Here is a 72,089-nt window from a genome sequence, read left to right as displayed (position 1 = left end):
ATGATCAGAATTGAGGAATTAAGATATCATCGGCCATGGAACATTCTTGAAACTCACATAACTTCATCCCATGTAAGTGTAGATACATTTGAAATAACTTTTCATCATCAACCATAATTCTCCAAAAATGACACTCAACTTGTCTCGAGTATCGCATACCGCGAATTAACAACACCAATCAATGATGGATCACCATTGACAAATTAATTTAATGAAAGTTTACTGGGAATTGATGATCAGATTTTAGGAATGAGGATGATCGGCCATGGAACATTCTTAAAACTCACATAACTAAATCCCATGTGAGACATGTGATACATTTGAAAAATATCTTTCTCAAAAAAGATTCAAATTTTGCTTCGACTCTGGTGTTGAATTACCATCAAGTTTTCAAGTATAGGCATCCTCAGTATTGAAGGTATATTATATTTTCTATGCTCTTCAATAATTCAATAACATTTCAAGTAGGGGAGAGTTCAAGTTTTCAGAATACCTTAATCGTTGAAAAACACCTAAACCTTGACCTAATTTGCCTTGAGAACAACATTCAACATTCATCTATAGAATTGTATCTTGATATTCTATCAAGTGTATACATCTAATCGATTCCATTAATAGAGCCCAATTATAAAACTATTCTTGAGTTGGGAATGATCAGTATCTATAGCCAATGCAGTTAAACCATCGGAGTGTAGAAAAAACCTCAAATGGACTTGAAAATTTCAATATCAATCACTGACTCACATTTGAGTCACTTTGAAAGGATAATTGAATAATAATAATAATTATTATTATTCATCAACGGAAAATGTCTTCAAGCTAACATGATATCAGAGCATCCTACTCAAGTCATTCAGATGTTCTACTGATTCTGTTTACATTTTCATTAGTCTTCAGGAGTACAGTCTAGGTTTGTTGTTTGTTCAAAAACATTAATAATTATTGTTTTGAATTACAGTATTTTAAGAAAAACTCAAGAAACTACATAAATTCTCTATTGAATCCACTACATTGCAGTATTCATGACTATAGCAATATCACCAACTGGAAAAAAATATTTACTGAAAAAATTTTTTTTTGTCACATCCACATTCATCAAACGTTTATACAGGACTCCAGTTTCATGTTAAAACCAACACATCTTCAGCTGACAAAAATAAAACTTATTTACTTCAATGAGGTAATAAATCCATAATATCAATTCTCATTCAAAAAATTATATCACCGATCATGCTCAGAAATTCTTAATATGTTTCAATTTTCAATAGAAATGTTTGAAAAGACATAAATTCTATTCAAGGTTGAATATTTAATTGAATAAGTAGCAACCTCGTAGCTCTCAAGGGTTCCCAATAAACTATTTAGCCTTCATAGCATTTCCTGGAAATTTTTCAAGGTGGTAAATTATTATTTTCTACGAATTTCAATTCCCAGAAGTTACCGAAGTGTCTTTCGTGGAAAATTATTCAGTCAATTTCACAAATAATAATTTGGGGGAGATACAAAAAAAGGAAACGATTCAGTTACTGGGAAACTAACTCGAATATCAATACGAAAAGTTCACCCTTTTTGCTGTTGCCCTCTCAGTCACGCTCCATTGGAATAACCATTATTCCTCTCTCTCCCTCATTGTTATAACCTGTTAGCATATACGGAAAGATTGTTTGATTCAATCAAAGACTGATTCATACTTCCCTGTTTATTTCCCAGCTGTTATAAAATGTTGATGATATATTCTAATATTAATTACATTATAACTTAATTATTGACGATCTTGGAGCGCGACAAATTGTAGACAATGTTGCGTGTCTAACAGTACAGGTTTACATGTTTATTAATTTATTTATTTACAATGCAAATAACACAAATGCAATAACATTTGCAGATAAAATAATAAGGTAGTCCTTGTGCTATTTTTCTTCCAAATTTATAGGTGACAAAGTCCAAGATAAGGTTAGAATTTCACGTGTACAATCCAGGAAGTATAGAATGTAATGCATTATTAATCTTTACTCTCATATTCATATTCTACACTCTCTGTGTGCTTCCTCTCATCAACGCCATCAGCTTCCAGAACAAACAATGAATGTCACTGAATTTTAGAGCTTTTATAAGCGTGCAATGTGTCCAGATCTAGTGAATGAATAATATTTTGATCGGTTAATCTTTGAGGTGCGACTCCGATTGTGAAGTAAACACAGTTTCCAATAAGAATGTTCAATGATAAAGAATGGATTGGTACGATATATTCATTATTCCACTACGTACGAGACTATGCATAAAAATCGTGAGCACTTATCCCAATTGCATGAGCTAGACTACATTAAATTGCACCCAGGCAACAAAAATACTTTGCTAAATCTGAATAATGCAACAAAGGCTATCATGATATTTGCCCTTTCTAAGCTACATTCCAATATTACGGGATTGTAATATTTTCTTGTTATGTGTAGCCTACATAATATTCTTCGCAATAAGCGCTGAATGATACTGAGAATAACTGGGAACAAAGAACACATTCTAGGGCGGGGTTCATCCCGGTGCGATTTTTTCAAGGATATAAATTGTTGAGGGAATATCGAAAAAATAAATCGCACGGGGGTTCATACAACAAGCGATTAATCAGCAAGGAAGGAATGTAAAGGGAAAGAATGAGTAATTATTTCTGAATTCATAATTTGCTGAATGAGGAGCATGGATTTCATTTATAGATAATGCTGTCAATTTATAATGAATTTCGGAGAAAACCCGCTAGTAATTCATCACTAGGGCAGCACTCGAGCTGATTTTTCCTGTTTTGAGACGCTGAAAATCGCGTCGGTATAAATAAACAATTTTTATCGCCTCCCTCTAATTTGCATGTATTTGTCTGTGCATATCGCGCGAGTGTTAACACCAGGTAGAAATTGCCTGGAAAAATCAATCCTGTGTGAACCCCACCCAACAAGGAAACTGCGGTAACTCGGTTCCGCTTGTTATAAACCAGGTTCGAGCGTGACTAATATTTTGTTGACTTGTTGTATGAGGGTATAACATGGCGGCAAAGCTCAATTCAGTGAAGTTGATAGTTTGTATTATGTTCCACTACTGTTTTAAACTCGGAGCTCGGATCAAATTCAACAACAGATATTCCCATACAATCCGAATAGATGCTATCTCCAAGTAATTTGATCGATCATGGTGAAAATCCAGAGATATCAACTTCTAGACTCTGAAACTCAGAACTCGAATTCAAACTTATCATACTCAGTCGCTAGTTATTCTGTAAATGACTGATACCATACATACAGTACAGTACGGAAGAGTTTTGATTTTGAGAGTCTGAGAATTATTGAACCTATTAAAAGGCATTTCGGATGAGAAATATAAAGTACAATCAATAAAAATGATGATGACGTTTGATAGAATACATCAACTCAGTAGATATACAGCTCAATAAACGGTCTTCTCAGTGTCTTCCAATTAATAATAAATTAAAAATGGGTGATAGGTAATGAATAATAATGAATATTAATTTATTATATTAATTTATTATATTAATTTATTATCAATAATCAAATAATAATGATTTGTGAAAAAGAATGAATTGTGGTGATCAAAGTTGTGAATAGGTTCAGCAGATGTGTTAAATGACAATAAAATTATATTTATTTATTTATTAAGAAATCTGAAACTGGGTGAATGCATAATAATAATCGGAAACGGGTTGCTGATATTATACATTTTTGAAATGATAAATTGTTGCTGATGACTGACAATCTTGAGAATTTGAAAAGTCTCGGAAGTGAGAAACTTACATTTGTCATCAGAGCTTTATATTCTCTAAATCGCTTTTATCCATCTATATTATAAAAGCGAAATGGCACTCACTCACTGACTGACTGACTGATTGACTCACTCACTCACTCGCAGAACTAAAAATCTACCGGACCAAAAACGTTCAAATTTGGTAGGTATGTTCAGTTGACCCTTTAGAGGTACATTAAGAAATCTTTTGGCGATATTTCAACTCTAAGGGTGGTTTTTAAGGGTTTAAAGTTCGTCTTTTAGCATGTATATTCTTCTTATTCCAATATCTTAAAATATTATAATTGAAATGTCCATACCATATGTTAATATAGAACTATAATCTAGAGAGATTACCTCTTCGAAAAAATTGTTCTGGTAACTAAATTAAAAATTTTGTCAGGTTGGCATTAAGTTGAGTTGACTTTGTTAGGTTGGCACCAAGTTGAAGATTGAAATGTACCTCCTAAATACCAATAATTCATCCAGTACCTCCTAAATATCTGTTTAGGAGTTCCTGATTTATCGCGGAAAAATTAATTGAGTACTGCTACTTCAATCAGAGCTATTCCTGGGAATATTATATTACTATCCGTCAGGCTCGCTTCGCTCGCCATATCCATTTAGCCAGACGTTTAGTCTGGACCCCCGACTGGATCGTCCTAACATATGATGGAAAAAAATATGACATAACATTTCAAATTTGGTAGGTGTGTTCAGTTGGCCCTTTAGAGGCGCAATAAGAACGGATTTGGAAAAATTTCCAAAGATACGCCCAAAATCTGCGTTTTTTAGCGTTTTCTCAGCTTTATCGAGAATAAATATACAGAAAATGTTCAAATTTACTATAGAAGCTTAGCTGGGGTGCAATAATGTTGTGTTAGAAGGAATTTGAAATAACGCCAAAGATACGCCCAAAATTAGCGTTTTCTCAGCTTTTCTGCGTTTCTTCACCTTTTTCAATAATTGATGGAAATATATTTAAAAAAAATCAGTACACAGGTTTAGCTGAGGTGAAAGAATTTTGTTCGCCAAAGATACGCCGATATAGTAACAGGTGTTTTTCGAGATCAAATTGACATAATACGTTCAAATTCGGTACAGAGGTTCCGCTGATCTCATTTTTGGACGATCCAGTCGGGGGTCCAGGGGGCGGAGCCCCCTGGCTAGACGGATATGGTGAGCGAAGCGAGCCTGACGGCTAGTTAACGTATATGATGGTTCATGTAATTTTTCTTGTATTCCTTGATTTGCTTGCCTACGAAATGGGTTTGATAATATTTGCACTCACTCTTCATTTTGAAGTGAGCTACTCAAGCGCGTTTCATCACGAGAATGTATATCGTTAAGCTACCACAGGTTGACCTTTTCGCAGACTGCAAAAATAAGGTCGAGACATTATACTTTCGAAGTAATTAATTCGAATTAACGGCGAACAGCTCTGCAACAAGCGTGACACTATGGGGTGGAGAGAAAAAGAGACCAACAACAAATGTTGTAGATAAAGAGTATAGTGTGGCAGTCAAGACTGAGAAAGAGGTAATTAGGCGACCACAGAAATAATCTGTGAGGGTCGTGTGCAGAAAGCAAAGTACCAAGTACTAAGCGTAAAGTTGAACTGTTGAAAGAAGTTGTTTGAATAATTTTTTTGAGAATGGTCTCGCATTGCTTAGTTTCTATTCATGCTCTCTCCACATCTAAGAGTAGTTTGAGTTAGTCCTTACTAACATAAACTAGTCCTTAGTTAACATATACTAACATATACTTAGCTAACATATACTAGTCCTTACATAAGCATAAACAAAAGCATGAAATATTATAATGATGACTTATGTCATGGAGAAATGATGGCATAAGCTATCTTATGCTGTTTTTCTGCTATTACTCTCTCTCTCTCTCTCTCTCTCTCTCTCTCTCTCTCTCTCTCTCTCTCTCTCTCTCTCTCTTGGTGGAGAGTTAGAGGGAAGGATATTTTGAATATTCTTTCCGAAGAATGGACATTGATATGTCCAAAGCTTCGCCAAATAATGTAGATGCATAACAATATTATCTTTAATTATTACAAATTGCTTTTTTCGTATCATATACAGTTCAATAATTATTTTCTTAGTCCACGGTATATTATGTAAATTCATCCATAACTTTGCTGTATTGTAAGCTATTTTATATAAGTGTATAAGCCAGTATATATTGTAATCTACATAAATAAAGTACTCAATCAATCAATCTCTCTCTCTCTCTCTCATTCTATCTTTCAAGCATTATGCTATTTTTTCATTGCTTATATGATGTGAAAGAGCGGGTCAAAATAGGAAAAGAAACTCACACTGAATTTATATTACTAGTCTATATCATACTCTTTTAATAGGAGAAGAAACATATCAGTTACACTGAAAATTATAATTTTTCTTCTTATTCAAAGTTCAATAATCATTTCGTAGCCTATTTGTACTCTTTTCAGCTAGTTCAATAACACATTTTATGGTATTTAGGTGAAAATTGTAGAATTTAAGAGGAATTGGTGTTGAATGTCAAATCTCTCAGGAAAATCGGTTAGCATAGGTACTTTTAGAGTTGATTTACTGGATCTTTCTCAAGTAATTGATATTCCAGAACTCGAAACTGACCTGGTAATTGATATACCAAAACTCAAAACTGACATAGTAATTGATATACCAGAACTCAAAACTGACCTAGTAATATTGATATACCAGAACTCAAAACTGACATAGTAATTGATATACCAGAACACAAAACTGACCTGGTAATATTGATATACCAGAACTCAAAACTGACCTAGTAATTGATATACCAGAACTCAAAACTGACCAAATAATTGATATACCAGAACTCAAAACGGAGGATTCACTCCATATAATATGTGACTGTAATCTTACAACTTCTATACTATCATCTTATTTCCTATGTATAAGTGGAAAAATGTAGGATCGCTGAACATGAAAACATTTTCTGTAAAAAAATGCAATTACTTGTGTGATCTCGTAAATGTGATGGAATGCATTACTTGTTTGTAAGGAGATTAACTACATCGATTTAGTTCAATACAATCAATTCATCGTGATTCAATTTGTGCCATGAACTGGAAAAGTCTTGGTTACTTTTACTCAAGTTGCACTGAAATAGACTATTCTTCTGATGAAGTGAGGGTTGTTGTGATAAATATTTGAAAAAATGATGTATCATAGATGTGCTGATGTGCTGAAATACAGATGTGCTGAAATACAGATGTTCTATAGACTAACATGAATAATCATATCTGCTCTCCGTTCATGCTGTTCATTTCATTACAATTAAAAAAATCTGGTGTGGCACACTCACACAACTTTCCTTGCAGTTATGAGAACTGATCACCTGACGCTAGTGTTCACGCGCATTCCAAGTCTACTTATAAACAAAGATCAGAGCCACCTGGTGACAGGACAATAACACTGGATACACATGAGATCTGCTATCTTCTCATAGTGAATCATTTAATAGAATCAACAGTTTGCAATTGGATGATCACATTTTCTCGAATTTCGAGCTTATTTTCAATTTTAGGTGAAAATGTTACTGGACATTAATTGTAGAGATTTTCATGCTCAATCTTTTCCACTCGAATTTTTTTGTTCAGATTGTATCTGAAGTCTGATAATTGAGAATCTATAATCATACTTTGCATAGTTGGGGCGGAGCTCCTGAAATTTTCACAGGTATGGGACTTGTGGCAGTTGATAGAGCTTATCAATGGACTATTCTAGGTATGAATTTAATCAAAATCGTTGGAGCCGTTTTCGAGAAAATCACTAAAAACCCTGTTTTTGACAACATTTTCGCCATTTCAGTCGCCATCTTGAATTGCATTTGAATTTGCAATTGTTCGTGTTGGATCCTTATAGTGTAAGGACCTTAAGTTCCAAATTTCAAGTCATTCCGTTGATTGGGAGATGAGATATCGTGTAAACAGACACACATACACTCATACACACACACACACACACACACACACACACACACACATACAGACCAATACCCAAAAACCACATTTTTGGACTCAGGGGACCTTGAAACGTATAGAAATTTAGAAATTAGGGTACCTTAATTTTTTTTCGGAAAGCTATACTTTCCTTACCTATGGTAATAGGGCAAGGAAAGTAAATAATAATCTATTGTGTTAATCCCAATGAAAAAAAAACTTGAAAATTCCATTACTTTGGTTCCATGAATTCTTATTATTGATGGTGACAATCAGCAGAGCATCATATAATGTGATATTTACAGGAAAAGAAAAGAGGTCTTCCTGGCATCTTTTTTCTGTTATGAGAAGAAAGACGGTACTCTCAAGAGGAATAATCAGGCAAGTGCAAGATGAAGCAATGTTATGGTATACAATGGAAATCAAACCTCTGAGGTGTTCGGCCCCATTTGTTGAGGACAAGGCGACACCAGTGCAGGCACTGCCACAGCAGAAAAGTAATTTGAACTCTCACAAAAATGCAAATCGAATGAATGAAGGTGGGAAAATAAGATGTTTGGAGCTTTCAGCATTGCAGCAGAGGGAAACACGAGTGTATCACTCATCAGAATATTCAGTCACAAAATTCTTTTCCTCGATTTTTCCAAGTGCAAAGTATAAGCATGGAGTTGTACTATTCTGATGAAAACTAAGTATCATACTACGATCTCCCTCTTGCGAACATTTTGTATTGGAATGGTGAGAAATTCATCCACAAATTTATTGATATCCTGCAGAAGATTCATGTCGAAAAAAGTTTCTAAGAAACATCATCTGGCGAGTAATGGAGTGCTCTTATTAAATAAAATTGATATCAATAAATAATCAGCTAATCTAAGAGTGGAATTTGTCCTCGTTCAATAAATTTATGATTCAGATATAAATATGAAGACCAAGATTAAAATTTGCGGTCATTTGTCACATATTTCAAATGTGACAAACCTATGTGATGCCTATAAATTCTAGCTTTGAATCCGGTTTACTCAATCAGAATCAATCTGCTCTCTACAATGCTCTATTACATTATTATGTTGGTTTTGAATTCAATTTATCTTTCTCAAATGAGGGAATATAATTGATATATTCTGATTGTTGTATAGAATTTTCATGGATCGATTGAAAACTGGAAACAGTTTGAATAAAATTGAAATATAACTATACTGAATCGCGGGGTGTTACATAGACCAATTGAAAATGCAATGCAATGTGTACTCGATCCGAATCATATTTATACGAGTGTGATTGTAAGAAAATAAACTTATTATTCAATAATTAATTGCAAATAGTATATGTCTCTATATCTTTATATGAGAATATGTTACAAAAGCCATATCTGGCTTTTCTCTCTGAAAATATGTCTCTCTGAATTTGTTATTTGTATATGTCTCTCTGAAAATATGTTACAAAAGCCATAATCTGGAATCAGTTCAATTTCATTGCGTATAAATAATTGAAATTGATCAAATTAATGGATTTATTGTCCCTGCTCAAAGGTATTATTTATTTGTCCTATGTTGTAGGTTATGATCTCATTACATTGTGTGCGACGTAAACTGATAATAGAGGTTGATGATAAGAGCGAACGGTTCATGAGTTTGAATCATTCTCTTCATTCACGGATTGGAGAAAAAATAATTAGAAGTGATGATTTCTATCAGTGGAGAACCTTGTTTGCACAGATCGTATCAGTCTTCCAATTCGAGCGTGGGCTGATGGGCAATTTGTAGAACTGACGTGACAGTGGTGTAGCGTTCAGCCGAGAGACCGATTAGGAGATATTCACAGACATCCGATAAATACGAGAATCGAACTCTGTTTGTTGAACTGGAAACATTTCGTTCATCTGCACTTTGTCACAAAAAAGCCGAAGGCTTCGAGATTTAATTATTTGTTTGTTAGTCGTAGCCTGTTAACTGGACTGTGGAGTATGGAGGACTCTCAACAGCGAACAACAATCAATCTTATCAGTCCACTCCACTGAGAGCAAATAAAATAGCCGGTGATACGAGTAGAGAGAGACTGTTGAGTGAGTCGTGTAACATTATATACGGTGCCCTGTAAGAGCTGGATATTGGTGTGCATTTACAAGTTTTAGCGATAGATGCCTGCTGTGAATATCTATTACTCATGTCCTGCTGTGTCACTCTACAACACTTGTCCCACTCAATCCGATCACATTCCCATCACACCTTTTCAATACCCAATTGGAAAACTCGCGCCTTTATCTTGGTATGCAAGATTTTATCAACTATTTCTATTTCAATCTTCAAAAATGTTATCCATGTAATTATCAAAAATAAATAACCGTAATATTCGTTCCTATACTCCCTACTCTCTGAACATAATTCTTTGACTATAGAAGGTTTATCAAAAATTGAGAAGCGAATAGACCCATTGCTTTTCATGAGATTCCCCTGATTATTATAGGTCTCATGATAATAGCTCAAGTTCTTGATAGTTTGTTTTAGACTTTGTTTGTGTCGCAGAATAAGAAACGATGTGAATATTCACCTAGAGGTTGTAAATACATCAACTCTAAGAAATTGCCTATCTATCGAACTGGTAGAATAGCTTCACTAAATCTGTATATGTGAATAGTTGAAATGAAGTGATGGAAAATATAGTTGAAAGACACTCAATTTGAAATGAAACATGTCATGATTCAAAGGAACAATTCCTCACTTGAACTTCTCTAGGATTCGTGGGGTGATAAGATTAATGCCAGAGGAACGAAAAATTATTGTTATATCATGTAATGGATAGTTGGTTGAATTGTAATGACATAAATTGATATTGCTAATGGTGAAAAGTTTACGATAAACATTCTCAACTTCAAAGAATTTTTTTCATTTATTTGACAAATGACTGATTAATATATTCTTGATATGATTAATATGTTCTTATTGACACATCTCAATATATTTGTTATCAAAATTGGAGATGAACAACAGGTACTGTACTGATAAAATTCATCAAGAATACTCATAGGCTTATTTTAATTTTCAACTTGCAATAAAAATATAACTATTGGAGTTTTTTATACCATTGCGGGTATTGAAACTTATTTTAAACTATAAAAGTTTAGCCTAAGATTTTACCTCAGTAAAAGTTGTATAGTTTACAAAAGAAACAAAGGATTTCGCTCTCCACGAGGTGAATCAAGCCGGAATTTTGGAATTTTATTGGGGTGGGTTGAAATTGAAATTGATCGTACGATCCACACATGTTTTGGGATAAAGAAGAAATAGTAAACAGTTATAGTGAAGGAAAGTTATAGTTGACTTCTCCGAACAAAATTTTTAAAAATGTTCCGTAATTGAAATCCATTAATAATATTTGAGTTTTTGTTTTTTGATATGAATATTTAAATTGCTCAGTATATTATCTAGAAGTCATCAATTGACAATAGAAGAACTCAATCAATACCGGTAAAATTTTACGGTTTTAAAAAATGTTGTCCCAATATAAACCGGGTAAGTAACTATAAACTTAAATAATAATAGTTAGTACCTTTTTCATAATATTATTTTGATAAGCATTGCTCTGATGAGGTATATTACTAAATTCGGCTAAAGTGCACGTCCTGTGCCAACATACCTGTCATCAAATTTTTGGTTGGGATCGATTTAATATGTTATTTTGAGCACTAAATCACAAAAATTAAACGGCGCTCACTATTGTTTTTAAAATAAACTAAGTTCAAAGTAGCAGAACTTTACATGCATTTAACCTATAAGTAGCAACCATAAGTAGCTAAGGTTAGGAAAAGCTTTAGGTTAGGAAAAGCTTTATGTTAGGAAAGCTTAGGTTAGGAAAGCTTAGGTTAGGAAAAGCTTAGGTTAGGAAAAGCTTTGGGTTAGGAAAACTCAGATTAGGAATATCATAATTTGATGATTTCAATAATCAAAATGGCTGCTACTCATAGGTTAAACTTTATAGGTGCTACTTTGAACTTAGTTTATTTAAAAAACAATAGTGAGCGCCGTTTAATTTTTGTGATTTTGTGCTCAAAATAACATACTAAATCGATCCCAACAAAAAATTTGATAATAGGTATGTTGGCACTGGGCGTGCACTTACACCCTAAATTCAATGACAACATTGTCCTGACCTACTTCTTACTCACAATAATTTTTCGAAATTGAGGTTTGCAAAGTAGTGAATTAGCTGAGTAAATAAAATAGATGAACTTATTTCTAATTTCATTATATTTGAATCTTGAACAGCTCTAAATGCATGCATGCAATTATTCAGTTCAAACTCATGGTATAAGAAATGTTTGATAGAATTATCCATTTTCCAAGAATGGACAAATATTGATTGAAATGCTAGTGTCTTGACTCTCAACTGAATTATCAATAAAGACTGTTTGACTGTTCACGTATTATTGTATATTACGTATTATTGTATTATTGTATCATATTTCTCCATTCTGCATCAGGGATGGATGGAGAGGAGTTCAGATTGCGAGCAAAAGAAGTGATAGACTACATGGTACATTACCGAGATACAGCTTTTAAACGACCAGTGATTGAATTGAATATACTGAAGTCTAAAGTTGCCGACTTGAATAAATTCATACCTCTTACAGTACCAACGCACGGTCAAGATTCATTCAAAGATGTGCTGAAAGATTTAGACGAATTTATAGTACCAAGGGTGAGTGTTTTCAAGTGAACATTTAGTAGGCTACATATGCGCTCCAAGTATTTCCTACCTACAAAAATCAAACCAACTCAAAATAATTCATTTCTCCAAAAAATCGCAATGACCCACTTGAACCTTCTGCTTGTACATGGGTGAATTGATGAGATCATCAAGCGTGCATACCTACCGACGGGATTTCTCAATTTATTCACATCCTTATTTTTATTTTTGGTTCCGTGTCGGTGTGCGTAGAGATAAAAGACGATAAATCACGCTCTTGCCTATCAATCAGATACGTAAACAGTGCAAGTGCAAGCCTTTGCTTTATACTAACACATTTATATACGTTTATACTTTTTTCATTCTTGTGAATGATTGCTGAATATCTCCATCAGTACAAGAGGGTGCTCAAGAAATAATTCAATTTGGCCAGGATGCTGTTCTAGAACAGTTTGATATCAGTAAAGCTGGGCCCACGCTTGGCAATTGCTTGGCAAATTTTATAATGTTGGGATTTGAACAATATTTTCTCTATCACATCAACAGCTGACACGTTGTTTGTCCCCCCTTAGTCCCTTGGCAACTTATACAATATTATAATTCAAACATGCTCGTAAAGTAAATCGTAAAGTGTAGAATGAGCTCAAAAAGCTTATCAATCGGGTGCGATTTCTAGGTTTCTACAGAATCTTATTAACTGTTTGACTTTTATAGTTGGCATTACTTGACGGTTACAAGTCAGTGAGTGGATTAAGGCTCTTGGGAATGTCAGTGTAATATACAAACATACCATGCTATGTGTCTATAGTCTCACAATATAATACTGTAATCAATATTATGATGTACCTTCTGGGACAGGAGCCAGGTGATCTAATAATTTTTGATTTAGCCACTATTTGTCTATTCACTTCCAACCAATGGTTTATTTATCTTCATTGGAATACAATTTATAAACTGGTTATGAAGTTTTTTGGAGGGAACAAATTGCATACCAAAACACTGTAGCAAATCTGTGATCAGTCAGTTACCAGAAAGTCAGTTAATAAAATTAGCAATATTATGATATTTGACATTCAATTTGAAATTTTTTGAAAGATCCAAATATTTTTATTATTAGCATTGGAAAGGAATTGAAGCTATTCTCCATATATGGAGTAGGCTACAATATAAAACTGAACAATACAGATAGCCTTTAAAAATTCAAGCCGACATAAACTGCACCAGAAAGTAGCGATGCACTGGCCGTTATATGCTCGGATGATAACGCTCAGCAAGCTATTGTGAGCTATTCCTATATGGTTAAGATCTCAAGTAATTAATTAACAATGATTTCCTAACCCTTGATCAGTTGAAGAACAGCATTCGACACCCTTCTGCCAAACCCATGTCAAAACACACTGGTTCATAAATTATACTATTATTTGAATGATATACGTCTGGATGAAAAAACAAACATAATTCTATTACTCTGACTAATTTATTTCGAATTTGTATCATTGTCACAAGAACAATTTGAAATGTTCATATTATTCTTATCTTGTGTTGTGCTGAACCTCTCACGTTGCTACCAATTTGAAGGCATGAACGAATTCTATCAATACGTTTTCATGAATGACGGGTTCTACAGATCCATCAAATACTGTTAGAACTACTAGAACACTACTATATAGAACTACTATTTCAAAGAATGATTCACAGTCCAGGTTGAATAGTTAAGCGTTATGGGAAGGGTTTTGATGATATAATTCATGATAGCTTACTTTTTGGTTTTTATTTTCCCCTAAGTATCCAGAAGATGTTTCACTGTAAGATTCATATTCCTTTGTACTTGATGTCTCTCCATTTATTCCAGCCAAATAGTTGTTTTCCAAGAAACAGCCCCGTTGCGAGAAATATGCGAGAAATTTGTGATATTTCCCCCATTTTCACAGTTTCACATATTCAAAGTTCCGTATCTTTCGAAACTTCAGATAAATATTTTAAAAAGTAGTCGAGGTTGTAGAGAATTTTCTCCTCTTTTCACTGCCTTGAATCATATTACTAAATACAATACCGTTCTCAGCCAATTGAAAAAATGATGATTTTTTTTCTCATTTTTCTTGCAATTTTACTGTTATTCAAGAGTCTCTCAAACAAGTACAATAGATGATAGCTGAGTTGCCTTAAATCTATCTTGCATTAATTTTTATTATAGAAAAACTGTCGAGACTGAAAATGAGAAAAATATCGCATATTTCTTGATTTTTGGGAACAAAACGATTACACTTTTACAAAAATCATTCACCTCACATGAAATAGGAGATTCTGTTCATAAAATCAAGACCAAGTGCCATTTTTTATCATTCCGGGTTACCGAAATACACAGTTTTGAATATAGAAATTGACCATTTTTTTGTGTATGGAAATATGCGCCAAAATATGCTCAAGGAGGAATTATCTATTTTTGAACAAATTTCAGTTATGAAACATGATTTTGAACCTCCTTGACGAGCTGAGAAGAATGAGCTGTAGTACGAGGAGATCTGATCAAGCTATCAAAGGTTATATGACTGTGTTTGGAGCTTTGATTCTTGACATATCCTTATGCGTGCCCCCACCACTAGGAAATACTGAAATTAAGTGTATCTAACGGGTGATTCTCATTGAACACAACCCTTATAAGATGATTTCAGCTAAAATATGTTTCTTTTTTGTTGGGAAGGCCTTGAAAAGTTATTATAATGGGAACTTGTATTTTGGCTGTAGGACATGATTCCCAATTTTTGAGTGTATTCCCCCTCCCACCACTAAGCAATTCGGAAATTCCTAAGGATTCCTGTTCAGAATTAATTGTTCTTCCACGTGATGTGTGATTCTTTCATCATTACTGGAAAAAGATCCAAGTTGTATAGGGTAGAAGAGGTAAGTTTGCATAATTTCGAAAACTCCTTAATAAATACCCCTTTTTTAAAAATTCGTAGCTCCGGAACCAAAAATGGTAGAGTCCTGCACAACTACTCCATCTTCAATATTGTAGAGAATGCTTTCTCTTAAAAAATCAAGGTTATAAAGATTGAATGGAAAAATTGAAAAAGTCCGAAATGTTGGGGGTTTTGGGGGCGTGTCAGCCAATTTCAGATTCTATTTTCAGCGCCCAAAAATACATATAGAACCGTCAAGAAAAACTCTTTCGGGTCTGTTTCCTGAAAAATGACTATTTGACTGGACTAAATTACTTGAACTACTTTATTGTAACTATCAAATGCAATTTTCCATTCCAGTTGTTATCATGGGATCATCCACATTTTTTTGGATACTTTCCTGCAGGCAACACCTACCCAACAATCTTAGCTGATATGTTGTCAGACATTTACAATAACATTGGATTCTCTTGGTCGTCCGGACCAGCTCTCACTGAATTGGAGATGATCATGATGGATTGGTGGGGTGAGTAGAATTATTTAAAACTAGCTGGCCCGGCGAACTTCGTATCGCCAAATAGTTACTACATCTCATGACAAACTTTAGCTGGATGCACAACAAGAGGAGGCGCGATGCGGCATTTTGCATCCAGGTGCTTCTTGCTTATTGGTTTGAATGGAAGAACTCACACAATCATAATGAATCGGGCATGGCGTGGAACGGTGTGATGAGGCAATCTCCATAAGATCAACATTTTGTATCACCAAACCGCGCCTCCTCAGGTGTGCTTAGCCTTAGCTTAACCTGATTCACTATATTTTTATGAAAATTATCCAACAATCAGTATTTACATTCATATCTCAATATGGACTTCCTATGTGCTTAGTTAGTTGTGCAGCAGTTTGTATTTTCAGATAACCTATAGTTGAATGCAGCTCGTTGGGAAATTGAATGGTATATCTCCTTGCTGCTGATTTTCCCGACTATATTCTCGATTTACAGAATTTCGAGTTCTAAGATCCAAGTTTGGACGTCGTTCGTAATGCGGCATTATTATTAGAATTAGAATTTCGTGAATCACTAGAAAGAAAATAGGGAAACAGATCTACCGGCGGCTGTTGGATGACGCAATGATTATAACAGCTGATTTTCATTTCTGTGTGTGGCCAGCTCACAAATCTTCTCCCACATGTAAACTTTGAAGGATCGAAGAAAAGAGTCCTGAAGTCGGATCATGAATTTGATAGGATCATAAACCTGCTCCTGAACATAACAAACACAACTAAAAAAATAATCAAATTCGGTGCACACATGAAAAAGTTATTGAATGTCAAAATTTGAGGCTCGATTTTTATTTATATAGATAGATCTATGGTCAAACTAATGGTTAAGTTTGAGTGCCGCCGAACGGGCGATCAAATTATTTGAACACGGTCAAAAGACTGGTTCGATCAATCTCCTTACTTGTTTGTAGGTTACCATATGTTTTTGACGCAATGAAAAATTTCAAAGTTTTTAGTGCGATTGAATTCAGATGTAGTAAGTTATTTATCAGGTTTGTTCACGGAATCTTCTTATTGGTAAATTATTATAGGTAGTATAGAGAAAAATCAGTACTGTAATTACAGAAAAAAGTACAGTAATCTGAATTTTTTACGGCCGGACGGTAAAGTAAAAAGAGCATTCAGCGCAAATTACCCTCTTAATATGAGCAGCGAAACTGATATTAAGTATCATGGGGTGTTACTATAATTATTATTATCACTATATTACAGAATTTAATTTGGATTTTCGTTTAATAATAATTATTAATTCATTAGCATTTGAAAAATTGCAATGTCTCAGTAATTCCCAACCATAGAAATCAGATATAGGCCTAGCCAATAGCAAGCCAGCAAACATGATGGCCAACTTCAGAAAAGTACAGCTACTAGAGTTGACCATGTTCAGATTTGACCGAAGGAGTTTTGATCAATCCCGAGGTTGGGTGGAACAGTTGTATGTTTGAACGAGTGATCAAATTTTGACTATGGTCTAATTGACCATGGCTAAGCTATATTTGATCAAGGCTGGTGAAACGAGGTATAAGTATTTGAATTGATCTAATGCCTCGAGAATGGATGGATTAGATAAGTAATAAACTTAGTCATTGGCCATCGATTGACATGATTATTGCCAGTGATTGGATTGAATCATAACCATTTTCCATTTTTAATTTCTTATACACTACATAATATATAATGATGACTTGTACTCTTAGGAATTACTGAGGGAAAATTACGGAATTATCGTTCAATAAGTATGAAAAATGATTAAAAATAAATTTATTTTGATGAAAAATGTTTACAATCAAAAACTCTCAGGACAAAAAAATGGAAAATTCTATTATATTGTTGTAAAATATTTTAAAAATTATAAAGTAGGCTATAACAAAATTCAAATATTAGTCCATGGACCATTAGTCCATGATATCAGACTGAGAATACTATCAACTTCTCTTATTTTCATGAGGAGGGTAATGAAGAGTCGGATTCTGAAGGGTTCTGAAGAATAAAATATTCGTAGAATTGAGCTGGGAAATAAGAAGCGGAGATCAATAATCCAAGAGCTTTTTCCTGCTGCCAAAAAAGCTAATTCAAAACTATATACTGCTAATTATGTTCAGTCGTTCTAATATTATTACTATTGAGTGTATTCAATATTCCCGTATTCAGTGATGATTCCGAGACCAGGGGCCATAATTATACTACCACTACGTTTAACGCTAAACCACCTTGACTTGTAGATATGGTTGCAATTATCATAATGTGTTTCATACGGGATTTGAACGAAAAGCTGACATTTATCGGTTTAAACCATCTGCATACAGGCTTTAAATACATCAGCATCAGAAATCACTAGTGTTCATTAATCATATTAACCTTCCGGGACGCGCGCGTATTTTGTAACACGAGGACGCGCGCGTTGTACTTTATACAACACTTGGTTCCTTCATTAAAATAGCTACTATATCAATTTATATGTGCAACTTTTACCATTATTTTCATCACAAAACTATTTTTGAATGTTGGTATGATATTTTTAGTATGTTTTGGATTTTTAATATTAAAGGGAACTAAAAAAAATAATGGTTATGTTAGAAAACTTTTAAAACACATAGTAAAAACTCTCGTACAGAAACATACCTCTCATTCAATGTTTGACGTTCTTTTTTATTTCTCAATTTTTGTTTGTTCAGGCCACTTCAGTTCTATTCGATTGTAAACAATCTCGCTCTCTTTTGAATTGAGGTGCTAAAGATACAATATGCTGGTTAGTGCAATATGAAATCTCATCAATCATATCAAGGCTGATAACTGATAAAAATGCTTCAATTTCATCTTTTGCATCTTAGCCACCTTCTTCGTACCAGGGAGAATTTTTATGATATTTTTATTCTTAGTCTTGCTGGTTGTTGCTACTTCAGACGTACACCAGATTGTTTCACCATCCTTCCCAAGAATAAACTCAATATCATCATGTTCGGGAGAATTTTCATCAACGAAATTACTGGTTTCTAATTCACTTCCTTTGTCTCCTTCTACTTCACTATCATCCGAAAATTCGTTGTAATCTATCACTTTCTCACTGTCATCTGAAAAGTCAATGTTTTGCTCATCTTCTGAACTACTTTCATCGAGGAGTCGGTCTATTCCACTTGTTCTAAGAACATCTGACATCACGAAAATTGTCAAAACTGTTTATTATTAACAAATCTAATAATAACTCATCTGAAACTAACGGTCAAATCACACTCACTTTTGAAAAATGGATCACTAGACTTCAAACTTTACACTAAGCTAGGACGCGCGCGATGTAAAAAGTACAACATTTCTGACACCGGTCTCTTTAACACTGAATAGGGTATGACCAGTGTTTGATAGTAATGCAATATTTCGTCCATTGGCGGAGCTAGATCTCGCGGAAGAATACTTAAAGTTTACCAACCACACGGATGTGAATTTCTCAATTAAAATGAAAAACTTTCTGACTGTTGTACTTTTTACAACGGCGCGCGTCCCGGAAGGTTAATGCATTACATGAATTGTAGAATTAAATTACATATCAATTTGATTTCCAGTGTTCAGCAAGTGATGCAGTATTCATGACAATAGTTTCTGCAAGACAAAGAGCGCTGGAATTCCTGAAGAGGAAGTATCCAGGGAAAGATGAGTTCGACCTGGTCACTAAGCTTGTTGGCTACACGAGTAGGGAAGCTCACAGCTGCATGCAGAAGGGAGCCAATTTGGCATCGTGCAGAATACGAGTATTGACCCCAAATAAAATGAATAAGATGACAGGAGAAATTCTTGAGAGGGTAAGTGGTGACGCGGTTAAATATTATTTTATTAATTTTCTGTTATTTTTCCTAGTAGAAGAATTGAGTTGATAATAGACAGAATACCTCATGGAATGCTTCGCTTAAAATGAAAACACAAAGATCATTTTGCAGGAACAGTTGAGTTTTCAGAAAAAGTTCCATGAGAATCGTATTTGGAAAATACTTTATATTTGGATGATAAAGTAGGATTGGAATACTTCCTTGATTTTGAAGTATAAAAAACAAAACTTTTTTTCTCTTTACCACTCTATAAAATATTATTGCATTTCAGACCGTATAATGCGATACTTTTCGGCAAAGCTTAAAGTGCAAATAGATTTTTTTTTATAAAAATTCAGGCAACCATTCTATGTCCACTAAAGGAGTTATATTTAGGACAACCATAACTGACCACTACGCGGTTGTACTGAACTTGGTGAAGGTCCCTATCAATAAGGATAATAGAAACGTATTGATAAACACATTAACTAGAACCAACTATCATGCACTATTGGAACGCATAAGGAATGAAGATTGGGGAGAAATCTATACCGTGAATGGAAGCATTGACACTATTATGGATAAATTTGTCGATCGTTTGACCAGTCTCATCAATCAATGCAAGAAGGTAAAAGTGATACCTAACAGACTTCGTCCCCTGAAGCCCTGGATATCTGAAGGCATCATAAGATCAATAATCACGCGGGACAAAATGCATTCTAGACTCAGAAGAGATCCTAATAACAATATCTTAAAGAATGAATATAAGGCTTATCGTAATGGTTTGAATAAGATCATAAATCATGCAAAGGAAGTCTACTATAAAGGGAAAATTGAAAATTGTAATAACAACAGCATGAAGTTGTGGAAGTGCATAAACGAGGTTATAGGTGAGGCCAGTATCAAGGAAAAGAGTACTGAACTTGATGCTCACTCCCTCAACAATTATTTCACAAATGTGGGTAAACTACAAGCTCAAACTATCAATATCCCTGATAATACTGGTGATCGATTTCCTGCAATACAGATCGATAATACGTTTTTTATGAGACCAACGTGCCCAGTTGAAGTTGAGGCAACTATTAAAAATCTAAAGAACAACTGCAGTCCTGGTATTGATGGTCTAGGTAATATTACGCTGAAGAAAATAGCCAATTTTATATCTCAACCTCTCGCTTTCATTTTAATAGATGCTTTGAGGAGGGATATTTTCCCGAGCACCTCAAATCAGCCAAAATAAAACCTCTATTCAAACAAGGTGACCCGACTAATCCCTGTAATTATAGACCGATTAGTCTTATCAGCAACCTTGCTAAAATAATGGAGAAACTAATAAAGTCAAGAGTTGTTTCTTTCTTGAATCTTAACAAAATAATCAACAAGAACCAATTCGGTTTCCAAAATAGTAAAAGTACATCTGACGCTCTAATAAAATTCATCAATACTTTATCTGATAAAATAAACTCCAATAAGAAAACTATTGCGGTCTTCCTGGATATACGCAAAGCTTTTGATACAATACCTCATAATACTTTGTTCAATAAACTGGAGTCCTATGGTTTCAGAGGAGTCTCGCTTAAATTGTTCAAAAGCTATCTGAGTAATAGAACCCAGTCCCTAACCATAAATGATCAATCTAGTGTAACTAACTTAACTTCTTATGGTCTTCCTCAAGGTACTGTACTTTCTCCCATCCTTTTCATACTCTATGTAAATGACTTTTTAATTTAAGACTTCTAAACTCAACTGTGATATCCTTTGCAGATGATACTGCAGCTATTTTTCACGGAAATTCATGGAATGAAGTTCATACTATAGCTGAAAATAATATGCTTTTAATTAAGAAGTGGTTAGATAAGAATACCTTGAGTTTAAATATTGAAAAAACTAATTACATTACTTTCTCTGCAAATAGAGTAGGGCAGCCTAACGAGAATCAAGATTTGAGACTCCATTCTCAGTGCAATTTAAACTTGGGTAATTGTGATTGTCCCACCATTAAAAAAGTCAATAATACTAAGTATTTGGGAATTATAATTGATGAAAACCTTAAATGGGATGTTCATATTAAATACATATGTAGAAAAATTAGATATTTATCCTTTAAATTTTACCAAGTTAACAGAATTCTTAATAAGAACCACCTGAAAATGATGTATCATGCTCTAGTCAAGTCAATTCTGCAGTATGGCATAGTTGTTTGGGGAGGCTGTTTCAACTGTCATATTGCTGAATTATTTGTAGCACAAAAACTGATAATTAAAACTATATTAAACAAACCCAGGCTCTATCCAACGGATATGGTTTTTAGTGATTTTGAGGTCATGACTATACGTCAATTATACATAAAAACCGTAATTGAGTACTTAATAAAATATAGATCCGATTTTCCTCTCACAGTAAACTCTACTCTTAATTATTATAATCTAAGGGCCACTGCTAACAAATATGTAACCTATAACACTAATATTGAATGTATAAGGAGGCAATTAATTTACATAGGTACTAAAATAATAAACCTCATTCCAAATCACTTTCTCATGGACAATAAGATCAGCGGAAAAATTAAACTGGATATAAAAAACTGGACATACAGTAATTTCTTCTTCCATTTAGATATATGACTCGAGATTTCTGCTCCAGCATTTTTTTTTTTTTTTTTTTCATTAGTTTTTTCATTTTTCAGTGGACTCGCTTACCTTTATTTTAAGTACCTATTCCTCTGTTTTCTTCCTTCCCCCCATTTCTCCTTTCCTTTTTTCCTCATTACTTCTCTTCTCTTCTTTGCCTGCCTATTACATGGGAAACCATAGTTGGCTAGGTATCTTCCTCTCTTTTTTTCTCTTCTCCAACACACCCAAACACTAAGCCCATGGTTTTTTATATTTGTAACATTTTATTGTGTTTTATTTGTTTCGTAAATCTTTGTAAATTTGTTTTGTCTTGTTTTGTGTGTTTTTAATAAATTGAAATTGAAATTGAAATTGAAAAGAACGAGTAAGTCGCGATGTAGACTTTGGTATTCATTGATGCCACTAACTTGGTCTAGGTCGATATCACTGTATGACAACATAGATAGCGAAGAGGTTACCAAGGGAATTCAAGATAATGAATGCTGTAAATAAATTAAAATGGAAGACCAAGGAGCCACTTGACATGTTTATTCTATCCTTAAGCACTGAAGAAGATGTGGAAAAAGTATATGAAATAGAACATATAATGGGATGCAAAGTGGAGATTGAGTCATTGGTTTCATCTAGATTAGTGCCTCAATGTAAAAAATGTCAAGGTTTTGAGAACACACAGAAATATTGCAACAGAGAGCCAAGATGTGTGAAGTGTGCTGGGAAGCACAGCACAATCAGCTGCACAAAACCGAAGGAGTCTGAGACTAAATGCGTCCACTGTGGAGGAAAGCATCCATTAAACTACAGAGGATGTAGTGTAGTTGTAGAACTACATAAAATAGAAAAATCAACGACAACGGAAAACCAATGTTCAAAAGACTGTTAAAGAAAATAAGCCCAACAAAAAGCCTGGAAAGGAGGAGCAGAAGGGATTGAACAACCAGACTGCAAAAGGAGCATGCAAGAGTAGCACCTCCTCTATCACAAATCCGAACAAGAGCTACTCTGATGCCGTGTCTTCAAAGCAGAAGTAAACACAACAAGAAAGTATGAGTGGTATCCTAAACATCATCTTGAAGAAGCTTATATAACAGGAGTCGATGTTGACTGTATTTGAGAAAATACTAAGTGAAATAGAAATAAACCAAAGTCATTGAAGAAACAAAAATCACTCTAAGAAGAAATGAACCAGCAATTGAGAATAATGACATGGAATGCCAATGGCCTTCAACAGAGACAAGCAGAATTAATAGCAGTACTTCAAATTAAGAGAATAGATATATGTTTAATCTCTGAGACTCACTTCATAACCCAGTCATACCTGAGATTCAGAGGCTACAAGTTGTATCATATTTCTCATCCCCAAAATAAAGCTAGAGGTGGAAGTGCAATAATAATCAGAGAGGGTCTGGAGCATTATGAAAACTCACCTATTCAAACAGAAAAAATGCAAGTGACAACAGTTACAGTGGAAGCTAGAAGATTTCAATTTATTGTAGCAGCCATTTACAGTCCTCAAAGACACAATATAACCAATGAAGTTTACAAGAATTCATTCGACCACCTAGGAAACAGATTCATCATTGGTGGGGATTTCAATACAGAGCATATAAGTTGGGGCTCAAGATTGAACACTCAAAAAGAAAGACAGCTATTTCAAGCTATGAATGATAGGCAATGCTCAGTAATGTCATCAAATAGACCCACATATTGGCCAACTGATAGGAATAAATTACCAGATTTGATAGATTTCTTTGTAATCAGGAATTTATCATTAAACTACATGGAAATAGAAGATTGTGAAGACCTGAGCTCTGATCATACTGCATTGATCCTCAAGATGGGTGAAACTATGATGATGAAAGAATGTAATTTGAGGCTAGTTAATAGGCAAACAGACTGGTCAGCATTCCAAGAATTATTGCGTGTAAAAATGGATTTTAAGCTAGTAATTACTAGCTGTGATCAGTTGGATTCTGAGGTTGAAAAGTTCACAAGGGACATCCAAGAAGCAGCCTGGGACAGCACTCCACATTCAACACAGAGAACAAGGTCTTCTGGCTCACATTATCCACATCACATATGGAACTTATCGATGAGAAGAGGGAAGCGAGGAAAAAGTGGCAGCGAACAAGAGCACCAGTGGATAAAACTCATTTGAATTTTCTAGCTAAGGAACTGAAGGAATATATCAGTAGCTATAAGAATGATATGATCAGTGAATATCTCAGAAACCTTGCTACAGATAAGAACTCTGATTATTCACTCTGGAAAGCTACAAAGTACTTGAAAAAACCCTCAGTTCAAGAAACATCAATTAAAACAATTATTGGTGAGTGGGCAAGGAATAACAAACAGAAAGCTGAGTGTTTTGCAGAATACCTGAAAAGTGTCTTTCAACCTCATCAATCCCAACGTGGTGTAGAAGATGATGAGATGGGAATATCACGGGATATGAGAGAGATTCCAGCCTCAACAACAAATGAGCTGATAAGTATCATCAACACAACCAGTTGTAAGAAAGCTCCAGGATATGATCTCATTACTGGTGAAGTTCTGAAAAACCTACCAGATAGAGCTTTGAAAAAACTCACAGTTCTCATAAATGCAACTTTGAGGATGAAGTACGTACCATTGTCATGGAAGGTAGCTGAAGTCATCATGGTCCCCAAGCCAGGTAAACCACCACATGATGCATCATCCTATAGACCCATATCTCTATTACCCAAGATCTTCGTAAAAGTTTTGCTCTCCAGATTGAAATATGTGATAGAGAGTGTAGAACTCATTCCTGTTCATCAGTTTGGATTTAGAGGAGAACATTCAACAGTTCAGCAAGTCCATAGAATTACTTATGTAATTGAGAAGACTCTAGAAGAGAAAAAATATTGTGCTGCTGTCTTTTTAGACCTTGCTCAGGCATTTGATAAAGTGTGGCATGTAGGTCTAATTAAGAAACTACAAAAAGTTTCACCTCAGCAAAATTACCTCATTGCTAGAATCTTACCTGTCAGACAGATTCTTCCGAGTGAAACAAGGTGATAGCTACTCAGGACTAACATCAATTAAAGCTGGAGTACCTCAAGGAAGTGTATTGGGCATTACTCTGTACCTGCTCTTCACCAACGATCTTCCTGTGCCAGAAAATGACACTATTGCAACCTTTGCAGATGACACAGCTGTCTTAGCAGTTGGAGAAACTAATGAGGAAGCTACAGGTATAGCGCAAGAAGCCATCGAGAAAATTGAGAAATGGACTAGAACCTGGCGAATTAAGTTGGATGAAAGCAAGTCCACACATGTTGTCTTCACAAATAAGCATTATGTGTACATCCCAATAAGATTGAACAACAAAGAAGTTCCGTTTCCAAATGAAGCTAAGTATCTTGGAATGACACTAGATGCAAACCTACGATGTAAGTCACACGTCAAGAAAAAGGAAGAAGAGCTGGATTCCAAATACTCGAAAATGTACTGGTTATTGGGGAAAAATTCAAGCCTTTCACCTACAATAAATTACTATTGTATAGACAAATTCTTCGGCCTGTGTGGTTGTATGTGTATTGTTTCTTATTGAAAGTAATGTTTTCAAGCATTTTTTTTTTTGACAATTCTCATACTCTGTTAAGAGTCTAGATATTAAAAACAAACAAGCAAACAAACATATGGCATCCAGCTGTGGGGCTGTGCAAAAAAAGTAACATCAACACCATCCACAAATGCTGTCAATGCTCCATACTTTGTCAGAAATTCGGATCTCCACAGGGACCTGCAGATGGAAGAAGTCGATGTCATGATCACAAAGGCTGCTAGAAACCAAGAAGAGACTCTAAATAATCATCAGAAAATCCAAGCTCTACACCTCATTGACAACTCTAATACAGTGAGAAGACTGAGAAGAAAGAAGCCTACAGATCTCATTCAGATGTAGTAAGAGAGATTCTGAAAGAAACAGTGCATGGGCATTGCTCTCACTTAGACTGTGAAGGAGTGAATACCCCTATAATGTCAAACTTTAACGTATTAATTTGAGCTAGAATTGGAATGTTCATTGACCAAAGTGTTAGATTGCAGTCAAATTACAAAAAAAAGGAAGTGACCATCGCGATCACAATACCAGTAGGAACGACTTGTCAGTTCACAAATGACAGATGCCTAGCTAGTAGATTGCGCTGAAGCCGTAGCACAGTGCGTTGTGCTTTGAAATAACACATTTATCATAGCTGAAATAATATAACATCCACGAAAACCACCTTGTAAAAGAAAAACATATTGGATATCATCGTGGTGAAGGGGAATCTGTACTTAGCCATACTTGTTTACAATGTGCTTGTATTACAAAAAGGTCAATCACGATCGCAACTAACGCTGTAAGCTGTATTGACCTGCCGTTCTGTTTGAACCCTTGATCTCTTTTAAAAATCTCAAAATCGGAAAGAACAATACAAACACATTAGCGCACAGCGCTTGGATATCAATCTATTAGTATTGTTTGTTCCTCGTGATCATCATGATAGTATAAAATATATTATATTCAATATTTTTTGATTACTAAAACTCTTTTGATTGTTGGCAGGCAATAAAGGAAGATTTGCATAATGGGCTGGTGCCATTTTTTGTGGGTGCTACTGTGGGTACCACAGGCACCACAGCCTATGACAATATCTGGGAGATAGGAGCCGTTTGTAAACGTAATCCTCTCATTTGGTTCCACGTGGATGCTGCATATGCGGGAGGTATCATCATAATTCCCCTTTATAATCATATAATATTCCATATCATACCTCTATATATTTTTTGAAATCTGTGAGGATAGTAAAATGTGCATACTTATTCTTTTCCATCTCATTAAGTTGAAGCAATTTTTTGTAGTAGTACGAAGGATCTGAATGTACAATATATTTCACAATATGAACAATGAACCGTTTGCAAACGTCTGAGTAGGATATTTATTATATTTATTTGTATAAATACATACATGAAGACAACAGGTTGAACCCTTATATGTTTCCTTGAAACATTACAAAATTCTTCATTGAAAAAATGATTCAATATAAATAACAAGCTAAGAATAAAAGAAGAGTAAAACAAAATTGAATAAATAACAAAAAAATGTGCCTTAACAATAGAAATATGGGTTTTTTGTAAAAAAAATCTCATATTTATTGGTGAAACTACTTTCCAAGAGAAAAGATGAGAGGTAGAAAAATATACACTTAAAATATCTTACATGGGCACAAACCATGTAATACAGAACAAATCATGTGGGCACTGAGAAGAAAAAATATCATGAAAAAGAAAAATGTCATACAGAGACCTGGCCAAAAATATTTATACTAAACTAAGCCCTCCAGAGTGTTGCAGAATTTGCCAAGAGCACCCAAAGACGTCTAGGCGCCCAGAACAGAGATTGAAAAGCCTCTGGGTTCTATTAATTGGAGAGTTATAATGACTTTCTGTTCTGGAGCGTGTTACAAGAAAAGAAAATGAAGATCGACGAGCTAAGGATGAAATGTAGATATTAAGTTTAGGAAGTAAATAAGCAGAACCTATTCCATTGTTTGGTAAATTGTAAAGGAAAATAAAGGATCTGAACATCCCTTCTTGATTTTAATGTTTCAATTCCAAATATACACATCAGCGTATCAGATGGGAAATCAAATGGACAGTAGACAGTAAATTCCTTGTAATACATATATCTCAGAAATTTGTTTTGTAAACGCTCCAAAATGAGAATTTGGTCATTGCAATATGGACTCCAGATTTCAGAGGCATATTCTATGAGATTACTAACCAGTGACTTGTATAAGAATAAGAGAGGGGCAACATCACTAAAGGGTGAGCATGTTCTTAAGATGAAACCCATCTGCTGATTAGCCCTACTGCATATGAAGTCCACATGACAATTAAAAGTAAAATCACAGGTGAACACTACACCGAGATCCGTGAAAGTTTTCATCTCTTCCAAAGGGGTGTCACCAATTATATAATATATTATATAATATATTATATATATATATTATATTATATTATATTATTTATATATTATATTATATTATATTATATTATATATTATATATTATATATTATATATTATATATTATATATATTTTCAAAAGGAGCCAACTGTCGAGTGAAACTAATTACTTTGCAGTTAGCCACATTTATTCTCAGTTGACATATCATTCATTTTCATCCATTTATTGTATAAAACACAATAATCATATGTAATTATATAATCTATATTACAATCACATTATCATTATGACATCATTATCATTGACATTATTTATTTCTCTGAATAGTTTAACATCATCAGCATACATGAGGCAAGAAGAATTTTTAATAAATGAAGGAATGTCATTGATAAATAGTAAAAAAAAGTAGTGGCCCAAGATTAGAGCCCTGTGGCACGCCAGATGAACAATAGAAGGAATCAGAATTATGGTTATGTATCATAACAACATATTGCAATCTCAAATGCAAGTAACTCTCCAGATGTTTGACTAAGTTATCGCAGAAACCCATTACTCTGTGTTTATTAACTAGCAATCTGTGATTTATTGTATCAAATGCCTTAGAAAGATCTGTATATATGGCATCAACCCTTCCCCCACCGTCTAACACTGTGGACACTTTATTGCTGAATACCATTAGATTAGTTACATGGAGCGCCCTGGTAAGAAACCATGTTGCTGCTCCGCAATAACTCTCTTGACCTGTCCAAATATTATTGCATGTCATATTTTTTCAAAAATTTTGGAAAAACATTTCAAAATAGATTTAGGTCTGTAATTTCTTATGTTTCTTTCCCCGACTTGAAAACCGGGGTTATTCGAGCAATCTTCCATTTTTCAGGGAATTCAGAAGTTTTTATAGCTAGATTGAAAATAGACTTCAAAGGTTCAAGGAGAACTGCTGCACAACCCTTAACAATAATTGGGGGAATCAAGTCAGGGCCTCCAAAGCTAACAGATTTTAATCCCGCTATAGCAGAAAGTATCTCATCAGAAGAAACATCACCAATGCCCACACTCAATCCCAGGCCGCCAGATATCCCCGGACCACTCCCGCATGCATCAGGTGCAACAGGTGCATCAGCCTCATAAACAGACTCGAAGTAACGTGCAAATCCATCCACAATATGAGAACCAATGTAAGACTCCCCACTCAGCATCATAGTCGACTCCACAAAATGATGTAAATGTCTCTGAAATGTGGAGCTCTCCATTGAAGTTTAGAAGTTCTAGATGATACCTAAATGAGAATGCGATCACCTATTATCATCTGAATCGGAATTTTGAAATGTCTTTTACATCCTGTCTCTCCGTTTAACTTTGAACATTTTCCTGTGTTGTTATGAATCCATTATCCATATATTAGTTACACATTTTTGATCAAATTCGGGCTGTAGTGCATTAGAGACATCAAAGAATTGAAAAATCAAAAGTGAACATACTTTGATTTTTACATGTTTTAAGGCTCATTCAAATCAAGATTCATTTATATTCAACTTGAATACGATTCACACACATAACTTCTCAAACAATAGAACAGATTATATCAACTCATGTTCTCATAGTACTGGAGTGAATCATTTGAGACCCAGGTTTGTTGCTTGTTTGATATCCTCGATTTGTTGTTTTATGAATGTATTTCTTTTCAATAGCTGCCTTTGTGTGTGAAGAATTCCAACACTTATGTGGAGGACTGGACTACGCAGACTCTGTCAATGTGAATGCCAACAAGTGGATGCTAGTGTGTTATGACTGCTCTGGCCATTGGGTGAGAGACAGATACATGTATACACACGGTATAGTAATCACTCCTGTCTACTTATCCAACGAAATCCCGGGAATCATCGACTACCGTCACTGGCAAGTTCAGCTTAGCAGGCGATTCCGTTCTCTAAAGCTCTACTTCCTATTCAGAGTGATAGGCGTCAAGATGATTCAAGAATACGTAAGAAATCATGTGAGACTGGCCAAGTACTTTGAGGATCTTATATTAACCGACAAGCGGTTCACGGTCACAAGTGAAGTTCATGTGAGTAAAACTCTATAATCATGTTTCAGGTTGATAGCCGCTTTGTACGTTTTTGTAGCGACTTGAATTGTCACAACCACTATTTTTCCAAAAGTTGAATCATCCATGTAAGGTTATCAATACATAGTGAATTATAGTACAATAATCATAGAATGATTGCGAAAGGGTCGAAAGGCACCGCACCGAACAGCTCATTTCCAAAATTTTCATATAAATAGTACCAAACAACTGGTTATCTTTCTTCATTCCAATCAATTTTAAAGTTTTCGCCAAGAGAGAATCTAATATCTGTGAGAAATATATAAATAAAAAAAATAAAATCTGAATTTTTTCAAGGTGAGTTATAAATTTATATGTTCTGGAAAGTCACACGCAGGATTTATAACTTTTATGGTGCAATAGTGTTATTAGAACGCTAGAAATATTTCCACTCAAGTAATGATTTTCCAGCTTGGATTGGTCTGCACGCGACTTGTCGGCGATGACATTTTGACAGAGCATCTTGTTGCCTTCATCAACGCTCTTGGTAAAATTCATGTGACCCCAACTAGAGACAAAGGACAATATGTGATGAGACTCTGTATAACATATGAGTTTGCTACAAAGGAACATGTTCGTGAGTTGTTTTTATGTGATTTTGTAGGTTTATAATCTGGTTATTCTCTTGTGCATTGAAGATTATTTATACTTTTTTTTGACAATTTTGAGTTATTGAGTTTTCGTAACAGGTGATTGATCTGCTCTATAGAAAATACCGTTTCCATAACTTGCTATAGAAGTTTCCTCTTAAGATAGAACTTTATTCTTATGAATGAAACCCTGTTTCATCACTACTTAAGTTTCTTAGGCCCAATTGAAAATTGAGGGCTCATCCCATATAATTAATGAAGCTAAAATTTTTCAGTGTGGAGATGGACACACATTCAAGAATGTGCTAACGAGGTTATAAATATGCAGAAACAGTTTCCGAACTTGCTGCCTTCAAGAAGATTGTCCTATAAAAGGAAAAGTAGTGTCTCCTATTCTAAAAGTAGCGTCTCTTCTAAATTGTCAAATTCTAAAACTTCAATAAAAATTAACTAAACTATCATTCATATAACACAATTCCATCACATAAACTTTGAGACACGATCGAAAATTGTAGATTACTTTCGAAAATGATGAAGCTAAAATTTTTCAGTTTTTGGATGGAAACACATTCAAGAATGTGCTACCGAGGTTATAAATATGCAAAAAGAGTTTCCAAATTTGCTGCCTTCAAGAAGATTGAGCTTCGTCGTACCTGTCAATTCTGTGACAGTGAGAGCTCTCAATGCACTCACGAGAGACGCAGCCGACCCGATTCCGGTCGACCAAGACACGTGGAGTGTGGTCCCTCGTGACCATGACATCACTCACCATGGAACATACCGGGATACATATCGTCTTACCAACCGCGATACATACCGTGAAGCGTACCAGTGAGTCTCTTGGCTCATTTCCAGCCTCCAATTTTTCGAGAAATTCTATGTTTGTTATTCATGTAATGTCACGATGTAGAAATCCACTAAATCAAAATAACCATGTATTCATGTAACAACAATGTTGAATGTATAAATCAAATTACATCATACACGAGTAATGTGTTAAATTGTTCTCGTTTTATTGAGTATTTATTGAATATTAATTCAGTTTGATAAGATTTGTTGTAAATGATATCATAAATTATAATATATACTGGTATAATCAACAACAATATTTCATTCAACATGCCGACTCTGATATTCACTCCGCGCTTTGCGCTCCAGCTGGGAGGCGGGCTTCGCCCGCTCAATCACCTTCTATTGCTGTACAGAGTTAGGTAGCAGCCTCCGCGCTTCGCGCTCCAGCTGTGAGGTGGGCTTCACTCGCTCAATTGCATTCTACGACTGTACTGGGGAGGGTGGGTTAGTCACATTGGGGGGGTTGGGAGTGGGTTAGTTAAGGTATGTCAGATGACAGATAATCGGGGATAATTGGTATGTAACCATTTCCGTTACTCAAGGATTTGATGAACGTTCATGTAATTTACACGTAGACATCACTTGTGAGAGAAGTCTCCTCTAGTAGAGGCAAGATATAGTGATGAGGATTGCTAAACATGAGTCTTGAATCCTTCAAGGGTTTAAAACATTGAAAATTAAACATATCATAATATTGTTTGAGTTTCATAGATGAATGGTCTTGAACGGATAATATTATACTATGTGAATGGGAGCGAAGCAAACTTTATTTCATCATTGGGAAGTACAGTAGGTGATTTGCAATTTTTAAATAAAAGTAGAGTGAGCTAATTTCGCAGAGTACATACACTACTATAACCTGTTGTGTGTTCAATGAGCTTTGCTTACATACCAAATAACATAATAATAGGGTGATATTTTACATGATAGCGATGCAGTTTATAATATTGATAGATGTGATAGAAAAGCACGAATCTTGAGGGAATTCTTTGAGAAACTTACCCCTATCTAAAATTAGCAAACAAATTATTGAAAATAACATCACATTCGAATGGGCATCAAAGATGTCTCAAAATATAAAATTCATCTCAAATGATTCTGTATCGTTAGGAAAAGATTGAGAGGATTCGTGCATTCATCATCTCTACGAGATATTTGAATGACAATTTCAAGGATTTATATTGAATCCCCTAATCTTATGGTTCACATTTCTCCGGTTTGTTAGAATCGAGTCCTGTGGAAATATTCATCAATATTAGACAACAAATTAATTATAATTTATAACTTCTCGTGAATAAGTGTCTTCCCATTAGAACAAAAATTGAATAATTCGAGGAGATGCGTAATTAGATAGATTAGGGATTGATTGATTGATTGATTAGCTGCCTTTACTAGAAACCTTGGAGGGTGAAGTTAGGGCGCAGCCGGCCTCTCTTACACTCAATCCTCCAATACAATTCTAAGTAAAACTAAAACACTGTACAACGATGATTATAAAATAAAGAAAACGAACTAATCTTACGAAATATTAAAAAACTTTTAAATAGCGGATGTGAGATTTTTTAAATTGTCCTCAATGAGGATGCAAGAGAGGGCCAGATTCCTCTCAATACATCAACTCCCTTGAACGATATAGAATGATTCAAGAAGAATTTATAATGAATCTCATCGTGGGTTATGCTTGTTTTAGAGAATTGAAATACTATGGGCCCGTTCTGTGTACATGGAATGTGGTAAATTGTCCGATTCACAATTTACCAAGTAATAAGTTCCGCTTTCCATGAGAGGAATTTTGACAGATTCTGTTCCAGAAACCTGTTCCAGCTCCAAAATCCTGCCCCACAATCGAAGTGTGGTAAATTGTCCGACCTGGTACAGTTCCAACTATCTGAGCTCTCATTGGTCGATTATTGTAGTCTGCTTACTTCTCTGCGCATGCGCTGATAGTTTGTTCACCATAGCATAGCATAGAATACATAACCAACAATAGGATGTTTGATAACCATTCATTGATTATTTATGAATTAAATTGATTTATTGTGAATAAATTTCAATTTCAATTTCAATTTCATTCATCAAATGAATTTTTCTCGATAGAAAATTTGAGAGTAATGGAATAAGAGAAATTTACACTTTTCTAGACGGTAGGTTTGTGAAACAGCCTTTCTTCATTAACGCATCTAGTAAACGACACAGTTTAGTGTAAATCAATTTTATATGTGCGCGCCAAAAGCTTGAACCAACGATTTTGGAATGGCGTTCCATGGGAACATTTTGCACTAGTCACGTGATGGAACAATTTACGATTGGAACTGGAACAATTTACTGTACACAGAACGTACATTATGATTTATTGAGAATACAGTCAGAGTGGAGCTACTACACTCTCAACCCAATCACATATTATTGGATAAATATTATGTCTCCTCTTAGATTCCAATCACATATTAAATTATTATTGTATCTCCTCTTAGAACGCAGGGGTGCTCACTGGTCAGAAGTGGGCGGAGACGCAGACTGCTTCATCAAAATTCTTGAGACCGGGCTCAAAAACAATTCTTGAGAGAAGAGGGTCCCAAGGAAGACAGCAGTGTACAAGCAATTGATGACCTTTTCAGGTGCCTTATTCGCGGGGAGGGGGGTCTGGTCTGAAATTGAGGAATTTGTACGCTGTGTAATTTTCGTAGATTTATGGGGATCCCCTTTTATATATTCGAATAACTTACGTAGACTTTTGTTTCCGTTTCTTGTTTTCGAAGTATATTTGGCCGTAGAATATATCGTCCCGGCTGGATCCTTCCGCGTGGCGAAAAACGTCGAACAGACCTCACTAATAAAATTTCAGGGTTTATTTAAATGAAATTGAAAATTTTAACATCACAATTATTGTAGGAACTTTGGAACAACTTTTTAAAACAGAAAGACAAAGATTGAATCACACTGAACAGAAATTAAAGCTTTTTAACAATTAAGTACATGGACTAGGTCTGCATCCTACCGATGATTCTTGCAAAATGGCCTCGAGTCTTCCTCTTCTAATTTTCACTTGAGTTTCTTCTTCAAATTTTATCTCACCAAATTTACATATTAATTCAGGATTGGTCAGATTCTGTGACGTAACCAATATGCTGAAAGGGTGGTGTCAATGTGTCCAACTTTAAAGCTTTTAAATAGGGCGAAATTCTTGATTTTGGGTTGTTCCGAATTATCGTTTACTTCCATATTAATTATAAGAATACACAAATAAATAATAAAATTCGTCTATGATGATATGCATTTGTGAATAACTTCGAAAGATAGCTAATGATTATAGAACATAGACATGCTTTTATAACATAGAGTAGACATAATATAATAATATATATGCTGTAATAATAGAGAACATAATAATAAATAAATATTTCTTTTTTTGTTTATGGTTTTTATATGTTAGAATATCGACCCTCAATCATCATATACTGGCTAAGCTAATCTGTCTTCATGTTTCTAACAAGTATATTTTTATGATAGTTCATTAAATAAATATTCAGGCCTATTCGGCATAGGAATAAAAGTATAAAAATGAAAAAGTTAATATTATATAATTTTTATGATCGATCATTAGTCGAACTGCCTTCTCAATTTGCTACTTGTTAACAAGTTAGCTTTGGTCTCTTTTGGGGTTATGCTTTTGTTTCAAATCTAACCTTCAAATATAATTTTACTGATCCAATCCATAAACATACAAACATATATGGTTTTTTCTGTGACAAAATTTTGCAAGGCATAAATCAAATTACATCATACACGAGTAATGTGTTAAATTGTTCTCGTTTTATTGAGTATTTATTGAATATTAATTCAGTTTGATAAGATTTGTTGTAAATGATATCATAAATTATAATATATACTGGTATAATCAACAACAATATTTCATTCAACATGCCGACTCTGATATTCACTCCGCGCTTTGCGCTCCAGCTGGGAGGCGGGCTTCGCCCGCTCAATCACCTTCTATTGCTGTACAGAGTTAGGTAGCAGCCTCCGCGCTTCGCGCTCCAGCTGTGAGGTGGGCTTCACTCGCTCAATTGCATTCTACGACTGTACTGGGGAGGGTGGGTTAGTCACATTGGGGGGGTTGGGAGTGGGTTAGTTAAGGTATGTCAGATGACAGATAATCGGGGATAATTGGTATGTAACCATTTCCGTTACTCAAGGATTTGATGAACGTTCATGTAATTTACACGTAGACATCACTTGTGAGAGAAGTCTCCTCTAGTAGAGGCAAGATATAGTGATGAGGATTGCTAAACATGAGTCTTGAATCCTTCAAGGGTTTAAAACATTGAAAATTAAACATATCATAATATTGTTTGAGTTTCATAGATGAATGGTCTTGAACGGATAATATTATACTATGTGAATGGGAGCGAAGCAAACTTTATTTCATCATTGGGAAGTACAGTAGGTGATTTGCAATTTTTAAATAAAAGTAGAGTGAGCTAATTTCGCAGAGTACATACACTACTATAACCTGTTGTGTGTTCAATGAGCTTAGCTTACATACCAAATAACATAATAATAGTGTGATATTTTACATGATAGCGATGCAGTTTATAATATTGATAGATGTGATAGAAAAGCACGAATCTTGAGGGAATTCTTTGAGAAACTTACCCCTATCTAAAATTAGCAAACAAATTATTGAAAATAACATCACATTCGAATGGGCATCAAAGATGTCTCAAAATAAAAAATTCATCTCAAATGATTCTGTATCGTTGGGAAAAGATTGAGAGGATTCGTGCATTCATCATCTCTACGCGATATTTGAATGACAATTTCAAGGATTTATATTGAATCCCCTCATCTTATGGTTCACATTTCTCCGGTTTGTTAGAATCGAGTCCTGTGGAAATATTCATCAATATTAGACAACAAATTAATTATAATTTATAACTTCTCGTGAATAAGTGTCTTCCCATTAGAACAAAAATTGAATAATTCGAGGAGATGCGTAATTAGATAGATAAGGGATTGATTGATTGATTAGCTGCCTTTACTAGAAACCTTGGAGGGTGAAGTTAGGGCGCAGCCGGCCCTCTCTTACACTCAATCCTCCAATACAATTCTAAGTAAAACTAAAACACTGTACAACGATGATTATAAAATAAAGAAAACGAACTAATCTTACGAAATATTAAAAAACTTTTAAATAGCGGATGTGAGATTTTTTAAATTGTCCTCAATGAGGATGCAAGAGAGGGCCAGATTCCTCTCAATACATCAACTCCCTTGAACGATATAGAATGATTCAAGAAGAATTTATAATGAATCTCATCGTGGGTTATGCTTGTTTTAGAGAATTGAAATACTATGGGCCCGTTCTGTGTACATGGAATGTGGTAAATTGTCCGATTCACAATTTACCAAGTAATAAGTTCCGCTTTCCATGAGAGGAATTTTGACAGATTCTGTTCCAGAAACCTGTTCCAGCTCCAAAATCCTGCCCCACAATCGAAGTGTGGTAAATTGTCCGACCTGGTACAGTTCCAACTATCTGAGCTCTCATTGGTCGATTATTGTAGTCTGCTTACTTCTCTGCGCATGCGCTGATAGTTTGTTCACCATAGCATAGCATAGAATACATAACCAACAATAGGATGTTTGATAACCATTCATTGATTATTTATGAATTAAATTGATTTATTGTGAATAAATTTCAATTTCAATTTCAATTTCATTCATCAAATGAATTTTTCTCGATAGAAAATTTGAGAGTAATGGAATAAGAGAAATTTACACTTTTCTAGACGGTAGGTTTGTGAAACAGCCTTTCTTCATTAACGCATCTAGTAAACGACACAGTTTAGTGTAAATCAATTTTATATGTGCGCGCCAAAAGCTTGAACCAACGATTTTGGAATGGCGTTCCATGGGAACATTTTGCACTAGTCACGTGATGGAACAATTTACGATTGGAACTGGAACAATTTACTGTACACAGAACGTACATTATGATTTATTGAGAATACAGTCAGAGTGGAGCTACTACACTCTCAACCCAATCACATATTATTGGATAAATATTATGTCTCCTCTTAGATTCCAATCACATATTAAATTATTATTGTATCTCCTCTTAGAACGCAGGGGTGCTCACTGGTCAGAAGTGGGCGGAGACGCAGACTGCTTCATCAAAATTCTTGAGACCGGGCTCAAAAACAATTCTTGAGAGAAGAGGGTCCCAAGGAAGACAGCAGTGTACAAGCAATTGATGACCTTTTCAGGTGCCTTATTCGCGGGGAGGGGGGTCTGGTCTGAAATTGAGGATATTATTCCGGGGAATGGGTGCGTAATCGAGCTTTGGGAGAGTTGGTGAGGGGTGGTCACCCCTGAAGTTTTGTTCCATATTATTTCAGCATCAGTGTTATAATAACTGTAATAATTCTCTATTTGAAATTCTCATCAGTGATATCCAGTTGGAAAAATACATTTCCCTGGCTTAAATCCTCATTGTTCCCGGGTGTTGGGAAAATGGCACGGCTCATAAATCCTTATCAAAGTTTCCATTCTGTGTGATGATTCTGGAGAAAGCCAAACGAGTGATCATATTTCAATTGAAGCGTATTCATCCTCCATGATATTCAAGATAAGGAGGGAAATTCGGACGACTTTATGAGTGAGAGAGCGCAAGGCCAAGAAAAATTGTGCCACGAGAATAATTTACGATTGCTTGACTAGGAAGCGGCCTATTACTCAAGAGAGGAACAATATCCGGCTCCCTATTATTTTTTGATTATTATCATTATTCGCTTCAATGAGTGTTGATATAATTGAAGCCATCTATTCTTATGAATTATGAGTCTTATTCTCTGCTCTCTTGGAATATTAGGGGAAGAATGATTTCTGAAAAGAGGTTCAGAGTGGTTTAAGCCTAGTAACGCCATAATATAAATTCAAGTCAGGATCTATGAGAACCATGCTTTTTCTATGATTCACATCAGTTTCCTTCAAAATTTAATAGAACAACAATCAATAAATCAGTATGTGAAAGTACATGTGTATCAACGTGACTCTCCCTTTGGAGTGAGGTGAAAAAGACATTTTTTGGAGTGAGGTGGAAATGACAAAGAGACTGGAGTGGAAATTGATTTTACTATTGACTTGAGCATTGAATAAAAACTTGATATTAAAAATTTTTTTTCATCAATTAATAGCTACAAAGTTATACTAATTACTGCAGAAGGAGTGCGAGAATTCATAGACCTTTCATGTATGGAGTTCAATTAAAATTATTCACCTCAATTACTGATGACAAGTTCAAGTTATTGGTTTCAACAGAGGATATAGATAAATTCGCTTAACTCGAGTGTTTGGGAAATCAGTTAAGTGGGTAACAATAATAAATTGTTTAATGGTAGAGAACGATAGTTTTCATGTTGATGTGGATGTTCTTGGGAGACCCACTTTGTCTCACATAAGCTACGAAGATTTTATCCCATTTCTATGGATAATATGCAGTATAGAGAATAATTATTATTCATCAGTAACAAAACATTTATCGGCTCTTCAAAATTTGGAGAAGATCACTATCCATTGAAAACAACCCTTTCTCAAAACTTAAAAGAATACTAAGATTCGTGATTATTTCGGAAAATAAGAATTATTCTCAGTAAACGTTCTAAGTAAGAATTTTTCAGTCGTCATTACTGATCTAATCGGATGGATCTTGAGAGACTCTTCTTCAGTATGCAGTACAAGAGTCCCATTTGAAAATATTTCTACTACCGTGCCTCGGAAATATATCCATCAATTGAGTGAGATTCTTATTCCAAACAAGAGGATGATGATTTTCTGAGGAGTAATTGAATGGTTTTGTATTCATGACAAGATCTTCTTTCATCATAATCTGTAGATAAGTGTAAGCATTCCATTCAAAAATTAAATCATAATTAATCAGAAACCAACATTAGTTTGAAAAAGATTCATAAGAGAGCTCAGAATCTGTATAATTTTCTCTACTCATATCAAAGCAAGAACAGTTCACCAGTAGACACAATAAAAATGATAAGCATAATGGAGATCGGGTTGAGAGTAATCCTTTGAAAGAAGTGCGGATGGTAAACGTATGTGATGTGTATGAATAACCTCTGAATCCTGTTTACTCAATCAGCATAAGTTTGTTCCCTGCAATTCACAATTGTATTATTATGTTGGGCTTGAATTCAATTTATCTTTCTCAAATGAGGGAATATGATTGATATATTCTTAATAGTTGTATAGAATTCATGTGGATCGATTGAAAACTAGAAACAGTGCGAACAGTGAAACAGTTTGAATGATATTGGAGAATAACTATACTGAATCTCGAGGTGTGACATAGACCAGGGGTCTCCAACCTTTTCTATCCAAGGGCCACATTGTTAATTCTTTGGAGGCTTAGAGGGCCAATAACAGGATGCACGTGGAATTTGACTTGTGGGGTCATACACGACGGGAGATTTGGGGGGTGTAAAATTATTATATTACCATTAAAATTATATGAGGAGTTTTAAGAGGGAAGAAGCCCCCTGTGAGTTGGGAGTGCTTTGAGTCGATCATCGTACTCAAGAATGTGTTGAAACTAGAATTCACCCACAGTATCCATGCTTGTCGTAGGAGGCGACTAAAATGGACCTCAAGGCAACTCCAGAAGTTGCCTTTCCCTTAAACCCACGGGATCTGCCCTATCGGAGGGGCAAAAACAAAAATCCAAGAGACCAGAGATGGGTGAAACTCCAGACACAAATGTGGGTCAAGAGGCTGAGTCGAGGGTGGCCGGGCGCTGGGCGCCCTAGAGCCAGTTTGGCGTCCCCTCTCTCAGCGGAAGGACCTAAAAAAAGCCAGGAGTGGTACTCACGTAATTCACGAGTTTGTGGGTGGAGAGGCCAAAACTCTCCACTGCTCAAAGAAGGGCGGCCATTCAGGCTAGAATTCTTGGGAGAGGTGAGGCTTTCGACCCTGCAGAGTTTCGGATGGGCGAAAAGAAAAACCCAAGAGACCAGAGATGGGAGAAACTCCAGGCACAAACGTGGGTAAAGAGGCTGAATCAGGGGTGGCCGGGCGCCCTAGAGGCAACTTGGCCACCCCTTCCTAAGCGGTAGGACCTTCAAAGTAGGCCAGTAGTGCAACTAACGTAGCTCACGAGGACTAATCAGTCTGAAGAGACTGCCAAGCATATCACACTGGATTGCGACAAGGATTTATCACCAGGTGATGAATGGGATCTTAGTACAGGGAAAAACTCCTGGTTCTTGTGAAGAACATTGGTTTGCCTAACTAACATACTACTTGGGAACACAATAAGCTTCAGTTGACGTGTGGGGTTCTTCGAACCTTTGGATCCTTGAATCCGTCCCTTCAAAACAATAAACAAGTAGGTAGAGACGAACCAATTCATTTCATTTTAATACAAAGTCCAATTTATTGAGTGTAAAAAGCTCATAAGAAAACTTGACAATGCATGAATTTACTAAAAGTTACCATGCTAAAAGAGAATACTCATTTTTAGAGAGAATTTGTTCTCCACTTAGAATGTCTGCTCATTTAGGATCAAACTTTGTGGTTCCGATCATTAAAATTGATTTAAAATGTTCATCTAACAAGGAAGTATTTTGATTTAACAAACTTCATTTTTGAAAATGTCTGCTCACACTTGTAGGTAGATCCAAAAAGAGAAAACATAGCTCGAGCATGGTTTTTCATACTTCTAAATTTTTCTCTGGGAGAGAATTGTAAAATGGAAGTAGGTTACCTTCTTTGTAGCGTTAAAACAGGGGCATGTACAGTCCGTGCTGACCATTTGCTTATATCTCGCAATGGTTGATCGCTGCTTGTTTACAGCTAATTTTACACTTACTGTATTAAGAAATGGAGTGGCTAGTAAGAGAGGAGTACTGAACTCACAGTTGTTGTCAAAAATGTGTACAAATATATATTTAAAAAATCTGTTGCAATAACTCTCGGCGGGCCGGACAGAATCTATCCGCGGGCCGGATGTGGCCCGCGGGCCGTAGGTTGGAGAGCCCTGACATAGACCATGTGAAAAACGTGTATGTCGAATTTATGCTTCAAAAAATTTTATAATTTCATAAAATTGACTGATTCTTATACGTGGGAAATTAACATCGAAGAAAACATTTGGAAAAAGAAATTTTGGGGGAGGGCGAGGTCAGGCTTGTTAGCTCAAACACTAAAAGTTTACCAACTTTCCAATTCATGATTTTTAAGTGGGTGATTGAGCGCCCTCGCCATCCCCCTAAATTTTTTCCAAATTTCTTTCGATGTCAATTTCCCACGTCTAGAAATCAGTCAATTTTATGGAAGTATAACTTACAAAAATTTCATCTCACTTTTCATATAGCTATGTACAATTTTTTGTCATGAATTTTGTCATTTTCAGAGAATCTTCGTCCATGGTCTCCAGTATTTCTTCGCATTCTTGTATTCAGGAGAGGAACTAATGAAACAAAGTTTGAATGTTTGAATATTACTAGTGATCTAGAAATTGAAAGTAAACAAAGACCTTCGAACCTATGATGCGCATTTCCAAAAGTCTCATGGAGAATGTAAACTCATAATGGAGGGATAAGGGAGGTGGGTTTTCCATTGATGTATATCGTTGCTTTTTTACCAAAATGTTCGAATACTTTCTCTCATCATACATTGCAAGGGGAGGTGGGTTTTGTATTTATACTAGCCGTCAGGCTCGCTCCGCTTGCCATATCCGTCTAGCCAGGGGGGCTCCGCCCCCTGGACCCCCGACTGGATCGTCCAAGAATGGGATCAGCAGGCTCGCTTCGCTCGCCTGCATTTTCCATTTGAGCATTTTTATCATATGTTAGGACGATCCAGTCGAGGGTCCAGACTAAACGTCTGGCTAAACGGATATGGCGAGCGAAGCGAGACTGACGGCTAGTAATATAATATTCCCAGGAATAGCTCTGATTGAAGTAGCAGTGCCCAATAAATTTTTCCGCGATAAATGCATTTCAATCTTCAACTTGGTGCCAACCTAACAAAGTCAACTCAACTTAATGCCAACCTGACAAAATTATTACCAGTTAACAACGGTTTCGGAGAGGTACTCTCTCTATGATATGGTATGAAAATTCTTCAATTATAATAAATTAAGAGAATAAGAAGAATATACATGCTAAAAGACGATCTTTAAACCCTTAAAAACTACCCTTAGAGTTAAAATATTGCCAAAAGATTTCTTAGTGCGCCTCTAAAGGGCCAACTGAACATACCTACCAAATTTGAACATCTTTGGTCCGGTAGATTTTTAGTTCTGCGAGTGAGTGAGTGAGTGAGTCAGTCAGTCAGTCAGTCAGTCAGTGAGTGCCATTTCGCTTTTATATATATATATATATATATATATATATATATATATATATAATATATATATATATATATATATAGATCAGAACATTTTATTACTAAGAGCTAACCTTATAACATTTTGTTGGATTTTTTTTGGTACACAAATTTCAGTTTCCACACCAGAGTTCTCAATAGGGTTGCGGTGAAGGACGGGTGACGAATTTTCTTTTGAGGAATTTTTTGGCGATTATAGTTTGTTTTAGATTAACTAGTTTGTGTCGCAGAGTGAAAACCGATGTGAATATATCTAGAGGTTGTAAATACATCAACTCTAGATAATTGTCTATCCATCGATCAGGGAAAAATATAGTTTGAAGACACTCAATTTGAAATGAAACATGTCATGATCCAAAGGAACGATTTCTCACTTGAACTTCTCTAGGATTCATGAGGTAATAAGATAAATGCCAGGGGACGTAACATTATTGTTTTATTCCATTTAATAAATAGTTTGTTGAATTGTAATGACATAAATTGATATTGCTAATGGTAAAAAGTTTATGATAAACATTCTTAACTTCAAAGAAATATTTTCATTCATTTCACAAATGACTGATTAATATATTTTTAATATGATTAATATTTTCTTATTGACACATTTCAATATATTCGTTATCAAAATTGGAGGTGAAGAATAAGTACTGATAATATTAATCTAGAATACTTATAGGCCTATTATAATTTTCAACTTGCAATAAAAATATAACTATTAGAGTTTTTTATACCATTGCGGGTATTGCAATTTATTTTAAACTATAAAAGTTTAAACTAAGATTCTACCTTAGTAAAAGTTGTGTTGTTCACAAAAGAAACTAAGGATTTGACTCTTCACACTTCACGAGGTGAATCAAGCCGGAATTGGAGTTTGATTGAGGTGGGTTAAGATTAAAATTGTTCATTCATTGAATTTTATGATCTACACATGTTTTGGGATAAACAAGAAATGGTAAACTGTTAAAGTGTAGGAAAGTTATGGTTGACTTCTCTGAACAGAATTTTTTAAAATGTTCGGTGGTTGAAATTCATTAATAATATTTGAGTTTTTTCTATTTTTGAAATGAATATTCAAATTTCTTAGTACATTATCTAGAAGTCATCAATTATCAATAGAAGAACTTAATCAATACCTGTAGAATTCTACGGTTTTCAAAAATGTTGTCCCAATATAAACCGGGTAAGTAACTATAAACTTGAATAATAATATTTAGTACCTATTACATAATATTATTCTGATAAGCATTGTTCTGATGAGGTATATTACTAAATACAATGACAACATTGTTCTGACCTACTTCTTACTCACAATAATTCCTCGAAATTACGGTTTGCAAGATAGTGATAGTTTGTGTGAAACAGGTTGAGACTTGGCCCTCCATCCGAAAAAAAATAAAGGGTTGCCAAATCATGTGAAATTGCAACTTTCTCAAATTTCCAATTCAACGTCAGAATTGAATATAGAATATTATCCCCGATATCTTAGAAGTGCTAATAAAAATTCAGGGCTGAAGAATTGAAAGGGAATTCAACTTTTATGATAAAATTGGTAACATCGCAAAGATTTGTTTTTCTTTTGAATATCACTTTTCTCAGAATCATGGGGCGTCGTAATGCGTGATAATTTTATATCAAATTAATGGGAAGAATGTCTCCTTTCATTTAATGTTTGGATCATCTCCATCCGACCCACAGTTATTTTCCAATTAATGATTATGATCGTCAATTTCGAGACATTTCGAGCAGAAAAAATGAAATTTTTGACATGCTAGAAACATTTTTGTTTCAAAAGATAAGTAGGTGGTGAAAGCAATAAAGTTTCTCGAAAATAATTGGATTCATTTTTCAAATTGTCAAACGTATTCGGGAGAACATATTTTGACCTCTCAGGAGTTTCAAAGTCAAGGATAGTGGCTGAATGGTGTGCCACTATATGCTATCAATACGGTAGCTGGGATCAACAAATTAAAAAAAATCTGGTGTAGTACACTCACACAACTTTCCTTGCTCATATTTGAAACTACGATCAGACTTCTGTATATGTGTATATATAATTGTTTCCAGAGTACTTTTTCTTTGTGTGAATTGTGAAATTCGATGATTTTTTCAGTCGTCATTTTTTTAAAGTCGTCAAAACAGCTTTTCCACAGATGAAATATCTCGACTATGTGTTCTTTTTATGAACTGCGCTACCTACCTACCTCATGCACGAGAAGGAGGTTACTAAGTCCATTTCCCAAGGATGGGGTGGACCCCCCATTGGTTTCCCAGAAAGGAGACTCATGTAAGTTGATTGAGTTGATAAATAACTATACAGGGTATGAATTTGAAAAAAATCGGTCAAGTTATTTTTGAGAAAATCGTAAAAAACATGTTTTTTTAGTAATTATCCGCCATTTTTCTCAAGAATATTACAGAGCTCCTGCAATTTTCCCAGGAAAAAACTCATGTCATTTGATAGAGCTTATGAATAGCTATCCATGGTATAAATTTGAAGAAAATCGTTAAAGCCGTTTTCGAGAAAACCGTGAAAAACATGGTTTTTTAGTCATCCGCCATTTTTCTCAAGAATATTACGGAGCTCATGGAATTTTCCCAGAAATGAGACTCAAGCCAGTTGATAGTGCTTATGGATATCTATCCATGGTATGAATTTGAAGAAAATCGTTAAAGCCGTTTTCGATAAAATCGTGAAAAACATGGTTTTTTAGTAATTATCCGCCATCTTGAATTGAATTTTATTGAATTTCTTATTGACGGATCCTCATGGTATGAGGACCTTAAGTTTGAAATTTCAAGTCAATCGGTTGATTAGGAATGGAGTTATCGTGTTCACAGACATACACACACACACACATACACACACACACACACACATACACACACACAGACCAACACCCAAAAATCATGTTTTTGGACTCAGGGGACCTTGAAACGTATAGAAAACATGAAATTAGGGTACCTTAATTTTTTTTGGAAAGCAATTACCTATGGTAATAGGGCAAGGAAAGTAAAAATACAGAACGATTGAAAAATTCAGCAACTGCAAGCCATCTTTGCGATGTTTCCAATTTTTGTCATGAAAGTTGAATTCCGCCCTTTCAATTCTTCAACCCTGAAACTTTTTCAACACTACTAGGATATCGGGGATAGTACTCTACACCCAATTTTGACGTTGAATTGGAAATTTGAGAAAGTCACAATTTTACACGATTTGGCAACCCTGTAATTTCATCAGATGGAGGACTAAGTCTCAACTTATTTTACACAGACTATTAGCTGAGTGAATAAAATAAATAAACTGATTTTTTATTTTATTATATTCGAATCCTAAACAGCTTTGAATGCATGCATGCAATTATTCAGTTCCAAATTCATAGTATAAGAAATTTTTGATAGAATTAACATTTTTTTCAAAAAATGGACAAATATTGATTGAAGTGCCACTGTCTTGAACTCACAACTTAATTTTGATTGATTGAATCATCAATAAAGACTGTTTGAGCTACACGTATCATTGTGATTCATATTTCTCCATTCTGCATCAGGGATGGATGGAGAGGAGTTCAAATTGCGAGCAAAAGAAGTGATAGACTACATGGTACATTACCGAGATACAGCTTTTAAACGACCAGTGATTGCATTGAATATACTGAAGTCTAAAGTTGCCGACTTGAAAAAATTCATACCTCTTACAGTACCAACGCACGGTCAAGATTCATTCAAAGATGTGCTGAAAGATTTAGACGAATTTATAGTACCAAGGGTGAGTGTTTTCAAGTGAACATTTAGTACCTATGCGCTCCAAGTATTTCCTGCTTACAAAAATTAAACCAACTCAAAAAAATGCATTCCTCCAGAAAATCGCAATGACCCACTTGAACCTTCTGCTTGTACATGGGTGAATTGATGAGATCATCAAGCGTTCATACCTACCGGCGGGATTTCTTAATTCTCATCCTTACTTTTATTTTCGATTCCTTGTCGGTGTGCGTAGAGATACAAGACGATTAATCACGCTATTGCCTATCAATATGATACGTAATTATCAAGTCTTTGCACAGTATTACCAACACATTACTATACTCTTATACTTTTTTTCATTTTTGTGAATGATATAATATCTCCATCAGTACAAGAGGGTGCTCAAGAAATAATTCAATTAGGCCAGGATGCTGTTCTAGAACGGCTTGATATCAGTAAAGCTGGGCCCTCACGCCTGGCAATTGTTTGACAAACATGTTTGTTTGGGCAAATTCTACTATGTTCGGGCATCAATATGTTCTCTATCAGATCAACAAATGACACGTTGTTCGTCCTCCCTTAGTTCCTCAACAACATATAAGGTATTATGATTCAAACATGCTTTTTGGACAATCGTTGTTAAATATTGATGACTATAAAAAACTAAAAGATGGCGGTGACAAGTTTGCTAAAAAATTAGTATTTGGCACTTACTTTTTCGTCTGGTAAGGGATTTTCAGGGCACAATAACGTTGTCAGCGGTGGACTTTTGAGACGGCAAGGGTCTCCATGTAGACGGCACGGTCTCGTTGAAGAAGAATGAGACAGCACGGGTCTTGAGCTAGCTCACGGAGCCGGCATGGCGTACAGCCAGTGGAACGTCTGATCGTGCACGAGTCCAAGTCATAGAATAGCGAAACCCTTCTCAAAACACACTGGTTCATAAATTATACTATTTTTCATGATATACATCTGGATGAAAAAAAATCTAGTACTCTTACTAATTCATTCCAAAAATTTATCATTGTCACGAGAACAAGCTAAAATTTTTATTATTATTATCTTGTGTTTTGCTGAACTTCTCACGTTGATGCCATTTGTCATGAACGGATTCTATCAATAATTTTTCATGAATGACGGGTTCTACAGATCCATAAAGTACTGGACTCTTCTTGCTTTGAAAATGATAATGTGAAATATAATGAGATATGAGAGTGCTTGATTGTTATAGAACTACTATTTCAAAGGATGATTCACCCGATTCACCGTCCAGGTTATTATTTATTTAGCATATGGCATTTTTTTTGTCAAGTTTTTAAAATTTCACACTTTTATAAGTGCTCGTCAAGGGATGAAATATACAGTATTGCCTGGGGACTGGCTACAGTAAAGTCGTTAGCCTCGCCCAGGTAGGCACGTCTCTCACACTCAAGTATAATGTGGTGCACTGTCTGCTCCATCGCCCCACAGTCACATACTGGGGAGTCTCCAAGTCCCCATTTGAAAAATGACGCATTGCATCTCCCATGCTGGGTTCGAATTCTGTTGAGTGTCACCCAGATGCGCCGGGGGAGCTCAAAACCAGGAGGCCTAGTGCATGAGAAATAGCTCTCCAGTATTCCGGGGGGCACCTCCTCTCTCCATCTTCTGTTCAGAGAGAACCTCTCATCTTTCAATTGCTCTGCCATCCTGACCGCTGGCCTTTTGGACTTCAGCTCCCTTCTATATAGATCCGGAATGTCCTGATGGACTGGAAGTAGATGATTGGACGAAATCCTTTCATAGAGCCTGAGGAGAGCTTGTGCTCTGCGAAGAGGAGGTATGCTGCTGAGCACTGGGAGCCAGGAAACTGGAGTGGATCGTAAGGCTCCTGTAATTATTCGCATTGAATTATTCAGTTGCACATCTACAAGGTGAGTGTGACAACTGTTGATCCAGGAAGATGCACAGTACTTAGCAGCAGCATACACCAGGCCCAGACTAGAGCACCTCAGAGTTGAGGAAGATGAGCCCCAAGTTGTGCCACATAGTTTCCTAATGATGTTGTTTCTTGTCTTCAACTTGGCTGCTACACTCCTTAGGTGCTGATTAAAAGAGAGGGTCCTGTCCAGGGTGTTGCCAAGATATTTTGGAAACTTATTGTGTTTCAAGGCAGCACCATTCATCAAGACTTTCAGCTAAGCATTTGCTAGTTTATTGCTTAGATGGAAGGCTGATACTTCAGTTTTCCCAGGGCTGGGGCACAGCCTCCACTTTGATCAGTAGTCTGTCAGTACAGCCAAGTCACTTGTTAGTGTCTCCTCTCCAGTCTCAAGGTCACTACTCTGTGTAGCCAAAGCCAAATCATCTGCATATGCAAATACTAAGAAGGGACAACTAATAGCCTTTAGGGACAGGTGGAAAAACTCTATAAGGATAGAAAAATCGAATGGAAGAGAAGTTTTATTTATGTTGGAAAATAATTTGTGCATAGTTCCAGTTTATTTGAGTGGAGGTCTAGAGAGTGAATGGGAATTTGATTACTGTGCTCTGTATGATTTCTTGGTCTCCTGTGATGAGACTAGTAGTATGATTATTGTAGGTGATATGAATGGCCGGGTGGGAGAGGCGCAGTGCTTGCCAACTCAAATCTCAATTGATCGCACAGATATAGAGTATGAGCGCACATCTAAAGATAAAGTGTTTAATAGAAAAGGGAGAAAAATTATAAACCTTTGTGAGGAGTTCAATTTTGTTATAATAAATGGTAGAGTGATGGGAGATGCTTTGGGAGAATTCACATTTATTAATAATAGAGGAGCGTCAGTAATCGACCTATGTTGTGTTGGTTTAGATAGTTTAAGTTTAGCAAAATATTTTAGTGTCATACCAGCGAGCTTCTCGGATCATTTGCCCTTATGTTTGACCGTTAACTGTGAATGTAGTGAACCTCTAGAGAATAATTATTGTTTGCCAATAGCACCAAAATTATTTTGGAGTAGAAAAAACGGAAATAGTTTATTTATAGAAAAATTAGATCTCAGATGTAGAAATGTATTATTGCCAGAGAATATAAATGAAGCTAGTATTAAGTTGAGGGAGCTTATATATGACGCCACTAACTTCAAAAATGAGTCCAATCAAACAAATAATAAATTCAAGAAAAACGCCTGGTATGACAGACAGTGCGAAAAAATAAGAAATAGGATGTTTTCCCTTCTGAAAATATTTAGGAGAACCAACTCCACGCAAGTTAAAAAAGACTATTTGGCGGTGGTTAAGGAGTACAAGGAAACTTGTAATATTAAGAAAAATGCTTACTGGGAGCAGGTGAAAACAAAACTGAAATCAGTACGGGACTCAAAACATTTCTGGGAATTAGTACGTGAATTTAAAGGATCAAACACAGTCAAAAATGTAAATATAAAGCCAGAGAAATGGGTATGTCATTATAAAGTGTTTTATAATCCCTCACGGTCGAGTGGCCCAACGTTGTACGCGGAGCCCTTCAGCAAAAATGAGTTACTGGACAGGACTATTGATATAAATGAAGTCAACTTATCATTGAAAAAATTGAGAAATGGAAAGGCTCCAGGTGAAGATCGGATTTCTGGCGAGTTTTATAAAATAGCACCTGCAGCATATAAACAGTTAATGTGTAATTTTTTTAATAAAGTTTACGAAGCAGGTATAGCCCCAGATGCCTTCAAAAAGTCAATGATTTTCCCACTGCATAAGAAAGGGGACTCGAGAGATCCCAAGAATTATAGAGCCATATCATTCACAAACTCAATTTATAAAATTTTTGTGGGATGTTTATTGAATAGGCTGGAAAAATATGTGAAGCATACAAACACCATTAGGGAGAATCAAGCCGGCTTCAGAAAAGGATACTCATCTGTGGATAACATTAATGTTCTGTATAATTTGATTAAATATTCTGTGTCAGAAAAGAATAGAAGAGTATACTGTTTCTACGTCGATTTCAAATCTGCCTTCGACTCGATTGATCGAGAAGCATTATTTTATAGATTATTAGAGATAGGTGTATCGAATAAGTTTGTCCAAATGATGAGAGGCTTGTATGATAATGTATCATCTGCTGTGTGGTGCGAGAAAGGGCTGACAGAAGATATTCAGTTTGAAAGCGGCTTAAAACAGGGCTGTTTGTTGTCCCCGATTTTATTCTCCATATTTACATATGATATCTGTGAATGTATCGGTGGAGGCCTAAGGATTGGAGGTCACGATATGAACGCACTTCTTTATGCTGATGACTTAGTAATATTCACCGACAGTATTCATAAAATGCAAAGTATGATTGACAGACTGAAGGATTATTGTAGCCGCTGGAACTTGACAGTGAATGGAGATAAGTCAAAAATGATGGTGTTCAGGAAGGGGGGTAGATTGCGCAGGAATGAGAAGTGGAGGTTTGGAGAGGAGCCTATAGAAGTAGTCAAAGAATACAAGTACTTAGGTGTTACATTCACATCCGCACTATCATTGACTAGTCACTTCAAAGCTAAAGTGTCAGCGGCAAAATATGGTGTGAATAGTTTGTGGGGGAAGTTAATTACAAACAATGATGTCCCAGTATCAACGAAACGGCAAGTTTTTAATGCGGTGAGCAAGGCCACGGTTACATATGCCGCAGAGGTATGGGGGTACCAACAGAGAGAGCAACTAGAATGCTTTCATAGATTCTTTCTTAAAAGACTGTTTTGCTTACCAATGAACACACCTAATTATATATTGTATCTGGAGAGTGGGGAGGGCGTTTTATGGCTAGATACTTTGAGAATGAATGTGAAGTATATAGTAAAGACTATAAACCTACCTGAGTTCAGATTCACAGGAAGAATAACAAGATTGATGGCGCAAAGCAAATGTGGATGGTACAAGGATTGGAAACATTTGTATGTGCAATACAATATGGACTGGATTGATCCAGTGACCCAGCCGAGTTTATGGAGAAATGGATGTGAAATTATCATTGAACGGATACGTGACAGATTGATAGAAACTTGGTGGAATAGGGCCGCAACTTCGCAGTTCCACTCAATGTATCAGAGACTAAGAACGTCGCATACAATTGGAAGAGATTATATTAATGACGAAAACAAGAGACGTTTTATCAGTATGATATTCAGAGTGAGAGGGTCCCTGTTACCTCTGAATTTCAGGGTAGATAGGAATGATAACAGCTATATATGTTCACTTTGCAATAGCAGGGAGATAGAAGACACATGCCACTTCTTGGGTCGATGCACAGTACTGGGAGAGTTTCGGATGAAATGGTTCGGTCGCTGGATTATAGAAGAGGAAACTATACTTAGATACCTGAATGGTGAAAACTGGAGAAGATTGGTGGGCTATATTGACGAGGCTTTGAAGTATCGGGAGCAATTGGTTTTAGAGTTCAATTACTGAGAACAACATGAGGGTTATATCCCATGACATTTATAGTACCGTAGAATTATTGTAATTTATGTAATTAGAGATACAGTTGTATACATTTATTTATTTTTTTTTGTGTCTCTCTTTCTCATTTTTATACATGCAAATCAAACTAAATGTATTTATTGGGTGAATGATTTGAGAAGTCTTGCTGCCATTTGGAATAATTATATGATGCGCTAAGGTCTGATGATGAATTTTTCTTTTCTAAAATTGATAGCTTTCATTCGGAGCGATTGAATGCATAGAGAGTATCGATAACATGTTGTCCGAAATAATTTAGAACTGATTCGAGAAATCAGCTTATCGAAAAATTGATATGATATGATACAGATAAACTACCAACTCTGGCTGACGGCATGTGCCATGCCAATTGAATTTTTGTTATTGCTTTGGAATTGTAATTGTGCTTTTTGTTATGAGTATCAATAAATTCTTTATCTATCTATCTATCTATCTATCTATATAGATCCGGAATGTCCTGATGGACTGGAAGTAGATGATTGGACGAAATCCTTTCATAGAGCCTGAGGAGAGCTTGTGCTCTGCGAAGAGGAGGTATGCTGCTGAGCACTGGGAGCCAGGAAACTGGAGTGGATCGTAAGGCTCCTGTAATTATTCGCATTGAATTATTCAGTTGCACATCTACAAGGTGAGTGTGACAACTGTTGATCCAGGAAGATGCACAGTACTTAGCAGCAGCATACACCAGGCCCAGACTAGAGCACCTCAGAGTTGAGGAAGATGAGCCCCAAGTTGTGCCACATAGTTTCCTAATGATGTTGTTTCTTGTCTTCAACTTGGCTGCTACACTCCTTAGGTGCTGATTAAAAGAGAGGGTCCTGTCCAGGGTGTTGCCAAGATATTTTGGAAACTTATTGTGTTTCAAGGCAGCACCATTCATCAAGACTTTCAGCTAAGCATTTGCTAGTTTATTGCTTAGATGGAAGGCTGATACTTCAGTTTTCCCAGGGCTGGGGCACAGCCTCCACTTTGATCAGTAGTCTGTCAGTACAGCCAAGTCACTTGTTAGTGTCTCCTCTCCAGTCTCAAGGTCACTACTCTGTGTAGCCAAAGCCAAATCATCTGCATATGCAAATACTCTGGACCTGACTCTTGGCAGGTCTGAGACATAAAGGTTGAAAAGGAGAGGAGCCAAGACAGATCCTTGTGGCAGACCATTGTTAAGCCTTTTTGTTCGGCTCATCTCATGCCCAATCAACACCTGGAAGGATCTGTTTTTCAGCAAGTCTGTTATTGTTTACAAGTCTTACTGTATGTTGACATGGAATGATTTGCAAAATTTTATATATTGGACCTTCTCGCCAGACTGTATCATATGCTGCCTTCAAATCGACAAAAGCTACAGCTGTTTTTTTCTGTCTCTGATATCCAGCCTCAATGAATGTTGTCAGTGCCAAGACCTGGTCATCACAGCTGCGCTCTGGCCTAAAGCCTGATTGCTCGATAGGGACTATCTCAAGGATTGCTGTGCTTATCCTACTATAAAGCAGTCTTTCTAGTAATTCATAAACTGAGCTAAGCAGAGCTATTGGCCGATAGCTTTCGACCTGGTCAGCCATCTTTCCAGGCTTCAAGATTGCTACAATTTTTGACCTTTTCATAGCATGTGGGATCTTTCCAGTGGCAAGTATGTCTGAACAGAACCGGCTCAACCATCGCCTGGTGTTTTTCCCAGCATTGAGTGAGGACTCGGGGTAAATTCCATCGAACCCAGGAGCTTTACCAGGTCTTATGTCCCTCAGATCATTGTCTATGTCTGCAACACTGAATGGAGCAGAGAAATGTGGGTTTGGCATAACTCCCTCCCTAAGGATCTTCAATTGTCTTCTTATCTCATCAGTGTGCTCCAAATTGAGGTTCACCCTGGAAGATCTAATAATGTGCTCAGCAACCAATTCAGGCTCCACTTCAGTTTCTTGCCTGGTTGGCTTTCTAGATGCACCAAGTTTTCTTAATAAGCTCAATGCTTGTCGACTGGAATGTTTAAAATCAAGCCTTTCCACTGTTTTATCCCATCGGTCTCTTCTTGCACCATCCAGCTCCTTCAGAAGCTCCTCAGCAATGCGTCCATTTCCACTCTCTTTGAATCTTTTGTAGAGGTTGTTGCATTCATCATTCCAGCCAGGTATATATTCTTTTCTGTATCCCCTTGGAATGTGTTTCTTGGCTATTGCAATTACTGCACCAACAAACCACTGGTAACTATCCTTGGTGGCAGGTATCCATCGTACACACTTGTCAAGATCCGCTGAATAGTCATTCCACCTGGCCTTAGAGAAGTTCCATCTCGGTCGCTGCACTGAGTTAATCAGGGGAATCTGGATGCCTATGTAAATGAGAACAGGCCGGTGCTGACTATGAGGAAAATCAGGTAAAACAGATCGAATTGCAGGCAGTGGTTGTCCAGAGCTATTTCTACTAGTGAAGCACAAGTCAGGATTATAGTCTCTTCCCCATGCAGCCGATCTGAAGGTCCCTCTGTCCTTGCCATCGAAAACTAGATACATATTGTTCCTTTCTGCCCATTCAACAAGGGACGTGCCACAGCTATTATTCTGACTAAAGTTCCATGCATCATGGTGGCTATTAAAGTCTCCAATGGATATGCATGGGTAATCAAGTTGTGGCAAGACCTGGACTGGCCACTCCACTGCAGGGGGCTTATACACATTAACTATGGACAGGTCGTCTATTCTTATTACAACCACGTGGATATTATTTTCCTGCCTCTCCGAGATAAGTATGACATTCTCCAAGTTTTCTCTCACATATGTAGCTATGCCATAAGATCTATGGTATGTAGCACCAATGATGTCATATCCAGGAATTCGCCCTCTTGAGTAAAGCTGCTCTTCTGATTTAGTATGAGTTTCCTGTAGAGCTATCACATCTACTTTATGTTCCAACATTAGCCTTGAAAGGAACTCAGACTTTGCTCTACTGATGCCTTCAATGTTCAGGTGGCATATTTTGATACCAGGGCCCAGTCGTCTCATAGAAAAGTTCTGAAAAGAACTGTTAGTTGAATTGTCAATGAATAAAGCCGAGAGATCCTAAGATAGTTCGGCTGCCAAAATAACTAAGCGCTCTCTATACTATATACCAAAAATTTCATGAATAGTGCTTTCACTGCCAATATCCAACTTTCACCATCCCCGCCCATATTGGACCAGGAGCTCACTAGATGTTCAGGAGCTTCATACTTATTATTCCAGCTGCCAAGAACAATTTTATATGTTGGCAGCTTTTACCAATCCGCAATGGCTTGCATTTGATTTAGCTCCCCAAATGCAGGTCTCTATCTCGCATTTGGGTATCCAGGCGCACCACTAGGAGGCACTTCCAGCTTTCTTAAAGGATGTTAGAGATGTAATTTTGGAGAGACTGCTGAAGCTGGAACAAATACACTGCGCCCAGGTTGAAAAAGCGTTATAGGAAGGGTTTTGATGATATACAATTCATAATAGCTTACTTTTCGGTTTTGATTTTCCCCTGAGTATCCAGAAGATGTTTCACTGTAAGATTTATATTCCTTGTACTTGATGTCTCTCCATTTAGTCCAGTCAAATAGTTCTTTTCCAAGAAACAGCCCCGTTGCGAGAAATATATGAAAAATTTGTGAAATTTTCCCATTTTCACAGTTTCGCATATTCAAAGTTCCGTATCTTCTGAAACACTTCAGATAAAAATTTTAAAAAGTTTCCGAGGTTGTAGAGAATTTTTCTCCTCTTTTCACTGCCTTGAATCACATTTCTGATTACAATACCATTCGAAAGTTACAGCCAATTAAAAAAAAAAAAGATTTTTGTTTTCTCATTCCTCTTGCAATTTTACTGTTATTCAAGTCTCTTCAACGAGTACAATGGATGATGGCTGAGTTGCCTTAAATCTATCTTGCATTAATTTTCATTATTGAAAAAATGTCGAGAATGTGAAAATGAGAAAAATATCACATATTTCTTGATTTTTTGAATCAAACACATCTTACTTCACGATTACACTTTCACAAAAATCATTTACCTCACATGAAATAGGAGACTCTGTTCATCAAATCAAGACCAAATGCAATTTTTTATCATTCCGGGTTACCGAAATACACAGTATTGAATATAGAAATTCACCATTTTTTTGTGTATGGAAATATGCGCTAAAGTACGCTCAAGGAGGAATTTTCTATTTTTGATCAAATTTCAGTTATGATACATGATTTTGAACCGCTTTGACGAGCTGAGAAGAAAGAACTGTAGTAGGAGTGAGATCTCTTGATCATGCTATCAAAAGTTATAAGTGTTTGAAGTTTTAATCCATGACGTATCCTCATGTGTGCCCTCCCCCTCCAAACTAGGAAATACTGAAATTAATACTTATATTCTTATTACTGATATTAATACTTATATTCTCATCGAATATAACCCTTATAAAATGATTTCTGCTGGATTATGTTCCTTTTCTGTAAGGAAGGCCTTGAAAAGGTATTCTAATGAAAATTTTTTTCGATTTTTACATGATTTTCTATTTTTGAGTGTATTCCCCCTCACCCTACCAATCAATTCGAAAATTCCTAAGGAATCTTGTTCAGAATTAATTGTTCTTCCACGTGATGTGTGGTTTTTTATCATTACTAGAAAAAGATCCAAACTGTATAGAGTAGAAGTGGTAGGTTTGCATAATTTCGAAAACCCCTTAAAAAAACCCTTTTTTGAAAATCTCGTAGCTCCAGAACCGAAAATGGTAGAGTTCTGCACGACCACTCCATCTTTAATATTGTGCAGAATGCTTTTTCTTGAAAAAATCAAGGTTATAGAGAAAAAATTGAAAAAAGTTCGAAATGTTGGGGGTTTTGGGGGTGAAGCCGCCCTCTGGCGTGTCAGCAAATTCCAGATTCGATTTTCAGCGCCCAAAAATACATATAGATCAACTGTCAAGAAAAATTCTTCCGGGTCTGTTTCCTGAAAAACGACTATTTGACTGGACTAATTACTTTATGTGAAATATGTAACTATGAAATGCAATAAATTTTCAATTTCAGTTGTTAGCATGGGATCATCCACATTTTTTTGGATACTTTCCTGCAGGCAACACCTACCCAACAATCTTAGCTGATATGTTGTCAGACATTTACAATAACATTGGATTCTCTTGGTCGTCCGGACCAGCTCTCACTGAATTGGAGATGATCATGATGGATTGGTGGGGTGAGTGAAAGTATTTCAAATTAACTGATTAATAAGTATTTGGATTGATATAATGCCTCGAAACTGGATGAATTCAATAAGTAATAAACTTGGTCATTGGTCATCGATTATTGCCAGTTATTGAGTTCAATCATAACCATTTTCCATTTTAGATATGGTATCTTATACACTACATAATATAATATAATGATGACTTGTACTCTTAGGAATCGCTGAGGGAAAATAACGGATGACTAATCGTTCAATAAGTATGAAAAATTATTAAAAATAAATTTATTTTGATGAAAAATGTTTTCAATTAAAAACTGACAGGAAAAAAATGGAAAATTCTATTATATTGTTGTTGGGGGAATGTTGTCAAATAATTATTAAATCATGGTTACAGAGAAGAAATTTTTTTAAATTTAGATTCTAAGTGATCATTATGAATCGGGTTCAGCAAAAAAAAGAAAATTTAATTGATATTTTATGTATCCCGATAATGGATGAAATTTACCGAAAAATTGCATGACGTGGAATACCAAGTGAGGTAATAGAGTTGGCTCCAGGATATATCTATATATATAGCCTAAATAAAAGCGAAATGGCACTCACTCACTCACTGACTCACTCGCAGAACTAAAAATCTATTGGACCAGAAACGTTCAAAATTGATAGATATGTTCAGTTGGTCCTTTAGAGGCGCACTAAGAACGGATTTGGGAAAATTTCCAAAAAGATACACCCAAAATCTGCGTTTTTCCAGCGTTTTCTCAGCTTTATCGAGAACAATAGTGAACAGAAAATGTTCAAATTTAGTACAGAAGCTCATCTAGGGTGTAATAATGTTGTGTTAGAAGGGATTTGCAATAACGTCAGAGATACTCAAAAATTAGCGTTTTTCCAGCGGATCTTTTGCTTTTTCCAGATTTATCGAGAACAAATAAACAGAAATTGTTCAAATTTAGTACAGAAGCTCCGCTAGGGTGTAATAATATTGTGTTAGGAATTTGCAATAGTAAAACGTCAAAGATACGCCCAAAATTAGCGTTTATTTCCAGCGTTTTTTTGCTTTTTCTCAGATTTATCGAGAAAAAATGAACAGAAAATTGTTTGAATTTAGTACAGAAGCTAAGCTAGGATATAATAATGTTGTGTTAGGAGGAATTTGAAATAACGCCAAAGATACGCCCAAAATTAGCGGGTTTTTTGCGTTTTCTAAGTTCTTTCATCAAGTGATAGACAGAAAATGTTCATATTTGGTACAGAGGTTTAGCTAGGGTCTAAAAATGTTGTGATGAGGTGACTTTAATATTTCATTCTGGACGATCCAGCCGGGGTCCAGGGGGCGTAGCCCCCTGGCTAGACGGATATGGCGAGCAAAGAGTGCCTGACGGCTAGTCTGTTTATAATTTAAAAAATAAGAGGAATGAAATAATTCTATGAGATAAAAAAACTAAAGTGGTATGTTTTTAACAAGTACTCAACGTTTCAATGGAAAACATCAACATTATCTACAAAAAATAGACATAATGTGGATTGGGGTAGTCCAATTGTCATGCTTGGTAGTAGAAGAGTTAATACAATTGTATTACAGATAACAGACAAGTTCAATAGGTTGATTCGCAACGACTTAATATTTCTAAAACTACTGCTTTATAAAAACAATTTGAGATGAAAGGCTCATTAAAATGCATCAGCTATACAGGAAAGACCAAGTGATATGAACTTGAAGAAACTATAAAAGCACATAAAAACATCTAAAAAGAATTATATATTATATATATATATATATATATAAAAGCGAAATGGCACTCACTCACTCACTCACTCACTCGCAGAACTAAAAATCTACCAGACCAAAAACGTTCAAATTTGGTAGGTATGTTCAGTTGGCCCTTTAGAGGCGCACTAAGAAATCTTTTGGTGATATTTCAACTCTAAGGGTGGTTTTCAAGGGTTTAAAGTTCGTCTTTTAGCATGTATATTCTTCATATTCCAATATCTTAGAATTATAATTGAAATGTCCATACCATAATTATGTTAATATAGAACTATAATCTAGAGAGAGTACCTCTTCGAAACAGTTGTTCTGGTAACTAAATTAAAAATTTTGTCAGGTTGGCAATAACGCCAAAGATACGCCTAAAATTAGAGTTTTCTCAGCTTTTCTGCGTTTACTCACCTTTTTCAATAATTGATGGAAATATATTTAATAAAATTCAGTACACAGGTTCAGCTGAGGTGGAAGAATTTTGTTCGCCAAAGATACGCCGATATAGTAACAGGTGTTTTCCGAGATCAAAATTACATAATACGTTCAAATTCGGTACAGAGGTTCCACTGAGGTCTATATGCAAGCGAGCCCGCTGATCTCATTTTTGGACAATCCAGTCCAAAGTTATTAAAAATATTGTACTTAAAGAGGATGGTATAGACATAGATCCGTATAGAATTTCAAACATGCTAAACAATGATTCTGCAGGAATGGTTGACACTCATGTCATACCTTATATATCTCACTAAAAGTGACGCAACAGATGATAAAAATGAAAAAGTTACAAAATTAACATTTAGATGCAATACAATTGAAGAGAAGACTTCAAGTGGAATAATAGATTCGATAAAACCAATGTGGTCAGCCGGTTATGAAGACATGCCTATAAAAATAATCAAGGATGCTAAGTCATCACTCATCAAACCTCTTTTGCACGTAATCAATGCCTTATTATAGCTGGAGTGTACCCAAACGAATTAAAAATATCAAAAGTAATGCCAGCTTATGAGAAAGGAGATCAATCTGATCCTCTCAACTACAGACCTTTGGCCATTAACCCGCCCTATATAAAATATTTGAAAAGTGTGTACTAGTTAGTTATTAGTTAATTGATTATATTGAAACCAAACTCGATAAAGAACAACATGGCTATAGAAAAAACAGGTCAACCATTACTGCTTTGATAGAGTACATAGAAAACTTACATGAGGGATTTAATACTGTAGGAACATTCCTGGATTTAACCAAAGCATTTAACTGTGTGAATCATAAATTATTGTTAGATAAACTTCAAATTACGCCAAAGATACGCCCAAAATTAGCGGTTTTTTGCGTTTTCTAAGTTCTTTCATCAAGTGATAGACAGAAAATGTTCATATTTGGTACAGAGGTTTAGCTAGGGTCTAAAAATGTTGTGATGAGGTGACTTTAATATTTCATTCTTGGACGATCCAGCCGGGGGTCCAGGGGGCGTAGCCCCCTGGCTAGACGGATATGGCGAGCAAAGAGTGCCTGACGGCTAGTCTGTTTATAATTTAAAAAATAAGAGGAATGAAATAATTCTATGAGATAGAAAAAACTAAAGTGGTATGTTTTTAACAAGTACTCAACGTTTCAATGGAAAACATCAACATTATCTACAAAAAATAGACATAATGTGGATTGGGGTAGTCCAATTGTCATGCTTGGTAGTAGAAGAGTTAATACAATTGTATTACAGATAACAGACAAGTTCAATAGGTTGATTCGCAACGACTTAATATTTCTAAAACTACTGCTTTATAAAAACAATATGAAAGGCTCATTAAAATGCATCAGCTATACAGGAAAGACCAAAGTGATATGAACTTGAAGAAAACTATAAAAGCACATAAAAAACATCTAAAAAGTGTGTACTAGTTAGTTATTAGTTAATTGATTATATTGAAACCAAACTCGATAAAGAACAACATGGCTATAGAAAAAACAGGTCAACCATTACTGCTTTGATAGAGTACATAGAAAACTTACATGAGGGATTTAATACTGTAGGAACATTCCTGGATTTAACCAAAGCATTTAACTGTGTGAATCATAAATTATTGTTAGATAAACTTCAAAATTACGGAATTAGAGGTAAAGAGCTTAGCTGTATCAAGTCATATCTAGAAGGAAGGCAACAGTATGTAAAATATAAAGTATACAAGCAATAGCAACCAGTACAATATTGGATCAAACTTGAAATATAATAACTATTCTATACCACAAGGATCGGTGTTAGGTCCATTTTTGTTTCTGTGCTACTTAGGGGGGTTGCCTGAATATATGTGCGATTTTTTTGAAAATAGTAAATTATGCTTGTACGCTGACTATATAAGTCTGTGCATTGCTGATAAGGACTGGAACTCAACATAAATTAGATGTAACAATCTTATATCATTAACTGAAAAGTACCTGAGTCATAGACATCTGCTACTTGATGATAATAAAACAAGGCTCCCCCATTCTACTTGTAGAAATTCGGGGGTAAAACAGCTCAATTCCGGAAATAATAAGGTAGAAATTGAATTTTCAGGTCTACATCTTGAAAACACACTTAGTTGGTCCGTTCACATACAAAAAAAAAAACTAAAAAATTGAGCTCATGAATTTTCGCGCTGAGACGACTATCAAAAATTTCCAACTTAGAAACGTTAAAAGCAGTGTACTTTGCAACGATTCATTCCCACATTTCATATGGAATTGAAATATATGAAGGAAAGAGTATCTCAAACTTCAATAAAATACTCATATTACAATAAGAAGCATTGAGAATAATTCTAAATCTTGATAGAGAGCAATCATGCAAGCCATTTTTCAGTAAGTTAAAGTTCATGACGGTGTACAGCCTGTACAGTTATAGAACAATATTATATAAAAACTAACGAATCTAAATTCCCACGGCAAGTAGTTGTACATAATTACAATACAAGAAATAAAAATAATTTTACAATAAAGAAACACAATAAGGAAAAGTAGTATAGACAAAGTCGAACGTACATAGGATAGAATTTATTGGTTGTTTCCCAGGTTACAAAAGGCATGAACGTGATAGATCGAAATTCAAGGAATTGTTGGGAGAATTTTTGATAGATTCAGCATGCTACAGTATGAACGAGTTTACTGTAAAAAAATGAATTTTAAACTGTCACTTTTTCTCTTTAGCTTTAGTTAGTTTTTAGTTTTTTTGACTTTTTCATGTAAATTTTCATGTATATCTTGAGAGGAAATAAATGAAATAAGAAGTAAGATACTACTTTTTGCTGATAGGTACAATATTCTCTATTGATATTTCTATTTTAGGACAAGCATTGCATTTACCGAGGCATTTTCTTTTCCAAACACACGGAGGAGTGGGTGGAGGAGTGATTCAGGTGAGTAAAATCATGCCACCTTCTTCAATTAATACATGATAAGCCCATGCTGATGAATATGTACCGTACAATAATCCATATTGTAATACAGGTACAATAACTAGCTATGAAAAATAATAACAGTTCTTTGTCAAAATCATGTCAAGTTATGAGCAGTATCATAACTGAGAGAAATCTATTGCTATAAAATGTTTAAAAAGTTATAAAGTGGGCTATAACAAAATTCAAATATCAGTCTATGGACCATTAGTCCATAATATCAGACTGAGAATACTACTAACTTTTCTCATTTTCATGTGAAGGGTAATGAAGAGTTGGATTCTGAAGGGTGCTGAAGAATAAAATATTCGTAGAATTGAGTTGGGAAATTAGAAGCGTAAATTGATAATCCAAGAGCTTTTTCCTGCTGCCAAAAATGCTACTTCAAAACTATATCCTGCTTATCATGCTCAGTCGTTCTAATATTATTACTATTGAGTGTATTCAAAATTTTATATAGGTAATATTAATATTTTAATATTCAAAATAACGTTTAACGCTAAACCACCTTAACTTGTAGATATGGTTGCAATTATCATAATGTGTTTCATACGGGGTTTTAACTAAAAGATGACATTCATCTGTTTAAACCATCTGCATACAGGCCTTAAGTACACCAGCATCAGAAATCACTAGTGTAGATTAATAATTAATGTACAATTATTAATAAATTTTACAATATAATAATTATATAAATGCATTACATGAATTGTACAATTACGTTACATGTAAATTAAATTTTTAGTGTTCAGCAAGTGATGCGGTATTCATGACAATTGTTTCTGCAAGACAAAGAGCGCTGGAATTCCTGAAAAGGAAGTACCCAGGGAAAAATGAGTTCGACCTGGTCACTAAGCTTGTCGGCTACATAAGTAGGGAAGCTCACAGCTGCCAGCAGAAGGGAGCCAATTTGGCATCGTGCAGAATACGAGTATTGACCCCAAATAAAATGAATAAGATGACAGGAGAAACTCTTGAGAGGGTAAGTGGGTAAGCGTCACCACTTAATATTATTTCATCAATATTCTGTTACTTTTCCTAGTAAAAGAATCGATCTGATAATAGATAGAATACTTCATGGAATGTTTCGCTTGAAATAATAAAAACTCGAAGCTCATTTTGCAGGAACAGTCAAACAGTTGAATTTTCAAAAAAATTTCATGAGAATCGTATTTGCCAAATAATTTATATATGGATAATAGAGTAGGCTTGGAATATTTCCTTCGATTTCGAAGTATAAAGAACGAAAAATTTTTCTCTAACTCTATAAAAGAGCGCATAATGAAATACTTTTCAGCAAAGCTCAAAGTGCAAACAAAACGAGTAAGTCGCGATGTAGAATGTGGTTTTGATTGATGCCACTAATAAGGTCTAGATCGATATGACTAGGCTATCACAGCATATTGCGAGATTACCAAGGAAATGACCATCGAGATCACAATACCTGTAGGTACGACTTGTCAGTTCACAGTTGACAGATGCCTAGCTAGTAGATTGCGCTGAAGCCGCAGCACAGTGCGACGTGCTTTGAAATAACAAATTTATCATAGCTGAAATAATATAATATCCACGTTATCCACCTTGTAAAACAAAAACATCTTGGATATCATCGTGGTGAAGGGGAATCTGTACTTAGCCATACTTTTTTACAATGTGTTTGTGTTACAAGAAGGTCGATCACAATCGCAACTAACGCTGTAAGCTGTATCGACCTGCCGTTCTGTTCATACCATTGATCACTTTTAAAAATCTCATAATCGGAAAGAACAATACAAAAACATTAGCGGACAGCGCTTGGAAATCGACGATTAGAGACCATTAGAATCAATCTAATTAGTATTGTTTTATCTTCGTGATAGAATCATCATGCTAGTATAAAATATATTATATTCAATATTCTTTTTTATTACAGAAACTCTTTTGATTGTTGGCAGGCAATAAAGGAAGATTTGCATAATGGGCTGGTGCCATTTTTTGTGGGTGCCACAGTGGGTACCACAGGCACCACAGCCTATGACAATCTCTGGGAGATAGGAGCCGTTTGTAAGCGTAATCCTCTCATTTGGCTCCACGTGGATGCTGCATATGCGGGATGTATTATCATAATTCTACTCTCCAATCATATTATATTCCGTACCATACCTGTATATATTTTTTGAAATCTGCAAAAATAGTAAAATTTCCTAAACATTCTCAACCATCTCATTAAGTTGAGGCAATTTTTTGTAGTACCGCAGTACAAAGGAACTGGATGTAAAATGTATTCCACAATATGAACGATGAAATGTTTGCAAACGTCTAAGTAAGATGTGAATGTCTCTGAAATGTGGAGCTGTCAATTTTAGTTTAGAAGTTCTCAATGATACCTGAATAAGAATGCAATGACCTGTTATCATCTGAATCGAAATTGTGAACTGCCTTTTACTTCCTGTCTCTCCGTTCAACTTTGAACATTTTTCTGTGTCAATTAATTTGTTATGAATCCATTATTAATTAGGATAAGAAGAATGTTTGAATGGAAATAATAATTACACATTATTGATTAAATTCGGGCTGTAGTGCATTAGAAACATCAAAGAATTAAATAATCGAATGTGTTTGATTAAAAACATGTTTTAAGGCTCATTCCAATCCGGATTAATTTATATTCAACTAGAATACGATTCACACACATACCTTCTTAAACAATAGAACAGATTATATCAACTCATGTTCTCATAGTACTGGAGTGAATCATTTGAAACCCAGGTTTGTTGTTGTTTGATCTCCTCGATTTGTTGTTTTATGAATGTATTTCTTTCCAATAGCTGCCTTTGTGTGTGAAGAATTCCAACACTTATGTGGAGGACTGGACTACGCAGACTCTGTCAATGTGAATGCCAACAAGTGGATGCTAGTGTGTTATGACTGCTCTGGCCATTGGGTGAGAGACAGATACATGTACACACACGGTATAGTAATCACTCCTGTCTACTTATCCAACGAAATCCCGGGAATCATCGACTACCGTCACTGGAAAGTTCAGCTTAGCAGGCGATTCCGTTCTCTAAAGCTCTACTTCCTATTCAGAGTGATAGGCGTCAAGATGATTCAAGAATACATAAGAAATCATGTTAGACTGGCCAAGTACTTTGAGGATCTCATATTAACCGACAAGCGGTTCACGGTCACAAGTGAAGTTCATGTGAGTAAAACTCTATAATCATGGTTGAGGTTGAAAGCCTCTTCGTACGTGTTTGTAGTGACTTTGAAATGTCACAATCATTATTTTTCCAAAAGCTTGAAATTATTTCTGCGATATTATCAATCAATAGTAGAATATACAATATTCATAGAATGATTGGGAAAGGATCTAGAGGCACAGTACAGAACTGCTCATTTCCAAAATTTTCATATAAATAGTACCAAACGACTGGTTATCTTTCTTCATTTCAAACAATTTTCAAGCAACTGAAAAATTATCTATTGAATTTTTGTATCTATCATGGAGTACATTGTGAGCCTTTGTGAATAGGTGATAAATGAAAATTCAAAATACGGGGTTGTTGATATCATATCAGTTTCTCATCAACTCTACACAGTGAGTAAACTCACAGAAGCCGTTCATTCAAACGAACAGAATACTTCAAAACTGAGATCCCATTCCTCATGTATAGAATTGATAACCTTAGATTTCTCATACCTTTGCAGGGTCTGTTGTAGATAATTTTATAAGTTTTTGCCATGAGAGTCTAATATCTGTGAGGAATATATTTTAAAAATATAAAATCTGGAATCTTTTCAAGTCATAAATTTATATGTTTTTGAAAGTCGCACGCAGGATTTGTAACTTTTATGGTTCAATAGCCTAGTGTTATTACAACGCTAGAAATATCTCTACTCAAGTAATGATTTTTCAGCTTGGATTGGTCTGCACGCGACTTGTCGGCGATGACATTTTGACAGAGCATCTTGTTGCCTTTGTCAACGCTCTTGGTAAAATTCATGTGACCCCAACTAGAGACAAAGGACAATATGTGATGAGACTCTGTATAACATATGAGTTTGCTACAAAGGAACATGTTCGTGAGTTGAACTTTTCTGTGATTTTGTAGGTTTATAATCTGGTTATTCTTTTGTGCATTGAAGATTATACTTTTTCTGACAATTTTGAGCTATTGAGGTTTTGTAACAGGTGATTGATCTGTCCTATAAAAAAACCGTTACCAAAGCTTGCTATGAGAGTTTCCTCTTAAGAGAGAACGTTATTCTTATAAATAAAACTCTGTTCCATTACTACTAAAGTTTCTTAGGCACAATTGAAAATTCTGGGCTCATCCCATATAATAAATGAGGCTAAAATTTTCAGTGTGGAGATGGACACACATTCAAGAATGTGATAGAGGTTATAAATTTGCAAAAACAGTTACCGAACTTGCTGCCTTCAAGAAGATTGTCCTATATAAGGAAAAGTAGCGTCTTTCATTCTAAAAGTAGCGTCTCTTATTCAAAAAGTAGCGTCTCTTCTAAATTATCAAATTCTAAAACGTCATTGAAAATGAACTAAACTATCATTCATATAACACAATTCCATCACATAAACTTTAAGGCACAATCAAGAATTGTAAATTACTTTCGAATATGACGAAGCTAACATTTTTCAGTTTTTGGATGGAAACACATTCAAGAATGTGCTACCGAGGTTATAAATATGCAAAAAGAGTTTCCAAATCTGCTGCCTTCAAGAAGATTGAGCTTCACCGTACCTGTCAATTCTGTGACACTGCAAGCTCTCAATTTACTCACGAGAGACGCAGCCGACCCGATTCCGGTCGACCAAGACACGTGGAATGTGGTCCCTCGTGACCGTGACATCACTCACCAAGGAACGTATCGGGATACATATCGTCTTACAAACCGTGATACATACCGTGAAGCGTACCAGTGAGCCTCTTGGCCACCAATTTTTCGAGAAATTCTATGTTTGTTATTCATGTAATGTCACGATGTAGATATCTACTGAGTCAAAATAACAACCATGTAACCATGTAACAACCATGTTTAATGTATAAATCAAATTACAACGTACATGAGTAATGTGTTGAAGTGTTCTTGTTTTATTGAGTAATTTTCAGATTGATAAGATTTTCTTTTAATGATATCATAAATTATAATATACTGGTCTCATCAACAACAATAATTCATTCAACAAGCTGACTTTGATATTCATTCGATTGTTCCATTCTAATTTATCTTGAATCATAATGTAGATAAAAAAACACAGTTTCATTTCTACCACATTTATATTGGATGTGACTCTTCTGTAACATTTGTTCAAAATTATGAATGTTTTTTTTTCTAATCATGGAGGAATTCCTCAATATCAATAATCCATTTCAACAAATATCGTTCTAATGCAGATAATTAGATCTTTTCCACTGGAAATCCACACCTCTCGTATATATACTGCTACCTAAGTTGAGAAAATGTGAAAATTCATCAAATGGCAGATAATCGGGAAGAATAGGTATGTAACCATTTCCATTACTTAAGGGTTTGATGAACGTTTAGGTATTTTACACGTACACATCAGTTGTGAGAGACGTCTCCTTTAGCAGTGGTGACGGGGATAGCTAAACATGAGTCTTGAATCCTTCAAGGGTTCAAAACATTAACATATTATAATATTGTTTGAGTTTCATGCATGAATGGTCTTGAACGAATAATATTACACTATGTAAATGGGAATGCAGCAAACTTCATTTCATCATTGGAAAGTACAGTAGGTAATTTGCAATTTTTAAATAAAAGTTAAGTGAGCTAATTATGCAGAGTGAATACACTACTATTAATCTGGTGTCTGTTCAATGTGCTTAGCTTACATACCAGATAACATGATAATAGTATGACATTTTACATGATAGCGATGCAGTTTATACATGTAATACAAATACACGAATTTTGAGTGAATGAGTAGAATAATTCTTTGAGAAAATTTCCCCCATCCAAAATGGCGACCAACCAAAGATGTAAGATAATATTACATTGGAATGGCCACTAAAGATGTTCCATAATGCAAATTTATCTTGTATGATTTCGCATCATTTGGAGAAGAGTGAGAGGATTCGTGCACTCATCATCTCTACGAGATATTTGAATGACGATTTGAAGGTCGTTCCATATTGAATACGCTCATCTTATAGTTCACATTTCTCAGGTTTGTTAGAATCGTGTCCCGTGGAAATATTCATCAATATTCGAGAACAAATTTATTATAATATATAACTTCTCGTGAATTCAGAAATACAATATTTAAAAATAGAATATTCATAACGAAAGATTGAATTTATAGTTTATATTTATTTATTCATTTTCTCAGTCGTACAATTATTTTTACAGTTATATGAGGAGGCACAACAGGCGTTTGCCTGGAACTGTCCCTTTTCAAATTTTTATTACAGTCCAAATCGAAATCTAGGTCGATCTACCATCACTCATCAAAATAACAATTCATTCACATATCAAAAAAAATCTGGTGTGGCGCACTCACACAACCGGTCAAACTTCTTGGAATTTATATGGACTACAAGCTGAACTGGGACACACATATTGAGCACCTTTCAAAAAAAATTATCTCGAATAGTCTATTTATTGAGAAAACTGAGAGGCTGCGTGAATTTGGATACACTCATATTGACCTATTTTGGGCTTTTCCACTCTCATTTGAGTTATGGTGTGCGTCTATGGGGTAATTCCGTCCATGCTAAAACAGTGTTCTTATGGCAAAAAAAGGCTCTTAGAGCTATCCTAGGACTAACACAGCGAGATTCATGCAGGCCACATTTCCCTAATTTGGGTATACTAACCCTTCCATCTCTCTTCATTTATTCCAATTTAATTCACGTCAAGAAAAACTCAGAAAAATTTTCCATTCATGAAGATTACCATGCATATAATACTAGGAACAGTAGGAACATTGTAGCACCACAAATAAGACTCACTAAAACTATGAGAAGCCATACTTTCCAACAGTGCATATTGTACAATAAACTGCCTCAAACAATCAGGAATCTGCCTCCAAACAAATTTAAGAAAATTGTATACAGTTATCTGAAAAATAATGCCTTTTACTCACTTGAGGAATACCTGAATACCTGAATTGCATGTATTTTATGTAATGTAGATAATTATGCTTCATCTGTTCAATTTGTATCGATTTTCTGTTCAATTGTGTGTAGACTACTTTTTAAAAGTATGTATTATGACTTGCCTAATGCTATAATTGTAGCCTGATGGTTAATAAAACGAATCTTGAATCTTGAATCTTGAATCTTTCCTTGCCGTTATGAAAATTGATCACATGACGCTAGTGTTCCCGCGCATCTCAAGTCTACTATTCAAAGATTTGAGCCAGCTGGTGACAGGGCAATAACGCTGGAGACACACGAGGTCTGCTATCTCTTCATAGTGAATCATTTGATAGAATCAACAGTTGCCAACAGTTTGCAATTGGATAATCACATTTTCTCGAATTTCGAGCTTATTTTTAATTTTAGGTAAAAACGTTACTGAACCAGGCGCGGATCCAGGGAGTGGCGATCGGGGCGATTGCCCCCCCCCACAACTTTTCCAGTGATGTTGAAAAAATCTACAGTTACTTAAGTCCAGTCAATATAGACATGAAAAAAGGAGGTGTGCTTGCATTTTATATTTTAGTTTTTATTTTTCAATATATTGTTTGGATACATAAAACAAGTCAAGAACCAATTATTTCATGCAAAATTTCCTTGTGATAGATACACGATGGCTCAAAACCCTCTTATTTTCGGTTCATTTACCAGTTTTCAGTTATTTCCGTCAAATCCTGAAACAAAAATTATTTTTCGCTTTTTTTCAGATCATGAAATCTCCATTGTCATCACATTAAGATTTCGCACCATGATATAAGTTTATTAGATCATGTTCTATGAGAATCACCCGTTAGATGCTCTGATTGAGTGGAGAGGCTCGCATAAGGACACCTCAAGGATCAAAATTTCAAACACTCATAACTTTTGACACAATGATCGGATCTCATTGTACTACAGCTCATTCTTCTCTGCTCGTCAAGACGGTCAAAATCATGCATCATAAGTCGAATTCGTTCGAAAAATATGAAGTTCATCCCTGCGTGTAGTTTAACCAGTATTCAATACGGTACTCAAATAAATGACCAATAATTCAGAGCTACGTGAGTCGGTAACCCATTATTATAAAAAAGGTCTTGATCTTGAATTTTAATTTTTTCCCCTTTTTAGTCGCTGAAAATGGAAGAATATGATCGTAATGTGAGATTCAATCATTAAAAAAATCAAGAAATCGAAGTTACTTTCCTCATATTACAGTGATTCAAAATGAATTCAAGGCAATTGAGCTCATAGAGGATGGAATCGTCCACAATTTGGAATCAATCATGAGTTCCTATGATATATCAGACTCTTTTTGCAAACTCTTGATTAACAGAAAAATTAGTGAAAAAAATGAGAAACAGAAATCGCTATTTTTAAGAAACTTATAAGAAACACTATTTTAAGAAACTTAAAATTGGCTGTATCTCTCTAATGATACTGGAATCGAAAGTATTCTTCATTGAAGTGAGAAAGAAAATATGCTTTTCCACATTCACATTTTGAAATTTTATCCGAAGTATTTCACAAGATACACAGCTTTGAATATGGGAATTGGTCATTTTTTAGTGAATTGAAATACTGGTTAAAGTACACTCAATGATGTACGAATTTTTTTAGAAAAATTCTATTCTCTAATTTCACTCAATATGATGCATGATTTTGAACCGCCTTGACATTGAGATCTGATCATTGTGTCAAAAGTTATGATTGTTTGAAATTTTGGTTCTTGCGGTGTCCTTATGCGCGCCTCTCCACTAAATAAAGAGCATCTAACGAGTGATTCTCATAGAACATGATCTAATGAACTTATATCATGGTGCGAGATCTGGATATGATGACAATAGAGTTGCTGAAACTTGGGTGTTTTTCAAAATACAAGGATCATTGTTGTGAGGTCTACCTGTAAATCCATATGAGATGGAGTGCTCTACCTATGTAGAGCACAAAATTACGCTCAGAGCAATCTTGACCTATACATTTAAATGGTAACAATGGGAAGATATTGTAGATCAAAAACTAAGATCATAGAAATTTATTTTTTCTCAAAATTCTACTTATTTTTGAATATTGTAACTCAGTACCGGTACTC

At 35.3% G+C, this 72,089-nt stretch overlaps 3 protein-coding genes across 9 annotated transcripts; all 3 read left to right on the top strand.

The window, feature by feature from the left end:
* The first annotated feature begins 11,047 nt into the window (after positions 1-11,047).
* Positions 11,048-15,915, top strand: LOC120349779 (aromatic-L-amino-acid decarboxylase-like). Its single transcript, XM_039420481.1, has 3 exons — positions 11,048-11,274; positions 12,243-12,460; positions 15,709-15,915. The coding sequence occupies exons 1-3, from the start codon at positions 11,253-11,255 to the stop codon at positions 15,880-15,882; spliced, it is 414 nt and encodes a 137-aa protein (XP_039276415.1). The 5' UTR covers positions 11,048-11,252; the 3' UTR covers positions 15,883-15,915.
* Positions 15,916-19,415: 3,500 nt separating this feature from the next.
* On the top strand, positions 19,416-32,012 carry LOC111052314 (tyrosine decarboxylase). Of its 4 annotated transcripts, none has more exons than XM_039420474.1 (5): positions 19,416-19,706; positions 26,913-27,072; positions 30,006-30,382; positions 30,833-30,994; positions 31,563-32,012. In XM_039420474.1, the coding sequence occupies exons 1-5, from the start codon at positions 19,494-19,496 to the stop codon at positions 31,605-31,607; spliced, it is 957 nt and encodes a 318-aa protein (XP_039276408.1). In that variant the 5' UTR covers positions 19,416-19,493; the 3' UTR covers positions 31,608-32,012. The 4 variants fall into 4 exon arrangements, with proteins under 4 accessions (XP_039276408.1, XP_039276409.1, XP_039276406.1 ...); XM_039420475.1 differs by having other exon boundaries at positions 31,287-32,012; XM_039420472.1 differs by having other exon boundaries at positions 30,833-30,998.
* A 12,124-nt stretch (positions 32,013-44,136) lies between these two features.
* Positions 44,137-67,937, top strand: LOC111062184 (tyrosine decarboxylase-like). Of its 4 annotated transcripts, none has more exons than XM_039420467.1 (9): positions 44,137-44,443; positions 46,812-47,029; positions 57,500-57,665; positions 62,743-62,813; positions 63,598-63,834; positions 64,787-64,946; positions 65,660-66,036; positions 66,752-66,917; positions 67,496-67,937. In XM_039420467.1, the coding sequence occupies exons 1-9, from the start codon at positions 44,422-44,424 to the stop codon at positions 67,777-67,779; spliced, it is 1,701 nt and encodes a 566-aa protein (XP_039276401.1). In that variant the 5' UTR covers positions 44,137-44,421; the 3' UTR covers positions 67,780-67,937. The 4 variants fall into 4 exon arrangements, with proteins under 4 accessions (XP_039276401.1, XP_039276404.1, XP_039276402.1 ...); XM_039420470.1 differs by having other exon boundaries at positions 44,194-44,443; positions 57,546-57,665; XM_039420468.1 differs by having other exon boundaries at positions 44,218-44,443; positions 67,201-67,937.
* The last annotated feature ends 4,152 nt before the right edge of the window (positions 67,938-72,089 follow it).

Source organism: Nilaparvata lugens, chromosome 2, assembly GCF_014356525.2.
Source record: "Nilaparvata lugens isolate BPH chromosome 2, ASM1435652v1, whole genome shotgun sequence".
NCBI classification, from domain to species: Eukaryota; Metazoa; Arthropoda; class Insecta; order Hemiptera; family Delphacidae; genus Nilaparvata; species Nilaparvata lugens.
This window is presented reverse-complemented; position numbering and strand designations above follow the sequence as displayed.

Excerpts from the sequence above, each read along its gene's own strand:
- LOC120349779 (XM_039420481.1), top strand. The coding sequence starts at position 11,253 with ATGTTGTCCCAATATAAACCGG. Across the intron at positions 11,275-12,242 it reads GTTGTCCCAATATAAACCGG|GGATGGATGGAGAGGAGTTC; the intron begins GTAAGTAACTAT and ends ATTCTGCATCAG. Across the intron at positions 12,461-15,708 it reads ACGAATTTATAGTACCAAGG|TTGTTATCATGGGATCATCC; the intron begins GTGAGTGTTTTC and ends TTTCCATTCCAG.
- LOC111062184 (XM_039420467.1), top strand. The coding sequence starts at position 44,422 with ATGTTGTCCCAATATAAACCGG. Across the intron at positions 57,666-62,742 it reads GATCATGATGGATTGGTGGG|GACAAGCATTGCATTTACCG; the intron begins GTGAGTGAAAGT and ends TTTCTATTTTAG. Across the intron at positions 62,814-63,597 it reads TGGGTGGAGGAGTGATTCAG|TGTTCAGCAAGTGATGCGGT; the intron begins GTGAGTAAAATC and ends TTAAATTTTTAG.
- LOC111052314 (XM_039420472.1), top strand. The coding sequence starts at position 19,494 with ATGACAATAGTTTCTGCAAGACAAAGAGCGCTGGAATTCCTGAAGAGG. Across the intron at positions 30,383-30,832 it reads CGGTCACAAGTGAAGTTCAT|CTTGGATTGGTCTGCACGCG; the intron begins GTGAGTAAAACT and ends ATGATTTTCCAG. Across the intron at positions 30,999-31,562 it reads TGCTACAAAGGAACATGTTC|TTTTTGGATGGAAACACATT; the intron begins GTGAGTTGTTTT and ends AAAATTTTTCAG.